Source organism: Pleurodeles waltl, chromosome 8 (assembly GCF_031143425.1).
Source record: "Pleurodeles waltl isolate 20211129_DDA chromosome 8, aPleWal1.hap1.20221129, whole genome shotgun sequence".
Classification (NCBI taxonomy): domain Eukaryota; kingdom Metazoa; phylum Chordata; class Amphibia; order Caudata; family Salamandridae; genus Pleurodeles; species Pleurodeles waltl.
Genome location: NC_090447.1, coordinates 1,353,559,773 through 1,353,631,861, shown reverse-complemented (window position 1 = coordinate 1,353,631,861; position 72,089 = coordinate 1,353,559,773). Strand labels below are relative to the sequence as shown.

Sequence of the window (72,089 nt, the reverse complement as noted above, 5' to 3'; positions counted from 1 at the left end):
GTTGCATTGTGTTGCATGAAAGGGAGAAAGTAGAAATGCTCCACATTTACAAAGATATGGAGCATTGCTACTCTCTACGTATGCTGGCAACATAGTCACCCTTGCACCATAGTGCAAAGGTGTCTGTATTGCAGGCAGGATTGTGGACTGTGGAGTCTCTGCATATAAAAAGATAGGACAGTCCTATTCACAAAGGTAATTTACTAATGGTATCTTTAGTATCGTGGAGTCTCTGCAAATAAAAAGATAGGACAGTCCTATTCACAAATGTATTTTACTAGTGGTATCTTTACTATCGCGGAGTCTCTGCAAATAAAAAGATAGGGATTTTCTATCTTTTCATGTGTGGAGACTTTGCAGTTGTAAAGATACTACTAGCAAAACACTTTTGTGACTAGACAACAATTGCAAACGTACACATAATTGTAAGTTTACCTTTATGAATGAGACCCTAAGTATGAGCCCGTTGACATGGAGCATTACCGGGTGTCTAGCCAGTACTTCCTATTTCAACAAAGCCAGTATCTGACCCACTGTATCACCCATGGAGCACTAACGGATCAGATTTCATTGTCATGAACCCCACTGACCCTATCAATGTGTTGTGTGCTTTTTCTGCAACTCTAATTTATGCTTACATAGACCGGGGTCAAGTACCATTCTGTTTCCAATATCCCTAAGTTCAGCCTCTTTTTTGCAGAATTTGAGACCAAATTTCAGGGGTCGATGTCTTCTCTTTCTGGTTCCTTCTCTGAAGAGTAGTCCTTCAAGAGTGATGATCACCAGATTCTCCAATATAAAACGAGCCCTTTCTTATGCAACTGGTTCTGTGGTGGGTGCTCCTCTATGTGCAACTTTGAGCTTCCTCGGGTGCCCGCCAACTTGGCGCTTCTGCATTGGTCCTTAGTCTGGGCCCACACGTTCAATGTCCATGCTCTCCAGCCAAGACAAAGCCTCCTAAGGGGAACTAAACAAATTAGTTTTGTGCTTTACAGTCACTCTCAGCCTGGCCTGGAACAGTAGGGGTGAAGCAGACATTGTACTTTCTCAAAGACTGTTTAACCTTCAGAAAGACCCAGCACTGTTGCTGTACCTTGGTTCTATAATAGGGCAGATGTGAATTTTAGCATTTTCAAAGTCTCATGTGACATGTTCTTGTGGTAGTTTCAGGATACGGTTGCAATCTCAGTAGTTCACAGGTGTTGCAATCAGTGTGTGAGTTGGAGGCCAGGGATTGGTTCACATCCTGGTATTCTTTGACTCCTTTCTTCAACAAAGTGTTGTGGTGAACCTACCTTGACACACATACACATTCTGTAATAACTATTTGTTAGAAATGTGGTCTCTAGTTGGCAGAGGTATACACCCTTGTCCAAATAGGGACCACAATCCTAGTCAGAGTAAGTCACACACAATCCAGATTATCCTGTGCCCACCCTCTGGTAGCTTGGCATTGAGCAGTCAGGCTTAACTTAGAAGTCAATGTACAAAAATATAAGATATTTATCTGATTAAATTAAGGTCAAAACGATCAACATTTGATAATCACAAGTTGAAATATCACTTTTGAAATGATAAAAAGAGTCTTTAGTTCTTAAAAACAGCAATTGTCTCTTGCAAGCACAAAGTACCCGGTTTGTGTCAAAATCACACACACAAAAACCGCAGAGGAGAAGATGAGTGGAAAAAGGTAGGTGTGTGTCAGTTTATTGAGTGCACCCAGAGGATGCGTCGATTCTTTTCCACGCAGCAAGGGTTTTGCATCGAATTCCAGCACGCAGGCTTGAATCCTCTTTGCAATGTGGGGTCTTTTGATGCCCAGGGATGATGTGTGGAAATCCTGGGGATGCGGGACGAAGTCACAGCTGTTGCATCGATCTGGTCGGCGATCCAGCAGAGTTTCTGTTGCGCGGCTGGCGCTGCATCGATTCTTCTCGCATTAAATCAGGCTGCGTCATTCCAGATCAGTGGTTTGTCAATCCGGTGGGCAGTGCATCGAAGTTCCAGTCACAACACTGGTGCTGCGTCAATCTCCACTCGGAGAGCCAGGCTGCATCAATCTGGTTCGGCGATGCAGTGATTTTCTCACCACTGGGCAGGCTGTGCATCTATTCCGGCAGGCTGAGCGCCCATTTTCGCCACAGGAGTTTCTTTGCAGAGATTAAGTCTTTTTGGCCCTGAGACTTCAGGAAACTGGAGGCAAGCTTAATCCAAGCCCTTGGAGATCAATTCTCAGCAGAGCCAGAAGCCAGCAAGGCAGCAGGGCAACAGCAAGGCAGCAGTCCTTTACAGCAAAGCAGTCCTTTACAGCAAAGCAGTCCAGGTGAGTCCTTTGGGCGGCCAGGCAGCTTCTCTTGGCAGGTTGCAGGTTATGGTGCAGAGTGTCTATCCTAAAAAGTGTTGATTTGGTAGGGTCAGGGACCCAGTTTATATACCCAAAAGTGCCTTTGAAGAGGGGGAGACTTCAAAGAGTGGTTTTGAAGTGCACAAGATCCCCTTTCAGTACAACCCTGTCTGCCAGGGTCCCAGTAGGGGGTTTGGAAGTCCTTTGTGTGAGGGCAGGCCACTGTCCTTTGAAATGTAAGTGTCAGACCCTCCACCCTTCCAGCCCAGGAAGACCCATCCAGTATGCAGATGAGTGCAGGTGTGACTGAGCATCTGTGTTTGTGGTTGTGTGGGTGAAATGCACAAGGGACTTGTCAACCAGCCCAGCCCAGACATGGATTAGAGACAGGCTGTAAGGCACAGAAGGATTTTAAGTGCAGAAAAATGCTCCCTTTATAAAAGTGGCATTTCTAAAAAAAGTAATATAAAATCTAACCTCACCATTCCGCAGGATTTTGTATTACCATTCTGGCCATAAATATGACCTGTCTACCCCTTTCTGATCAGAATCTACCACTCAAACAATATACAAGGGTAGCCCTAATGTTAGCCTATGAAAGGAACAGGCCTCACAGCAGTGGAAAACGACTTTAGGAGTTTGCCATTACCAGGACATATAAAACACACAGGTATATGTCCTGCCTTTTACCTCTACAGCACCCTACCCTACGGGTTACCTAGATCCTATCTTAAGGGTGACTTATATGTAGAAAAAGGAGAGTTCAAGGCTTGGCAAGTACTTGTAAATGGCAAGTCGAGGTGGCAGTCAAACTGCACCCACAGGCCTTGCAATGGCAGGCCTGAGACATGGCTACTTATGTGGATGGCACAATCAGTGTGACAGGCCCACTAGTAGCATTTAATTTACAGGCCTTGGGCACATGCAGTGGGCTTTACTAGGGACTTACAAGTAAATGAAATATGCCAATTGGGTGCGAGCCAATGTCATCATGTTTTAAGGGAGAGAGCATATGCACTTTAGCACAGGTTAGCAGTGGTAAAGTGCGCAGAGTCCTAAAACCAGCAAAAACAGTGTCAAAAAATGGAGGGAGGCAGGCAAAAAGTTGGGAATGACCACCCTAAGGCTGTCAGGTCTAACACCATTGAACTATAAATTCTTCAGGAGCATGACCCTCAGAGTTATTCTGAGATTCCAAACAGGCACACATTATTACAATGGATGCATCTCTTTGCAAGCTCTGCCTTTCAATAATGGTTCGCTACTGCCGCTTACAAGGCTTTCATTTGAGCCCCTAGTTCCATCACTGTAGGAAAGTACCCTCTTTCTAGCATAGTTACCCCCACTTTTGGCCTTTTTGCCAGTGTGTTTGACTGTATCTACTTGGATCCTGCGAATCACTACCCCAGTAGTTATGCTCTCTCCCTTAAATTATGGTTATAGGATACTGGTAAGCCAGTATTCCACCCACAATTAGCATACTGGTGCCCCCTTATAAGTCCCTAGTATATGGTACCTAGGTACACAGGGCATTGGGGTCCTAGGGAATCCCTATGGGCTGCAGCATTTCTTTTGCCACCCATAGGGAACCCATGCAAAGGCTTCTACAGGACTGTCATTGCACCCTGCTCTGGTGCAAAACTGGACAAAGTGACCACTCCCCTGTCCATCATCACCCCAGAGTTGCTGTTCTGAGCTCCTCCAGATGCCCCCTGGGTTTTGCCATCTTGGATTCCCTTTCCCGCTTCAGCAGACACCCCTCTGCAGCGACGACCAGTGGCTTGGGTCCCCTCTCCTGACAAAGTGAGTGAATCCAGCATCATGGGTGGTGGACTGAAGTGATCCCAATGGTCCTGATGTCCAACTGTCCAACTTTGGTGGAGGTAAGAGCTTGCCTCCCCACGCAAGACAGTACCCCCTTGCAACACATGCTTTGCAGTTGCCAAGGCTTGTTGGCATCTTTCCACAAACTTCTTCATGCACCATGCAGCTCTGGCTCCCAGCACGCCTTCCTGTGATGCACAGCCTCCTGTGTGGCCTTCTTTTGTAGCTTCTTTGTCTCCGTGCTGTGGGACTCCTGTCCTGTGAGTTGCTGAGAGCTCCTTCTATCTCTCTCCTGGGTAGAGTCCACCAGGTCCCTCCTGGTCCCGGGCAGCGCCATGTTCTGCTAACCGCAAGCTTTGGGTGTGCCAAGGCTTGTTAGCGGGATCCAGCGATGCAAACCAGACTGCAATCATCCATCCAGCGTGCGACATCATCTGCACCAATCAGGAACCCGCATCAGTCTTCTTGGGTGCAGTGCTGACTGTTGTTCTTCACCAGTGGTAATTCATTTGCACCTTCATCTGGGTTAGCAGGGGCTACTGTTCTCCTTGGACTCTTCAGTGCTTCTTGGACTTGGCCCCCTTCTTCCACAGGTCTTCAGGTCCAGGAATCCATTGTTGGTGTCTTGCAGTCTCTTCTGGTTCTTGCATAATCTTCTTTCTCGTGTTCTTGTGTGTTCTAGGAAAGTTACTGTGATATATTCCTGCTTTCCTGGGCCCTAGGGTGGGTTCTATTACTTACCTTTGGTGTTTTCTAATACTCTCAGAGCCCCGCCACACACTACACTTGCCTAGGTGGGAAACCAACTTCCTCATTCCACTTTCTTAGTATATGGTTTGTGTTCCCCCTAGGCCCATTTCTAACTATTGTGATTTTCTCTATTTGCACTGTTTTCTAACTGTTTTTACAGCTATTTCTGCATACTAGTGTATATAATTTGTTTATTACTTACTTCTTAAGGGAGTATAGTCTCTATGGTATTTTTGGAAGTTGTGTCACCAAACTAAAGTACCTTTATTTTTGTAACACTGAGTATTTTCTTTCATGTGTGTGAGTACTGTGTGACTACAGTGATATTGCATGAGTTTTGGTGTCTTCTAGCTAGGCCTTGGCTGCTCATCCACACTACCCCTAGAGAGCCTGGCTTCTAGGCACTATCTACATTTAACTAATAAGGGATAACTGGACGTGGTATAAGGTATACGTCCTCAAGTACCCACTACAAACCAGGCCAGCCTCCTACAATCACTATTGGGTGCAGAGAAGATTCATTAACTGTTACTGTTTCTGCAGGTTTTTTATGGCCAGCGCAAAGTAGGGTAACATAAAGGGCAACCCTGTCGATATTACCCACAAGAGTGGTTTAAGTGTCTAGCATCACTTAAAGGATAGCATCAAATTTGGTCTTATCGCCCCTTTTGGGTGATCTGAGAGCAGAATCTGTGGCAGGAGCAGTCTGGGGTGTGTTTTCGGCATTCTTTCCCTGGGCTGGTGTTTACTCAATTTAGGATTCACCATCCTGTGGAGCCTGAGAGATATCATGAAAACCCAAGCTACCAGAATTGGTTGAGGCGCAAAGTCCCCCACATGCTATCTAGAGCTACACCACACTGCCAATAGCCAAGGCAATGAAGCTGCCAGTTGCCATGCCAAAAACTTACCAAGTGGTCCCTTCTTGGCGTCAAGTGCAATACTCTTGCACAAAGATCAGCTTTTTGCTCCCTCTGTGTGCATTTACAGTGTTTCTGGCAAGTGCCTGTGCATGAAAAGTGCAGTGCAGAGGACCACAGACAGTCCTTCCAATTGCAGCACAGGCTTGTGTGCAGCCCCCAGGCCAGTCCAGAGAAAGCCCCTGCAGGGTTTCTCAGTACCAGGCCCCCTGTCCTCAGGCACCTCTGTAGGTTCCTCAGCCCCCTGAGGAAGAACCAAGAACGATACAGGAAGCGATTGTCCCACTGCTCTAAGGCTCCCATTCATCTTCTGCATGCCGCTGCAAGGCTCACAACCCCGGCTGCAATTATGAATCCTGCCCGGCAGGTGTGACTGTCCTCAGTATACTTCAGGAATCACACCACCCAGCCAGCGAGTTGGTGCTTCGGCATCGTTACACTCTGAGTCTCCTTAAGCTGCTCCATGAGGGCTGATCAAGGTTCCTTGTGGGGAACTAAAGCACAGGCACAGAACCTGCTATGCTGGAGCTCCACAATGGTACGACTCGCACTATTGAGGTCCTGGCCACGCCCATCCCCTAAACCCCTTCTTAACCCCACCCTAACCACTCCTTAGTCCTCCCCATTTCCCAGTCGCTTCCCCTGTCCTTTCCATATTTACTAATGAAACCTAGGCACATCTATATGATGATCTGTGCAGTCAGGCAGAGATCTCTGCACACAAAAGACAGGAGAGGCAGAGACCTCTGCATGTTGGTTTGTGAATGGCATTTTGCAGTAAGTGAGTTATACAATTGTAGTACTACTAAACATACTATGAAATAGAGTTTGTGAATAGGCCCATTTGCATGTATTTCAGGAAAGGAGGGGAGCAATATAGTATGTAGATGGCTGTTCTTGTTTTCTGCTGCTCAGTGTCTTTCTCAAAATGTTTACTCAGCGTATGAAAGAAATGCCTCTTTCTGCATGATCACCCCAAGGTTTTGAACTGATGCAGCTGTTTTTTTTTACTCTGAGAGTGCACTGAGGCCTGCTAACCATACATCGCTGCCAGTGCTCTGACCCTAAAAAGTGTATGTTTAATTGACTTATACCCATTTGCCATGTTAACTTACTTATTAGTCTCTAGTATATGGAACGAGGTGTGTATTAAGAAGTAGGATATGCATTTTTGACATTTGTGTAGAAAAAAACCCAAATTGTTGTTTTTACTGTGGAAAGGTTAGTAGCTCAATTGGCAAGTAAAGTGTTACATGCTGACAACTCCTGGACAGGACTACTAAAGTTGGTACTTCAAGGTATCAAAACAATCATTACATTAAGCCTGATTTGATGCCCAAGTCAAATTTTATTCAACTTTTGAGTAAAAGGTAACTTTAGAAAGTTGCCACTCTGTTGCCCAAGTTTTCTAGTGGCCATTCGAAGATGCTGGCCACCAGGCAGCCTGCTGTCCTCTTCAGGAGAGGTGTCTATGGTTTCCAGGAAAGGACACAATTGAGGCTTGCTGTTGACAGAGGTGTTACCTCTCCCTGGCATGTAGCCACAGAGGGTGTGAGCCCAAAAGACAAGCTTTAACGGAGAAGCCTCCTTTGAATGGCAAATGGTGAACACAAATGAGAGGGGCTGCCCTTTTTTTCTGGTAGATAGGCTGGCATCAGGACAGAGAGATGAAAACAGTTACCAAACCAGTTTTCTGGTGGACGTATGGCCTCTAGGCGCCACACCTCTAGGGTGGGTTACCAAGCCCCACACATGAAAAGAAGGGTTCTGTTATCTTGGGAATAAGAAGAATACTGCTTCTGGAATAGCTACATGCCACACATTGCAGGACGTTGTTATTAGGTGGGAGAGGACATGGTGGTACATTGGCAAGCAGTCATTGCATACCTCGAGGGTACATTGTGGGCATTAAAATGTAACCCCTGGCACCTTGATCTCAGATCACACCTATGCTGGAGAGATAACTGAAGGACTGTACTGCTGTTCCCTGGACCTGGTGAAGAGAGGCTGCACTAAAGACTGGACTGCACATGCCACTCCTGAGGTACCAAAGAGAGGAATGTTAATGTGGTGCTCTGCTCAATGAAAAGTCATCCTGAGTCCCATACAGAAGAGGTGAACTCTTGTGTCAGTTGGGTAGCTTCCTGTACAGCTCCTGGTTCACAAAAGCTGAAGAATCTGCTTTGGCAATTTGGTAGCCACAATTGCATATTTGCTGACTACCAAATCGCAGTTCCGGAGACTGAACCCTGACACTCCAAAGTTACACCCAAGTCTGCTGTACGTGACAGAGTCATCAAAGTGCAGTCTGCGCACCCACAACAGACGCTAGCAGCAGTTAAAGGGACCCACTAGTTTTGCTGTGACGAGAGACCAGTAGACCAGTAGCAACTGTTTTTTGGCTAAACTTCACCTGGACTTTGAGAGACATTGATGTCTGAGGCAAACGTCCATTCACTGTGTTCATGGACCAAGGGGTGGCCCTAGAAGGACCCCCATTAACCTCATCTGCATCCTTGTGGGAAAGATCCCTTTTTGCAAGCTTATCCCCAAACGTTTTGCCTCTGACCTCCTGTTTTTGACTATGTGCTACATTTAGTTTTTGTTGGCTTTAGAACTCTGGGCACTTTACCACTGCTGACCAATGCTAAAGTGCAAGTGCTCTGTCTAAATGGTATTGCTGATTGGTTTATCCATGATTGGCATATTTGATTTACTAGTAAGTCTCTAGTATAGTCCACCAGGTGTGTCAAAGGCCTGTAAATCAAACGCTACTAGTGGGCCTGTAGCACTGATTGTGCCACCTGCATGAGTAGCCCTGCAAACATGTCTCAGGGCTGCAATTGCAGTGCATGTGTGTGCAGTTTTAAACTGCTATTTCGACCTGGCAAATGCACCCACTTGCCAGGCCCAAACCTTCCCTTTCACTGCATGTACATCACCCCTAAGGGAGGCCCAAGACAGCCCTATGGGCAGGGTGCGGTGTATTTGAAAGGTAGGAGATGCACTGGTGTGTTCTACATGTCCTGCTAGTGAAATACTGATAAATTTGCTTTTCACTATTGCAAGGCCTATCTCTCCCATAGGGTAACATGGGGATTGCCTTGAAATATCTTTTAAGTATAATTTCTCATTGAGAGCAGATGGAGATCTGGAGTTTGGGGTCTCTAAACTTACAATTTAAAAACACTTATTTTGGTGAAGTTGGTTCTTACATTGCAAGTTTGAAAATGCCACTTTTAGAAAGTGGGCATTTTCTTGCTTAACCATTCTGTGCCTGAGCCTGTCTGTGGAATACACCTCTGGGTCAGGATGACAGTTGGGCTGTTTGTGAATTCACTCTAGACAGTCACACAAAGAAAACTGAGGTGTGCCCTGCATATCCTGCTGGGTCTTCCTGAGCAAGAGTGGTGGAGGAGCAGACACTTGCACCTGAATAAGACTGTGCTTGTCGTTCCATGAAGCAGTCTCCAACCTTCGGAGTTTATCTGGGGCCAGGGCAGGAAAGGCAGGGTCATATGCACTACAAATACTTTTCTTTGAAGTTTGCCTACTTTAAAGGCAGAAATGGGTCTGAGCACTGGACCTCTGACCCCACCAAGTTAGAATCTTTCTGGACTGACAACATTCTGCCAGGAAGAAGAGTTGGATGCTGTAGGAAGGACTGCCAATCTGCCTGTTGCTTTGCTGTGCTGGTCTGCAGCTTCTGTCTTGGGAGTGAAAGGACTGAACTTTGCTTTCTACATCCTGCTTCCAAAAGTTCTCCAAGAGCTTGGACTGAGCTTGCCTCCAGTTAAGAAGTCTCAGGGGCACCAAAGCCTTCATCTGCCAGCACCTGGGCTATCTTGATGAGAGTACTGACTCGCCAAGTGGTGCCAAATGCAGTTCCTGGGCCCGTGGGAGTGAGTTCTGGTGCATCCAAGAGCATATGTATATCGGATGAAACACTGCTTTGAGCGTGACGTACATTTGTTGCCACGCCTTACAACCCGCTAGAGAAGATACTCAGTAAATCAGCATGGATGAGACTAATGATATTGGATGTACTATTGTGTCTTTGGTACAGAATTGAATGAGGCCCTGATGAAGGTGGCTTTGAGAATTATTATACATTGGGATGCACCGAAACTTGCGTTGGCAATCAGTACCAAGGCTGTTGGAGTAAGCAGTATCAAAACTGCGCTGGGACTTGGCAACTAGTATCAAGTTTGAGTGAGCAGTATCAAAGTATCAAGGCTGTCCAAGCGAGTGGTATAAAAACTTCGCTAGGACTTGGGCAAGCAAAAGTTGAAACTCTGCCGGGACTTGGGCAAGCAAAAGTTGAGGACATACTTGCTGCCGACTGAAAAGACATTTTTTCATTGTGGTTCTATCCTGACCTACTGAACACTAAAAGTGTACAAAGACTCTGATGAGTATTATTTTGTTATATTATCTCAAAATTATGTGTAAAGCAGTAAACAATCACGTTTTGAAAGACTAACATAAGTAATTTATTACAACAACATATACAGGACCTACAATTCATATGGGCTGAAAAACTATATGTTAAAGTAAATCTTCATAACAATACAATTTATTTGATTGAAGATTATCTGTTTAGTGTGTTATCATTTATATGTTTACTCTGAATTGTATTTGTTTTATGTGTTGTCTGGTGTGTGGCTGTCCTGACTTTTTGCTGTATTGTCACTAGCAAGAATTTGTCAAATGGTAGATGCCTTTGTCGTAGTACATTTATATTTTAGCTTTGTCTTAATAATACAATAAAGTTGAAGTTTTTTCTATTCATTAGTATTATTTATATTTATTGTTATTTATATGAATGCAGGAGAGTTGTTTTTGTTACTTAATTGCATCCAAGAAGAAACCAAGTACATTGACTCCAGAGTGACTTCGGTACTGGTGCCGCTGTCCGACTGTGTTCCGCTGCCTGCACTGGATCCGTGGTCTCCGCTGAGTGCAACAACCGCTACCAATGCTGCAGGCCCAATGGCGATGCAGTGCCTCCAAAGTCCCGTCACAGTGTGAGTCCTGAGTGTCATGTCACCGATGTTCGACACAGCCGATTCAGACTCCGCCTCGGCACCTGTAGCCCTGTGGTGTGATCACGACACTGAGAAGTCAACGCCTCCCATCTTGACCTCCTGGATTCATTGACCCCTCCTTCTTGTAATGTACTGACGCCTCGCCATTGACTCCGCATCACCTCCCCTGCAACTGTAAGGAACCAATGCCTCACCTCCACTGCCTAGCAGTAAGGAACCAATGCCTCACCTCCCCTGCCTAGCATTAAAGAACCAACACCTCACCCACCCTCCAGGTAGCAGTACGAAACCGAAGTCACACTTGCTCCAGTGACGCCTCACCTCACTGACTCCGTGCAACGTCTTTGTTTCCTCATTTTCCTAGGCACTGTACCTGGGGTCTGTGCAACTCTGTGATCAACCTGCACTCGTGAGTAATGTTGGACTGTTGGGAACGACTCACTCAAGACATCGTGATAGCCCAAGTTGGAGTTATTGTATTTCTAAGCGCAATACTAAGATTTAATCTCAGAAAATTTGTATCTTTTCTTGTGTATGTTGCATTTCTGTTGTTTTGGTCTTGTTTTATTCAGATAAATATTGGCTTTGTTTCTAAACTGGTGTGGAGTACTTTTGTTCTGTTTTCAGTATGTTACTGTGTGTGTGTGTGTGTGTATGTGTACAAATACTTTATAATTGCCTCTGAGAGAAGCCTGACCGCTTGAGCGAAGCTACCAAGGGGGTGAGCAGGGTTTATCTTAGGTGTGTGACTCCCTTGCCCTGGCTAGAGTGAGAGTCCCTACTTGGACAGGGTGCAAACTACTACCAACTAGAGATCCAATTTCCAACAATACTCAGCATCTTAAGCATCCTGTTTCCCTTGCATCAGGACCTCTCCACTGATTTCTATGGCACTTTGTCCATAGAGCCTGGAAATAAACTGAAGACTCCTTTGACTGCAAGGTACCTGTCTTGCTAGGCCTACTACCACCCCTAACTTACTTCCTGCCATAGTTGGTCACCCAAAGTGGGCCAAAGTAGTCAAATACAATGGTCAAAAAGGTTTTCAACAGTTTTTAAACTAACCACTGACCATGGTAGTTTCCAAGACTTGTTTCCATTTTACGTGAAAAGCAATGATTTATGGTTTGCTTAAAAAGTCATGTCTCTGGACCCCTCTGGTGGATTGTGTTTGTTTTGGTGTCTCAAAATTCATAAAAATAAGATTTGTAGAAATTGATGTTGGATTACTTTTGTGTCATGTTTCTTTCTTATTCAATTGTTAGGTACTTCTAAATGCATTGCACTTGTTCCTTTGCCAAAGACTGACTGCTCGAAGCCAGAGCTGCCCAGGGTTAAGCTAAGGTTTTACAAATGAGCCTGCCTGGACCCAAGACAGGTATGTAAGTTTAATACACGGTGAGGTCGCACAACCACACCATATAATAAACCGCATTTCCTCACACCATACCTTTGTGGTTGCTTATATTGGACTTGTGTCATACCTTTGCGAGATATCTATCTTGAGAAACCCTTAGAGTCAAATAATTATGCAGCAGATGAGTAAAGTGCTTCTTAACAGCCAAGCACACCACTACATTTCAGCCATCCTACATCTCATGATGTGTGATGATGATATTGTATCCACTATCTTCATCTGCCAATACAATGCAATATAAGAATGAAATTACTGTCCTTAATTCCAATTGTACCTAACTCCCAAAGTAACAATAGGTTAGGCTAAGAATAATAATTTTCTATGTACATTGTGATGTAGTTGTATACAATGTAGTGCCTATGATATTGTTGGTCACTATTTTTCACCTTGGTATAAGCGACATATAACCACTGCATGTGCTCACCAATGTTCTTTTCATTATGATATTTTTTGGGGGTTGCAGCCCTTGTATCCATAATGCACATTTTCAAATGCATTCTCAGTCCTCTTGGAGGAATTCACAAATAGAATCCTGACTACTGATATTAATTGGGCAGAATTCTCCAAATACTAACAAAAGGATATCTTGTTCTGCAGTAGATGAGTGCCTCTGTTGCATAGCAAAATAAGTCATTGGTCGCAAACCAGTTGTGTAAAAAAACAACAGTTTTGCAACCTGTGCCTTGGTACTGCGGTACCATGTTGTGGTATGTTTACAATACAATAGTTGCTATTTCTTAGAAGTAGCATATTTGATCAAAAATTAATGAATCATAAATAATGCGGTATGTTGACAATCTAGGCCAAAAAAAACTAAAATATAATTCCAATTAAACTTTGGTTGAGGATCACTCTGACTGTAGGTGTGAAAAAAGGCCAATGAGTAATGAAGTTCCAGGACTCTTAGCAATTTGTATCCAGATAACAGAAAACAAGCATTGGCAATGCCACTATGTCTAGCTTGTTATTTATGTTACATTTCTTTCTTTATTTGTGGGTTTTTAAACATCCTTGCAAACTATGAGTAGTCACCTCAAGATACTGTGGGAGGGAAGGGTCATAAACAGAAATAGGGGGCAGCAACAATCAATATTGAGGATTGGGCAATTACTTTATCTGATGATGGGGCAAGTGGTGTGAGAACAGTGATACATTACCAATCTTCGCTTTGACATGTTGATAACCTTCAGAGAGAAGCAAGAGATTGAGCTTTTTAGCCTTGTGGTAGCCTATGTCTACCATAGTGGGGAAAGTCTTAAGGTAAAGGTCTATATTTTCACCCAGTCTGATGTGCCTGACTCGTGTAGTCATTTTTAGATTTGTTTTGTTTGGTTGTTTGAAAACATTGAAGAGAAGGATCTTGTGATACATTCATATTTAATTGTGTAAAACATTTGAACTGCAATAGATACATATATGAACTTACAACATTTGAATAGAAATAATTAAATGGAATTGCAAGGCTTTCAAAGGGAATAGAAAGCAAATCAGGCTGTAGTTGTTTAAATTACGTATTACTAAAAAAACATTTGTTTGATTTAAATCATGTAGTTATACAGTAGGATAAAGTTAGTAAAGTAAGAAAGAGAGGAGTAAAAGAAAGTCAGTATTAGTAGAAATGTGTTAGCTATTTTTATAGTGTTTTTAATAAAATTTGAAGTGGTAGTATGTGTCGAAGTCAACAGAATTGTAATTTAGTGTAAGTGTTAATGTTTGAGGCAGTGTGTGGTAGTTGTGAGAGTGCTGAAATGTATAGTTTCATGCAGCATCAACGGTATTGTGAGTATTTGAAAAGGTTATACTTGGTGCATCTAAGTTTGTAAGAAGTTGTATGAATGTTAGTTTATGTTATAGCGCAGAAGGTTCGGATGTGCAATGTACATGTTAATAAATGTAGTTTGTGTTACCTTAATCACAGGGTTTAATATTTTCCTAGACATAATCATTGCAAACAATTATTTAAAATGTAATAGAGAAATGTTTTTAATGTTTTGATCTTCAAAGTTGGTAAATTTAACATAAATATAAATTGCTCTTTTTCACAAAATGTCCTCCTGACGGCAGGACCAATGTATATGCACTGGCCTGGAGAGGTAGATTAGATATGGTATGTTAGGTATTGCTGGCATGGTAAGATAGACATGATAAGTGAGGTAGGTAGTTAGATATGGTAGGTGGGGTACAGTAGGTTAGGTATGGTACGTTTTGGGGTAGGTACAGCAGGTGATGATTGGTAGGTACTTATGGTAAGTAGGTAGATAAGTATAGTAGGTGGGATTGGTTGGTTTGTTGGTAGCTGTGGTAGCATAAGTATGGTAGGTTAGGGATAATAGATAAAATAGTGGGTAGGTAGGTACATGTGGTAGGCATGGAAAGTATGGTAAGTAGGTAGCTTTAGAAGGTAAGAATGTAGATTGGCTCCATTAGGCAAGGTAGTTTAGATATGTGTGGAAGGTATGGTAGGTATGTATGGGGGTAGGTATAGTAGGTTAGGAAGGTAGGCGGGATGAGTAGCTAGGGATGGAATATATGGCAGGTGGTATGGTATGTAGGTATAGTTAGTTGGTGGTATAGTAGGCTAGGCATGGTTGGTACTGTAAGTATGTATGGTACATATAGTAGGTAGGTATGAAAGATTACATTTCGTAGGCTTGGTATATCAGGTAAGGAGTGGTAGGTAGATATGATAGGTAAGTTGTAGTAGGTGCACATAGTAAATATGGCAGGTAGGTTATGCATTTTAATTTAGGTGGGGTAGGTTAGATTTGGTAGGTGTGGTAGGTAGGTATTCAGTGTGGCCAGATTAGTGTGGGAATAGGTATTTTAGGTCAATGGGGTAGGTATGGTGGGTAGGGTAGTTTAGGCAAGGCAGGTTGAGTATGCTACATAGGCAAGCGAGATTTGTTCAGTAGCTAGGTATAGTAGGAAATGTATGATAGGTAGTTATTGTATGTATGTAGGCAGATTTGGTAGGTTACGTAAGGTAAGCAGATAACATAGGTTAGTGTGCTAGATAGGTATTTTAAGTAATGTGGGTAGGTATGGTACGCAAATATGCAGGTTTAATCGGTTAGTTATAGCAGAGTAGGTATGGCATGTATACTAGGTTATGATATGACGTAGTAGGTATGGCAGATATAATGTAGGGTTATTGGGTAGTAGTTAAAACGTTATGGAATTGTCATAAATCATTTTATTAAAATACAGCTGTATATACTGTATCCTATTGTAAGCATGCCCTAACAAACAATTCCCTAAAATAGAACATGCATTCACACCACTTTGACATTCATGGCATTGATGAGCTTGAATATAATAAAATACTGCAGTTTTATTAAACCGGTTATGACAACACAAGAAAACGGAAAAAAACTATTTTATTTTGTGTTGCATTTTCAAAGTGTGGTCCTTCTTTTATCAAAAAGGTAATATTGTTGCATTTTTAAGAAAGCCTGTATATGATCATACCTTTAATTTGTGAGCAAAACAAGTTGTGAATCCAACAGTATTTTATCGAAACATCAAAGAAAAACAATATCAATATGCAGGCGCAATGAATGAATATAACTTCACGACAGGCTAACGTATCTAACCAATAGCACTTAACAAAAAAAGATATTAATCAGCAATTAAATAATGAAATTGTTCTTGCGGTAGCAAAGAAAATACATCAAATAACAAACAGTAAGTATTAATTACAGGCTACGTCATATCACATCTGCACCTTAACAAAAGAACAACTTGATGCCCCATCAACAAAACCTAATGGGACAGTTTAACCATCCAGGAAATGTGTTTGCCTTGATGGACAGACCATCCAAGCAAGGGAAAAGCATGAAAAAGAGATGAAAGCCAATGGTTGAAAGGGGCCGATCCAAAGGCCACTTCCTCTCTAAACGTTTTGTTTTTGTACATGTGTGAAGAACTGATCACGCGAGGTCTTCCTAGTATTACCCAAAAGACTGTCATAGCTGAGTGAAATATAAAAATAACCTTGTCAGGAACAAGCAAATCAGAGGACACTACACCACTCTCCAAATGCTAGATTCACAAAACATTTGCTCAATTGCAAAGTGGCCTGGGACCACAATAAGGAACACCTAGCACATTCAAAAGCTGACCATGAGTTTCAAAGTGACAAAAATGTGAAAGGTGGTGTGCCTAGAGCAATTTGCACTGCGTGCATAATTTGCACTGTGCATACACTAAGAGTTCTGCGTACGTGTGCATATTGCAGAAGTGCAAATTGTATGCATATGTAAAAAAGTGGGTGTAAAATAGGCATGTCTGAAACACATTCTGATTTTCATTTGCAAAACAGTAATGACCTAGGAATGGTCAAGGAAAAATAATTGTAATTATTCAAACATCCACAAGATGCAAATCCAATAATGATATTTTGTACACCTGTATTTTACAAATGTAACTACAAATTGTGCATTAACTTTAAAAGAGGGAAGGCTTTGGAGATACAATGTCATTGATTGACCATCCTAAAGGTCCATGTCCTTTCGATATTCACAGCACATATCTACACATAAGGGCTTCAAACCCTTTGGACCTGGTCAGAAAACTGAAGTCCCTAGTTCTGGAACAAAGGTCTAAGCAATGAGATTCCAATTAGGAGAAGGAACAACCTCTTCCAGTGCTCATGTAGTTGATTGCAGGAAGGCTTCTTGCAGCAGACACGGTATGGTATGGTCCCAAGCAGCTCATACGTGGGGCAAAGAGAGTTGTTTGTAAAGGTAAAACTATAATGTCATTGTGGGGCAAGGAAAGTTAATCAACCAGTCTCTCAAAGGTCCTTCCAAAGTCACTTGTACATGTGATGATGTTCCTGCATATAGTGGCACCAGAACCATGCCATTGTCCTATGTAAGCCACAATTCAAATGGTAGGAGACACTTTAGTAGATAAGGAGCTCTTCTATATATCCCAGTCCACCACTCTGCAGTCATGTCTGCACAGTGCAATTTAATGCGAATACAGCACCACAACCTCAGAATGTCATTCAGCTCAGTTAAGTTAGTGTGCCTGTCAAGGGGGCCTCTTAAAATGATCCGATGGTGAACAAGTACACTCACTTGTATCTGCTCTCCCCTTTAATGTTTTTCCTCTACTTTCACACCCCTTTCTAGCCACTACATTAGATATTCATTCACATTCATCCTAGCTCCTGCTACAACCATCTAGCACCTTCTGTGTTTCGGGCACATTACTAAGAGGACACTGGTTTGTGCGTTGACTTATCTACCCATTTCACCTTTCATGTTGAAGTAGAAAAGTATTACTTCCCATCCTAAGAGAGTCAGGAGCAACTCAGCTACAAGTCATTGTTTCGAGGTAAGTGGGACCTGAGCCTAAAACAAAGTAGCATCTTGGCAAAATACGATTATTTATGGAGTAAACGTATGCTTATTTTGGAATGCACAGAAAATTGTTCGAATGATCCTGGAAAGCTGCAACCTTTGCAGATTTCCATCAGTAGTTTTGGACTACCTTGTGAACTGTGAAATGTTCCCATATAAAAGCATATTCATATACGTAAATGTTTCAAATGCATGTGTGCAGAAATAAAAGCATTTGCACTTGATAATGTTGTTTCTTTGCAGCAAAGCTTTTTTTATACCTAGGAAGGATTTCCTTCTCTTTCTACCCCACAAATTATGGGTTGTCCACTTTTGTTACTTCATAGCAGTGTCCAATATTCATGCTGATGGTTCTCTATGAGAGCATAGCCCTTGTATCTGAATGGCAGCTGCCTTATCACTTCAGTCTCTCTCACTCACTTGTGTTATTTATCACTCATTCAGTATTGAACTAAGTGAAAGTCTCCATCCTATGGTCCTATCTAAAAGAAAATGCACCTTTAAGCCCATATAGGACTAGAATTATGTACTATTAGTGGACATTCTGTGGATAAAATGAGGTGAGGTCGGGTGAGAAATGCAGTGTGGTCTGAAAGACATTACTTGTCATTAAATAGCATTTTTCATCCACGTAAATCTGTTCTTGCATCGTTTGGCAAATCAGGTTCACATCTCACTGGCTCTGTCTGAGTTGTGCAACCAACACTTGGACTCTTTGCTCCTACAACAACCAAATAAATAGTCAATGACACACTGCAGTTTAACCCTCTTAAATGCTCATACATGTATATGACAGGCCAACCTTAGCTTTCTAATATATGCCACAATTAATGAGATTAGTTACCAAAATCAAAAAATTCATTGTGATGTTTCAATGACGGTGTTCCATCTTAATTTAGAAGTATATACTATTTTGTGTTTTTCTTTGTAATATATTATGTTTCTTGGTTTACTGTGAATGTCGTTGAGTGGTGGCACTCCACTGAGGAGTGCCACTCCTTTTTCTTTGTGAGTGTTCTTCTGAAACCCAGCTTCACGTTGTAGATATAATTCTAACACTCAAAAAGTGATGTGAGGAATGCTTGCAGTCCAACCACTGGTAATTGCTAGGTTAGCAATCCAACCCATTGTTTTTTTCCCCTCAATGCCACTTCAGATTAGACCTATCTATCTAGCCTTGGTTCTCCTCCAAAAGATACAGACTAGCTAGAACCGCCAAAACAGGTCCTCTTTGAACCGGAACGTAAGCAACCCAAGGTCAGTTTCAGCCTATTTGGACCTCCTCAGTCAGGTGCAGCTTTGTTCCAGTGGCACAGTGAGGACGGCCCATGTCTCAATATACTCTTAGCCACTTAAAACATTACATCAAATACACAAAAATCGATAGAAGGAATGCTTTCAAACCACTGGCATCTGGCATCATTGGTCGTTTGAGTATCTAGTTTAGCAAAGAGGAGGTTATTGCTCTGTCATTCCTATCTGTTAGACCTGACATGCCTTAGGGTGGTCACCCCTAACTTTTTGCCTGCCTCCCTCCACTTTTTTTACCCTGTTTTGCTGGCTTTTAGACTCTGCGCACAAGAAGAACTGCCTGGCTGCTCAAAGGACTCACCCGTCTGCTTTTCTACAAAGGACTGCTGCCTTGCTGTTGGCCTGCTGCCTTGCTGAACTCTTGTCTGGCTGTGAAAGTGCTCTCCAAGGGCTTGGATAGAGCTTGCCTCCTGTTCCCTGAAGTCTCAGGACCAAAAAGACTTCTCTTTTTCACTTGGACGCTTCGTGTGCCGAAATTTTCGATGCACAGCTTGTTCCGTGGCGAGAAAAACACTGCACACTGACGCTGATCGACGTGACGCCTTCGGGACGACCGGAACTTCGACGCACGGCCTCGCAAGGACAACGCCGCCCGACTTCCAGAGGAGAAATCGACACGACGCCTGCCGTGAGAGCGAAACTTCGACGCAGAGCCCCGCAAAACGACGCGCAGCCGGAAAACAAGCAGGAGAATCCACGCACAGACCCGGGACATCTGGTAATCCCTGCGACCCATAGAAAGAGATTGTCCGCGCGCCGGAAAATGACGCACGACTTCCCCGTGTGAAAAATAACGACGCAAGTCCGTGTGTGCTGGGGAGAAATCGACGCACACACTATTTTTCCACGGATCTCTTCTTCTGCGGCTCTTTGCGGAGATTTTCCACTCCAAACCAGGTACTTTGTGCTGAAAGACACTTTGTTTGCTTTTTAAAGACTTAAGACACTTTATATCACTTTTCAGTGATATCTTTACAAATTCACATTGCAACTTTATTCGTTTTGACCTACAATTATCCTGATAAATATTATATATTTTTCTAAACACTGTGTGGTGTATTTTTGTGGTGCTATGTGGTGGTATTGTATGATTTATTGCACAAATACTTTACACATTGCCTTCTAAGTTAAGGCTGACTGCTCGTGCCAAGCTACCAGAGGGTGGGCACAGGCTAATTTTGGATTGTGTGTGACTTACCCTGGCTAGAGTGAGGGTTCTTGCTTGGACAGAGGGTAACCTGACTGCCAACCAAAAACTCAATTTCTAACATTGGTGATCAGCGGTGAGGATAGGACTGGTATTTGTGCAGTGACATACAGTAGCTAAGTATTTCACTACCTACCCACAGTTGAAGGTCACCTTGATTTTTATCTCTTTTTTGCAAATTTGTTTTTTCCTGACAATTTAAAAAAACTAAATCCTCACTCAACATGTCTCTGACTGGGTCTCAGATAGGAGACTTTGACCTAGTCCTGTTGGATACATATATACAGTCAAACAACTAAAAGGGTTCTGCAGGGCAATGAGGGTACCCACCCAAGGGGCCTCCAAAAAGGAGGACTTTCAAGTGGCGCTGAGGGCCTGGGCAGAAGCCCATTTAGAAGAAGATGATGAAGAAGAGGAGCCAGAAAATGGCCCCTCAGAGGATTTGTTGCTATCTGTGGATGATGTTACCACTGCAATTGTGCCCCCTTCCAGACCAGGGAGCAGTGTCTCTGTGCAAAGCCTGACCGCAGAGGAAAGGAGAGAGGAAAGGGAGTTCCAATTGCAAATGGCAAAACTGAAAATTGAGGCTCAACAGGAGGAAAGAAGGGCAGAGAGAGAAGCCAAGCAAGTTGAGGCTGAAAGAGCAGCCAAACAGATTGAAGCTGAAAGAGAAGCCAAACAAGCTTCAGCTGAAAGGGCAGCCAAACAAGCTGAAGCTGAAAGAGCAGCCAAACAGGTGGAAGCTGAAAGAGCTTTGGCTGAAAAGAAACTATTTTTGGCTCATGAACTGAGCCTCAAGGAGCTGGAGATCAAGGCGAGACAGTCTGAAACCACCAATAATGGTGGCAGCATACAGACAGGACCTGCTGGAGAAAAGAAGGTTTGTATACCCAAAAATGTGGTGCCCAGTTTTGTGGTGGGAGATGACATAGATAAATGGTTAGCTGCTTATGAAGTTGCACTAAGGGCTCATGAGGTTCCTGAAGGGCAATGGGGGGTAGCTATGTGGGGTTATGTGCCGCCATTGGGGAGGTACACACTTTTCACATTGGATCAACCAGATCAAAACACATACCCAATTCAGAAAGCCACTTTACTTGCCAAGTTTGGGCTGACCCCTGAGGGATACCGTCAGAGGTTCAGGGACAGCACCAAACAAACCACACAAACATGGGTAGATTTCTTTGACTTTTCCAGTAAGGCAATGAATGGATGGGTGCGGGGAAACAAAGTAGATAATTATAAAGGGCTATAAGACTTGATTCTGAGAGAGCATATACTCAATGTTACCTATACAGAGTTGCGCCAGCACTTGGTAGAAAGTAAGCTGACTGATCTCAGGAAGCTTGCTGAGGAGGCGGACCTCTGGGTTAGCACCAGAGTGTCCAAAAAGGTACCTGGGGGGGACACCCACAAAGGTGGTCAGTGTTCCCAACAGAAGAAAGAGGGGGGAGATAAACTTACAGATAAGGAACTCTCAAAAGGCCACCAAAAGAATTCCCAGGGAGGGGGGTGGCAACCATTCCTTTTCCAGATTTGGGAAAAAGCCAGGGACGTATGATAGGTCATGGAAATCCAACCCCTAATGCATGCAGTGTTACCAGTATGGTCACTATAAAGGCGACCCCCAGTGCTCCTAAAGGGCACCTTCCACTACCGGACAGACACCTGGGTTGACTAGTGTAGCGCTTGGGGGGGAGAAGGACCCAGATAGCTTTGGGGAGCAGGTAGAGATTTCCCTAGTGTCCCTGGGAGAAAGAGAATTGGTGCCCAAAGCCCACATGCCCCGAAATACTTCCAAGTACAGGCAGTGGGTCACCATTAATGGGCAGAAGGTGGAGGCTCTGCGTGACACAGGAGCCAGTATGACTACTATCCAGAGTCAGCTGGTGTCAACAGAGCAGATAGTCCCTAATACATTCCACCAGGTCATAGTCGCTGACAATCGTAAGAGTCACCTACCGGTGGCTCTGGTTCCCTTTGAGTGGGGGGGGGGGTCTCTGGTACTCTGAAAGTAGCTGTGAGTCCTGCCATGAATGTAGATTGTCTGTTAGGCAATGATCTTGATCATACGGCTTGGAAAGAAGTAGAGCTCAGATCTCACCTGAAGATGTTAGGGTTACCTGAGTGGGTCTGCATGACTACACGGTCCATGGCTGCCCGGGAAGGGAATCAAGGGCATCTGGAGCCTGGAAAGATGGCCCAGACAGCTGCCAAAAGGGAGGGCCAGGGGCACGGGAAACCCGCCTCCAATGTTCCCACGGTGGTAGACGAGGCCCCTGGCAGGACACCTGTGCCAAGACAAGACCTTTGACAGGCTTGACAACCACTTTCATTGGCCCAGAATGAGGAAAGCCTCAGATAACGTCTGCAGAGGTTGCCCCACCTGCCAGGCTAGTGGGAAGGCAGGGAAACGGCTTACAGCTCCCCTGCTCCCACTCCCAGTCGTTGGCACCCCCTTTGAAAGGGTGGGCATCGACATTGTTGGTCCCTTGGACCCCAAAACTGCCTTGGGCAACAGGTTTATCCTGGTTTTGGTGGACCATGCCGCCCGCTTTCCAGAGGCAATCCCTCTGAGAACAGTGACTGCAAAGGTGGTGACCAGAGCACTGTTGGGAATATTTACCCGAGTGGGATTCCCTAAGGAGGTCGTGTCTGACAGGGGCACAAACTTCATGTCTGCATACATGAAGACCCTGTGGGATGAGTGTGGGGTGACCTACTGGTTTACCACCCCTTATCATCCTCAAACCAATGGGCTTGTTGAGAGATTCAACCAGACCCTGAAAGGCATGATTGGTGGCCTGACTGAGGCCATGAGGCGTAAGTGGGACGTCCTCTTACCCTACCTGTTGTTTGCTTATAGAGAGGTGCCCCAGAAAGGGGTGGGGTTCAGCCCCTTTGAGCTTCTCTATGGTCACCCTGTCAGGGGACCCCTAAGCATTGTTAAGGAGGGATGGGAGAAAGCTCCCCAGGCCCCTCCCCAGGATGTGGTCAGCTACATGCTGGCCCTCCGAAAAAAACAAACCCAACGCTTCTGGAAGCAGGCCCAGAGTAACCTCGAGGCCAGTCAAGAGGTGATGAAGGAGTTGTATGACAAGAAGGCCACCCTAGTTGAGTTCTCACCTGGAGACAAAGTTTGGGTGATGGAGCCAGTAGAGCCCAGGGCTCTCCAGGACCGATGGACTGGCCCCTTTGAGATCAAGGAGCGTAAAGGGGAGGCCACTTACCTAGTGGACCTCAAGACCCCTAGGTACCCCCTAAGGGTCCTCCATCACAACCGGCTCAAACCTCACTTTGAGAGGTCTGAGGTCAGTATGCTCCTAGTCACAGATGAGGGCATGGAAGAGGAGAGTGAACCTCTCCCCGACCTCCTCGCTGTCAAAGAAGGGGATGGGTCAGTAGGGGGTGTCATTCTTTCTGACTCCCTGACTCCAACCCAGAGAGGGGACTGCAATGAGCTGTTAGATCAGTTCTCCCCCCTGTTCTCCCTTACTCCTGGACTAACCCACCTCTGTGTGCATGACATTGACACAGGTGACAGTTCCCCTGTGAAGAACAAAATTTACAGGTTGTCAGATAAAGTGAAGGCCAGCATCAAGGAGGAGGTCTCCAAGATGTTGACTCTGGGGGTTATTGAGAAATCCCAGTAGTCCCTGGGCCAGCCCTGTGGTATTGGTTCCCAAGGCTACTGCCCCAGGTGCGAAGCCAGAACTCCGGTTCTGTGTGGACTACCGGGGTCTCAATTCAGTCACCCGGACTGATGCTCTCCCCATCCCCCGAGCTGATGAGCTTGTTGACAGGCTAGGCGCTGCCAAGTTCCAGAGTACATTCAATCTTACTTCCGGGTACTAGCAGATTGGCCTGACTCAGGGGGCTAAAGAAAGATCCGCTTTTTCCACCCCTGATGGCCATTACCAATTCTGGGTGATGCCATTTGGGCTGAAAAATGCCCCCGCTACCTTCCAACGGTTGGTTAACGAGGTCCTAGCTGGTAAAGATGCCTTCTGTGCAGCTTACCTGGACGACATAGCTGTCTACAGTTCCAGTTGGGAGGAACACCTGCTCCACCTCAAGGAGGTGCTTCAGGCTCTGCAACAGGCAGGCCTGACTATCAAGGCTAGTAAGTGCCAGATTGGGCAGGGTTCCGTGGTTTACTTGGGACACCTAGTAGGTGGTGGCAGGGTATAGCCACTCCAGGCCAAGATTGAAACTATCAAGGCCTGGCAACCACCTAGAACACAGACTGAGGTGAGAGCCTTTTTGGGCCTCACTGGATACTACCGCAGGTTCGTCAAGGGCTATGGTACCATTGTGTCCCCCTTGACAGAACTCGCTTCCAAGAAACAACCTAGGTTGGTGAATTGGACAAAGGCCTGTCAGAAAGCCTTTGATTCTCTGAAGGAAGCCATGTGCACGGCCCCCGTGCTCAAGGCCCCTGACTACTCCCAGGAATTTATTGTGCAGACAGACGCTTCAGAGCATGGCATAGGGGCTGTTCTAGCACAGCTGAATGAGGAGGGCTCAGACCAACCAGTAGTCTTTATTAGCAGAAGACTATTACCACGGGAACAAAGGTGGAGTGCTATTGAGAGAGAAGCATTTGCTGTGGTCTGGGCACTGAAGAAGCTAAGACCCTACCTGTTTGGGACTCACTTCCGGGTTCAGACAGACCGCAGGCCCCTCAGATGGCTCATGCAGATGAGGGGTGAGAATCCAAAACTACAGGGGATGGACTTTACGGTGGACCATCGCCTAGGGGTTGACCACACCAATGCTGATGGTCTCTCCAGATGCTTCCGCCTTAGCGATGAGAGCTCCCAGGAGGTCGGGTAGCTCTCCCCACTTTCAGCTGGGAGGGACACATGTTAGACCTGACATGCCTTAGGGTGGTCACCCCTAACTGTGTGCCTGCCTCCCTCCACTTTTTGGACCCTGTTTTGCTGGCTTTTAGACTCTGCGCACTTTACCACTGCTAACCAGTGCTAAAGTGCATATGCTCTCTCCCTTTTTAAACATGGTAACTTTGGATCATACCTGATTGGACTATTTAATTTACTTATAAGTCCCTAGTAACGTGCACTATATGTGCCTAGGGCCTGTAGATTAAATGCCACTAGTGGGCCTGCAGCACTGGTTGTGCCACCCACTTAAGTAGCCCCCTTAACCTTGTCTCAGGCTTGCCATTGCAAGGCCTGTGTGTGCAGTTTCACTGCCACTTCGACTTGGCATTTAAAAGTACTTGCCAAGCCTAGAACTCCCCTTTTTCTACATATAAGTCACCCATAATGTGTGCCCTAGGTAACCCCTAGAGCAGGGTGCTGTGTGGGTAAAAGGCAGGACATGTACCTGTGTAGTTATATGTCCTGGTAGTGTAAAACTCCTAAATTCGTTTTTACACTACTGTGAGGCCTGCTCCCTTCATAGGCTAACATTGGGGCTGCCCTCATACATTGTTGAAGTGGCAGCTGCTGATCTAAAAGGAGCAGGAAGGTCATATTTAGTATGGCCAGAATGGTAATACAAAATCCTGCTTTAATATTACTCTTCTAGAAATGCCACTTTTAGAAAGTGAGCATTTCTTTGCACTTAAATCTTTCTGTGCCTTACAATCCACATCTGGCTGGGATTGGTTGACAGCTCCTTGTGCATTCACTCAGACACACCCCAAACACAGGGTACTCAGCCTCACTTGCATACATCTGCATTTTGAATGGGTCTTCCTGGGCTGGGAGGGTGGAGGGCCTGCTCTCACACAAAGGACTGCCACATCCCCTTCTGGGACCCTGACAGACAGGATTGAACTGAAAGGGGACCTGGTGCACTTCTTAGCCACTCTTTGAAGTCTCCCCCACTTCAAAGGCACATTTGGGTATAAAACAGGGCCTCTGCCATATCTCATCAGACACTTGCTGGAGAAGAAACCTGAACCAGAAACTACATCCTGCCAAGAAGAACTGCCTGGCTGCTAAAAGGACTCACCTGTCTGCTTTTCTACAAAGGACTGCTGTCTTGCTGTTGGCCTGCTGCCTTGCTGAACTCTTATCTGGCTGTGAAAGTACTCTCCAAGGGCTTGGATAGAGCTTGCCTCCTGTTTCCTGAAGTCTCAGGACCAAAAAGACTTCTCTTTTTCACTTGGACGCTTCGTGTGCCGAAATTTTCGACACACAGCTTGTTCCGCAGCGAGAAAAACGCCGCACACCGACGCTGATCGACACGACGCCTTCGGGGCGACCGGAACTTCGACGCACGGCCTCGCAAGGACAATGCCGCCTGACTTCCAGAGGAGAAATCGACGCGACGCCTGCCGTGAGAGCGAAACTTCGACGCACAGTCCCGCGCAGCCAGAAAACAAGCAGGAGAATCCACGCACAGACCCGGGACATCTGGTAATCCCCGCGACCCATAGAAAGAGACTGTCCGCATGCCGTAAAACGATGCACGACTTCCCCGCGTGAAAAATAACGACGCAAGTCCGTGTGTGCTGGGGAGAAATCCACACACACACTATTTTTCCACGTATCTCTTCTTCTGCGGCCCTTTGAGGAGATTTTCCACTCCAAACCAGGTACTTTGTGCTGAAAGACACTTTGTTTGCTTTTTAAAGACTTAAGACACTTTATATCACTTTTCAGTGATATCTTTACAAATTCACATTGCAACTTTATTCGTTTTGACCTACAATTATCCTGATAAATATTATATATTTTTCTAAACACTGTGTGGTGTATTTTTGTGGTGCTATGTGGTGGTATTGTATGATTTATTGCACAAATACTTTACACATTGCCTTCTAAGTTAAGCCTGACTGCTCGTGCCAAGCTACCAGAGGGTGGGCACAGGCTAATTTTGGATTGTGTGTGACTTACCCTGGCTAGAGTGAGGGTTCTTGCTTGGACAGAGGGTAACCTGACTGCCAACCAAAACCCCATTTCTAACACTATCCAACAGGATACTTTCCTCAGTTATCTTGTGTAGGTCTTGTGCTGAAGGTGAGCTACATAATGTCCATGGTGCAGGTCATTAATGCAGTTAAACCATGTCCATTGGACCTTGGTGACTAATCTGTGACCCTCACAAGAATGCTTCAGCTTCTTTCTACTCATTGCTCTCTATCTGAAAGATCGAATTTTCCCAAAATTAAAACTTAATCAGGAGCTCTGCCTCAGTGCTTAATTTGAACCAATTGTCGCAGGTGGGGGCACTGTCACCTATTTTTGGGGACTGGCACTTATTTATCTCGATTAGTCTTTTACTGAGACCAAGAGACGGAAAAATAAAAAAAGAAGCGAATGGACAGAGGAAGCTAAAGACATAAATCCGTCACAGAGGGAGAAAGCTGGAACCTCCAAAACTGAGATAAAGGCAAATGGAGTGTCAGTTACTGAGTTAAAGATGAATGAGGTGAATGTAGGACTACACAGCTTTGGAATTCTGAGTGTGCACGTTTAATGGCACTAGCCCTGTTTTAGGGCAGAACTTTGGGCACCTACACTTTTTCATTTACAAATTAAGCACTGCTCTGCCTGCCATTAACTCTACTCCTGCTCAATCTGTCTTTCTCTGATAGCGGGTGGTGCAGAGGGAAAAGGTAAACCAAAGTATTCCTTACAATAGCCACTAGAGGGTTAAAAAGTCCTTCCCACGAGTCATCCCCTGTACATTTCTTCCTTCTCCTCCAGACGTATCTGTCATTGAGTGAGGTAGATAGTCATGTGTGTCAGTGTGCCATACAGTGCCAGCTGATTATTGCTGAAGATAAAGGATAAGTGCACCAAATGTTGGATGAGCTCACCTGCTGCAATTATTGACTGGGTAGTATAGATACTGGGGAAGAGGAAACCTACACATGGAGAAGACTGAAATCTCACCAACCGATGCAAAAATACCTACAATGCAGACACTTATTAACATCTAGTGGATACATTGCAATGCAATCAGACTATGCTGTTTTCTACTAATCGTACCAGTGCTGGAATTAAAAGCTCGAAATTGCCTATTTCAATAGATCACACCATGATTTCCAATGATCAGATGTATTTTCTTGTTTTTCTACCTACATTCAACTTTTTAGAAATAAATAATGTATTTCTTTTTCGCTGCTACGCTTGGATATTTACTCAGCACCAGCATATCATCTTCAACTACAGGGCTCCAATTTATGTACCTGTCTCACAACAGAATGCAGCACCCAAAGTTGCTATGCTGAGCTGCGTTACACACTTTTCGCTGGTGCATAATCAGGCAGCCAAGCCCACACACATTCTTTTGCACCTTGGTGCAAGTGTGTATGCATGAGTCTAGGCTAGGTTATGCAGTAGAAGGGTTTCCTTCTAGTGCAAAATATTATCCGTAGAAAAGCTGTAAAACTTTTCCTACTTTGTATGTGTGCTTTACAGTGCAGCACACATGCAAAGTCAGAAAATAAAGGAGAAATAAAAGTATTTCTCCTTTTAACATCTGCTTTCAAGTGCCACTACTTTTGGTGCAAAGATCCATGTACTACTGTTAGTAGAAAGGGCTTTGCTTCAAAAACCATAAGTGGTTGCACAGGAACGCACATTTACCACTCATGGGATGCACCCTTCATGTAGAGGAACGCAAAACAGCATTGCCCTGGTTTGTAAATCTCAAAAATGATTTTGCATCAGGTCTGTGCTAAAAAAAGTAATGCAAACTTGACATAAATCCTTAGTCAATCTACCCCCTTGTTTGAAAAGATACCTTCTCATGTTCTTTATATCTTAAACCTTCCAGAACCTTACTAGACATTTTAAAATCTTGGCAATAAATGGAGTCTAATTCTTGATTAGTTAGACCCACCCCTCCCAAAACATCTTCTTTCAATGAACATGACCGAGCCCAATAACGCTTTCTCTTTCAATGAATAGAACATAGCCCATTACTTTTCCCCCTTTCAACTGAAGAGAGCCTAGCTATGCATTTGTATTTTGCTTTGAAGAACAAAGCCACTCTCCTGCCCAATTTTAGAGAGATAGCAATTTCCAGAGAGGTACGCCGATGACTCTTTTCTTTAATGCAACAAAGTTCTCAAACTATGTCAATACCACCATGATGTTTTGAAGTCTATGCTATTGAGTGTGATGTACCTCAAGGCTCCTCCCTTTCAGAAATGCCTTTCAATATCAACATCTAGACCCAGCTACTGAGATCTTACACATTTATGGTTCTGAACTCATAAGAATCAATTGATCATGGTCCTTGATCCTAGAGCACTCAAGTACATCTGCAACTTAACTCAAAGCCTGATAAGGGTTTGCACTTGGGTGCGTCAAAATCTTCTAAAACTGAGTGCAAATAAAACTGCGATGTTGATGGTAGGCATGGACATAGGTCACCAGAAAGACTGTATTTGCCCATCGCCAAAACCGGAAGTCAAAATTCATTAAGTCATCCTCAGCTTGCTTCCATGTTCTAAGGCTCTTAGGGACAATTCCCCCTTTACTACCACAAGAGACTTTGGGCCAGACTTGGAGTTTGGTGGACTGCTACTCCTTCACAAATGTGATGGATATCATGTGTGCCTTATTAAAAATTCCATAGGATACAAGACACTTACAATGTGGCAGACTGGATATCTGCCACATTTGTGATGGAGTAACCCTTCTGCCAAACTCTGAATCAAGATTTTGGGCTAAAGTAACCTCTACGTGTATGTTCTCATGTTTAAGCTACTGTAACATTCTTTATCTTGGGCTACCTAATGCCACCATTGCCAAAGAGCAAAGGACACAAAACTTTACAGCCCGCAGAGGAGGCAGAAGCCTGAGAAAATTCAGTCATGTAACTCGAGCCAGAATAAACCTCCACTGGCTTCCAGTGAAGCAGAGTATGAGCATGAAAGCACAAGGTTTTCGATTAAACTTGCAGGCCTGCATTTGTGACCACTTTAGTCACTACAATATCCATAAGCCCCAATGATCTCGCTCCCATCAGCTACTCAGGGTTTCATGTATCAGGTGCAACAGTGCAGGCAGTCGCTCATTTCACTTTCTAGCTCGGTCTTTAGTTGTGCTTACATTTTTCTTTTAGAAATGCTACCAAAACAGCATTTTACTGATGAAGAACTGTTAGACTTTTCATCCTTGGCGTGGTCTCCCTTAACTGTTTGCCTCTGTTTCCCAGGTTGTTGATGTGTGCTGGACTCTGTTTTTGCTGTTTTTGTTTCTCTGGGCACTATACCACTGCTAACCAGAGCTAAAGTGCAAGCGCTCCCATACAAAATGTGTATGTAATTGGTTCATCCATGATTGGTATATTTGAGTTACTAGTAAGTCCCTAGTACAGTGCACTAGAGGTGCCCAGGGCCTGTAAATCAAATGCTACTAGTGGGCCTGCAGCACTGGTTGTGCCACCCACATACATAGCCCTGTAATCATGTCTCAGACCTGCCACTGCAGTGTCTGTGTGGGCAGTTTTAAACTGTAAATTCGACTTGGCAAGTGTACCCACTCGCCAGGCCTACACCTTCCCTTTTCTTACATGTAATACACCCCTAAGGTAGGCCCTAGGTAGCCCCAAGGGCAGGGTGCAGTGTATGGTTAAGGTAGGACATATAGTAATGTGTTTTATATGTCCTGACAGTGAAATATTGCTAAATTTGTTTTTCAGTGTTGCAAGGCCTGTCCCTCTCATAGGTCAACATGGGGACTACCTTTAAATATGATTAAAATGTAGATTCCCTTTAGGAGCGGATAGACATGTGGAGTTTGGGGACTCTGAGCTCACAATCTAAAAATACATCTTTTAGTAAAGTAGATTTTAAGATTGTGTGTTTGAAAATGCCACTTTTAGAAAGTGAGCATTTTACTGCTTAAACCATTTCTGTGACTCTGCCTGTTTGTGGATTCCCTGTCTGGGTCGGTTTGACAGTTGGGCTGGTTGCACCTCTCACTAGACTAGACAGTGACACAAAGGGAGCTGGGGTGCAGTCTGCATTTCCTGATGAGCCACCTGTGTTAGGAGGGAATGGAGGAGTGGTCACTCACAACTGAAAGAGCTGTGACTGCCCTCACACAATGCAGTCTCCAAACCCCTGGTCTGTGGCTGGGGCCTGGACTGGGCAAGACAGGACTTCACAAACAAGATAAACTTTTCTTTGAAGTAAGCCTACTTCAAAGGGCAAAATGGGTATAAGAAGGGCACCCCAAACCACAGACTTTAGAACACTTCTGGAAACCAAGAGGAACCTCTGCCTGGGGAAGAGCTGAAGAGCTGAGGAGGAAGAGCAGCCCTGCCTGTGACTGTGCTTTGTGGAGCTATCCTGCAGTTGCTGCTTCTGCCTGTGCTAGAGGACAAAGACTGGACTTTGTGCTGCCTTCCTTCTTGTGAAGAACTCTCCAAGGGCTTGATTTAGAGCTTGCCTCCTGTTGTTTGAAGTCTCAGGGACAGCAAAAACTTCTCTCTGCCAGCACCTGGAGCCTCTGGAGAGACTCCTACTCTCCCACGTGGTGCCCATCCAGTTCCTGGGACCCTGGAAGGAGAAGCTGGCAGGCCAAGAGTGAGAACTCCACATACCGACCACTGTGCAGGGAAAAGATCCACGCGACTCTGATCTGCAGCAAAAACAATTACGTGCCGCCGGCTTTGCAGCTGAAAATTGACGCTCGTCTGCAACGCAACCGGAAGACCAACGCCCGCGGCTGGAGAAACGACTAACAGCATCACTGATGGAGGCTGGTGAGATCACAACCTGGGCTGCGTGGTTTTCGGATCATCGTGCAGCAGAATTTCTGACGCAAACATCGCTGGGTGTGTAAAAACGACGCAAGACCTGCCCAGATCCGAGAGTGTGATTCGAATCAACGCATCGCTCTCCTGCGGAGAGAAGAAACGATGCACACCGACTCGACTGAAAGAGAAACGATGCAAGATCTCGATGGTGAGTGAAATCGGTGCATCGCAAGCCCTTTTTGACTCACACTCGCCCTTGCAGTGTTAGTTTTGACGTACCCAGGTACATTTCCACGCTAACAACGTTAGCGTTGTGTTTAAAATTACATGAAGACTCTTTTTGGTTTTTAATTGATGACTTGTGTATTGTGGATTTTTGTCGTTTTGGTCTTGTTTTGTTTAGATACATATTTTCTATTTTTCTAAACCTGTGTTGTTTCATTTTGTAGTGTTTTCATTAAGTTACTGTGTGTGCTGGTACAAACACTTTACACCTAGCACTCTGAAGTTAAGCCTACTGCTCGTGCCAAGCTACCAAGGGGGTAAGCAGGGGTTAGCTGAGGGTGATTCTCTTTTAACCTGACTAGAGTGAGGGTCCTTGCTTGGACAGGGTGTAACCTGACTGCCAACCAAAGACCCCATTTCCAACAAGAACTGTATGCCATTTCCTTTTTAGGTTGAGTGCTCCAGCGCTTCTGGTATGTTATTATCTATTCTATGAGCTTCAACCATGCCCATCACTTTCATTTGTTAGTGGGCTTGCGTTTCAAAATTCCCTTAATTTTCTTTGTTAAAGGCATGCATACGTCATATGTTTTCCGGTGTTTAGCCCTTCTCGAGAGCACCGTCCAACTACTGTTAACATACACAGCGTCCATGTTTTATGGATGGTTTGTGGACTACATTTTTACTTTTAGCTTGACCTTCTTTCGATTGCTAGCATTAGAGCAGTTTCTATAACTAACAATTATTTTTTATTGTTAATTTTTTAAGTCACGCTCATGGCGTTTACAATTGTAAACAGCGGGAACTCGATCAGAAGTATTGGAGCGCTTCATGCAAATTGCTCCAATACTGCCGATCGAGTTTCCGCTGTATAGAAATTGAAAGCGCTATGAGGGAGACTAAAAAACAAGAGATAAAATGACAAGTAACCAGTAGTTGTCAAAGCACTCCAATACTGCTGATCGAGTTCTCGCAGAACTCAATCAGCAGTATCGGAGCGATTTGCATAACTACAAGTTACTTGGCAGTTTCTTTTGTTTTTTTTAGTCATGTTCATAGCGGTTTTATTTTTTATACAGCGGGAACTCGATCATCGGTATTGGAGCACATCATGCAAATCGCTCCAACACTGCTGATCAATTTACCCTGTTTAAAAATTGAAAGCACCATGAGCGCAACTAAAAAACAAAAGATACAATGACAAGTAACTGGTAGTTATACGTATTGCTCCAATACTGCTGATGGAGTTCCCGGGCACAATGGATTTCTCCAGTTAGAGCAAAATGGTGCTCTCTGTTCTCTAGAGCCAAACTCTCTGGTGATACATATGGGTGGAGTAACTATACACTGCAGCCCACATATGATATTTCCCTTCCCCTGGAGGGTTAATTTCATGCACCAACTTGCCATAGCCTTACTGAGAAAGTTAAGCTAATTTGATACAACCAATTTCAAAGCATATGTTAAGCAGAAAACGTATATGTGCTGTGAGACTGAATGCAATAGCATAATCATACGATGAGCAAAACAAAGAAGAAAAAGTGAGGACACTCCAAAATTATGCCATTCAAGTGCTGTGAAGCTGAACTTGAGTTGATGCATCCTCTCCCCAATTATGCAGTATTGTTGTATCTCAAAATCTTATGAAGAGGTGAAATGGACATTGTTTTCTCCCATTATTTAACTATAACTAGAATAGGAAGATACTCACAGATAATTGAAAACTTGTGGGCTTGAGAAGTGACACGGAAGAATTATTAGGTAAACCCTGTCTTGAAACTTTGCACATTCATAGCTCTGCATTAGAAATGTGAAAACTGATTTTTGGTCCTGCAATCTGAGGGCTGGACTTTGCATGGGCATTTGCGGGCAAGGTTTGGTGGCCATCCGTGCTGCTGGCTGATGAGAGGTGTGCCTAAACAAGCCTCTGTACTGTGGGTTTGTGAGGTATACTCAGAGTTTCCAAGAGGATCGGCTAGGTGGTTGTTGCTAGTGGGATGACAATGGATTTGGACACAGGTACCTACCGTATGTCCTCTAGGAAAGGCGTCTAATTGATCCTGCTTTCTGTCATAGCAACATTGCAGCTGTCAAAAGGTACTCAGGAGCAACCTGTGCAGGTAATTTATGCCAATAACATAGTGCTAGCCTTGTCTGTGTTTCACAATATATATATAAATATATATTTGCAGAATGCTTGATGGATCTGTCGTTCTCTTTTTCTTTCAGACCTGGCCATCTCAAGGGCAACATGAATAGCTGGACCAGCCCAAAAGAGTGCTTTACATTGCATAATATGTAGCAATGACAACGGAACTAAATGGCAGTCGGGTCCCCCTTGCCTTTTTCAATTTCTGTTAAACTGTGGACCCACCCAGTGAAAATTGTGAACTGGTTATATTAGGGCAAATGTGCGAACATTGAAATAAACATAATACTTAACAAACACATATATTCATACTAGTTACCATATAGAGCTTGAATTCCTTCCACGTCATCATCGGAAAGAGAGAAGTCTGTTGAGCCAGAAAATGAATACACAGGATACATCAGGGCTTCTGGGTTATTGGAGTGATCCAGACCCAGCACATGACCAAACTCATGAGCTGCCACAGCAAATAGATTGTATCCTGCAACAGAGCAAAACAGGAGCATGGCACATTGAGTACATATCCAGTTCTTTTCAAACCAAGCTGTTTTATCCTTGTTTAAATTTCCTTACCGGAACCTCTGCGAGTTTTTGTGCCTTTTGATGCTAAGAAATATGCCTTTTCTTTATTACCTTAGATCATATATTCCCTCCTATACCTGGAAGTGACAAAAGTAAATACTATGTGCAACCTAGTTCATCAGCATGTTGCTGATTTTAAAATGAAGAAGAAATCACACATATTATAGATGGAGGGTCACCAACGAAATTCAAGAAAATGTAAAGTCATCTAAGTATGTTGCTCCAATGCAGCTTTTATTAACTTCAATATACCAAGTGAAACTAGCCATTGAGTTTCATTGCCTATTCGTGATCGTCATCGGGGCACTGCAATCAAATCCATACTTTCCGTAACCATGACAAGCCTTTCTGCCAAGCTCTGCAACCACTCAATGAGATGCCATAGAAAGCTACCAGGTGCCTTGGTTGGGAGCACGACATAATGAGACACAAGGGACAAGGGGGAGGTGTGGTTGCCTTTGGCTCGCTGTTCTGGTTGGATGACATTAGAAGAAATGACATACTTCAGGCCTGTTGGCAAACACAAATGCTATAAAAAAGTCTCGAAGTTGTAAACAAATAGCATCATTTTCCACACTAACAAAAATCATGGAGCCAGTTAAAGGTTCTGAAATACTAAGATTAAACCAAAGAGTCATTTTAGCATCCTTTTCCCTTTTTCATGGAAAATTCCAAAGATTTGAAAAGACAGCATTTTAGAGTATGGAATGTAGTACTCCTGTGGTTTATCTACAGATTGTTACATACTATTGGTATTCCCCCCAAAGCATTTACAATTAAATAAAATTAGAATATTCATAAACAGCAGAAATCAAAAGGACTGTGCCCTCTTTTCACTTTTACTTATACGGAATTCAATATTTCAGGGCCTATTCAAAAGGCATGTAACAGTATGTTAAAGAGTGCTCTTGTAGTGCTACCTTCTGTGCTCATGAATCAGCACCAAAATATCCCCAGTAATACTGAATATTGTCATGGACATGATGGGCTAAATATAACCATCTTTCTTATGTTTACACAGATTGTATGTCAGAATATCCGATACGGAAATATCATCTGCCACAAATGTAATGTCCTAAGTATTGTTTAAAAAATTGTCCAACGAGCATTGATTTTCTATTATAAACTCCAACTGCGCAAATGTTCTGCAGAAGATATTTAGGGTGCAGAAATTATAATGATATTCTGACAATGACATTTTGGTGCCAACCGATTGGATGTGCCCAGCCACTGTCAAAAACAATTGAACCCAAGTGATGGCTCCTAACGAGTGAGGTAGACAAAAATCCTTTCCTTTAGGTGGTTCCAAATAGGCTGTAACATGTTGTGCAGACCTCTTTTTTAAGTCCTTTCACAACCCTACAGCTGTATCCAACTACAGCCCAGTGTATTACTGTCATTGATCCCTACGGTAACAGAAATAGACGCTTACTTAAACATATTTGTTCATCTACAAAAAAAAACGATGTATTCCGCTCAGGTCACTGAAAGATTTGGTCACACGTACACAGACAATGTTATCATGTATGCTACCATATGTGTCCTGAGTGACATGTTCCATGGGCTAGGCAAGAGCTGTGGTACTTGTAAAACTAACGGTGGTCTTATAAACGTCAGAAGTAGTACTTAGATGTGCAAATGGAAAGGTAAAGAAAGGCAGGGGGTCACTATGTAAAATAAATGGGGCAGAACAAGAAAATGTTGGCTTTAAACAAATGAATTAGTTCTATTAATGAAGAACTATTGAAAGTCTATAGTTAACTAACTGATTTCAGACTTAAAAAACAGTGTTTGCAGAGTGAGAGATAATCCATGAATGTTTTTTGATGCGTGACCTGACTGAGGTTATTTTGGTGGAAAATTACAGTAAATGTGAAAGAAACTGACAATAAATCTGATCTTCACCTTCACGAGTCAATTACAACTCTTCCTGGAAGGATTGTGATTTTACTCTTATAAAGGTGAACATCGAAGCTTGCTAGCTGCTCCTGCACCAAATCCAGATTACCCCCCATGCAATCTATGTGCAGGTAAAACACTCACTGCAGAAACAAGGGGGCACATTTACTGAACAAAGTGGTGCAGCACAGCAAACAAAGCTGCTGCTTTGTACTGGGGGAAACAGAGCAGTGCAGAGAAAAAGCTACTATGACATGGTGCCCCAGTGTGGGCGTTCCTTAATACTGCCTATCACCGTGCCCATGCCTTTGACCCATAACGAGGTGTGTTTGGTGTGTAGCATATGTTTTGTACTAGAAGAGTATCCTCCCAGGATAAATTACTATCCTTATACTGGCTTTAAACCTTTTCACACTTTGAATGTGTGCACTGCAATGCAGCACACATGCAATGTCTGAACTGTTAGGAGAAATAAAAACATTTTTCCTTGTTAGCACCTGCCTCAAAGAGGGGTTATTTTGTGGCACAAAGGATGTCTATCTATGTTAGTAGATAGGGATTTTCTTTATAAACCGTAAGTAGTAGTATGGGAAATAGCATGAGAACGCCCATGTATGACCCATGTGACGTCCCTTTGAAGCAAAGTAGTGGAAAGTGGTGCAAAGCGCTATTTGTTTTACTTGAAGGTTACTTTCCTGTGCAGGTTGAATGTAATTGCATTATCAACACCTTGTGCCAGTTTGCATCACTTTTTGTGATTTTGCAGAGTGTTCATTAATCTACCCCTAAACGATTTGTCACATATTTATTTATTTTTGTGGGGTCAAGCTTATAAATACAACTTTCTTGTATCCTCTTCATTAACGAGATTTTGAGCAGAATCACTGGGATTATGTGGCAGTGGATAACCAAACCACGTTGCATTGTTGACTAAATGAAGCATTAAGAAAAGGCAAATTATACGATATTATGTGGTTCATTCTGTGGCTGAGTTATCCCAACATTTTATCATTTAAATGCCTGTTAATAGAAAAGCAATCCCTGTGTTGTTTTAAGAAGGACAAGTATACACAGACCTGCCAACTCACACGGTGCCACTGTGTGACACACGGTATTGCCTCCCTTCACATGATCTCCCAGTGAGGAGCCAATATCACACAGTGGCAGGAAAAACAAACTGAAAACCACTGCAAACAGTGGTTTTCAGCTCGTTTTTGGAGGCTTTTAACTGCTGATGTACATTAATGGGTGTGAAAACACTTCACAACATCTGCAGCAGCCTCAGCAAGCTTTTGGAGTTTTTTTTTATAGAGAAGAGGGTTTGGGGCCAGGGTGGGGGTAAAAGTGTCTCTTAGGTCACGCCCCCTTCAAGACCTCATCCCTTCCTCACACTATGAAATTTTTGGTGAATTTGGCAGGTCTGTATACACATTCACCAGATCCTATTGGAAATATTATTTACCACCAAATAATGATTTTGTTCTGCAAGGCAGAACAGGAACAACATTTTATTAACACTATTCCTTCTAACTCCAAGAGTAAAATAATTTGTGTAAAGTTTGCAATGCAGCTATTTGCACAGAACAAGCTTTCCTGTGCCTCATTCATTCTGAATATCCCTGTCATGTTTTACAACTGGTCTTAAATTGTGGTTACTCTCTGACCACACTGCAGTCCTCTGTTTATACATAGAACTCTGTGCCAACACTATGGCCCTCTTTCTAGAAATTTTCTCTGTATATTTACATTTAGAAACAGCCTTGCAGAACAAATTTCACACTGTATGTATATAAAGTAAGAGGCATATTTAAAAAACATGACGCTGCAAACAGTGCAGTGGCACTTTTTTTCTTGCGCCCCTTAGCGCCCTCTTAATGCCCCCATATGTGTGCTGTATTTAAAATGCAGTGCACCATGGTGATAGTTAGGGGACTAGTGTCAGAATTTTTTACGCTAGTCTGACGCTTTGCAGGATTAGCGTAAAAAATTCTGACGTGAATCCTGCAAAGCACCCAGAGGCCCATTATAACCAATGGAAGCCTCCTTTTGACACCTGCTCTGAGCAGGCATTAAAACTGCCGAAAAAATGGTGCAAGGAAATCTCTTAGATTTCCTTGCGCCATTTTTTTGCCCCTCCCCCCAAATGGGGGAACACCTCCTTTGCATACATTATGCCTGGTGCAGGCATAATGTGGCGCAAAGGCTTACAAAGTGGCACAATGCATGCATTGCGCTACTTTGTATATATGGCACAACATTTTTGGCTTTCCAACTCCGCAGTAACTTTATAAAAAATGACGCTAATGTGGCATTTGAATGGTGCTAGGGGCTCTTAAATATGCCTCCAAGTGTCTCGCTGGGAAACACTATAGAATTCAAGATCAAACTCTAAAATGAGATGTAAAATCTTTGGGATTTTTGTGTCCTCTGAATACCCTGTTGAAATAAGTAAATGCTTTTTAGAACACCGTAGTGTAACATAAATTGGCACAAAGAATGGATCAGAACATCTTGAATCATTTCTACCCTGCTCAATGTACATTTAAATATATCTGTGGCCTTTTCTTACCGCAGACAAAGCCCCCTCTGTAATCCATTATGTGGGGTGTTAATATGAAAATTAACCTTTCAAACTGTCCAGCACTGTGCTGCACCACGTGTGGCACTCTGAAGACGTGTGATCTTTTTGAGCTAGAATCAAATGATTATTGTGGAAATTTGCAAAATATGCAGCTGAGGGTAGAACATGCGCCAAGTTGAGTGAACTCAAAGTATTGTGTCATTCATCACACTCACATACTCGTGTTTTACTGTGGCCCTTCCTGTCACGCAGCAGATCTTTACACAAATGTCAAAGTGATGTGCAAGCAATGGTGATCTTATTGCTAGCCTTTCTGTGTCCAAAATTGATATTTTTTGTGCTCCGAGATAAATCTATTGCCTCTGATGACGCAGAAAAAGAAGGACCTACATATATTCATATATCATGTAACAAAATCGTATAAGGTAGTGTGATTTTAGCAAAGAAAAATAATGTACGTGGGAAATTGTGCCCACGGAGTAGTTTGCCATTATTATAAACAAGTTTAATTAATCATGAAGAATTGAAAAATGTAGTAATCCGTCATAATTGCAAATGTATTCTATGATTTTTCTTGATTGAAACTGTTATATGTTTAGCTTAAATTTAGTAGAGGCTTTGGCCTAGTCACCTGGTCTCAAATTTAACTACGTGGTTTTCACTTTTACTAACAAAGACATTATTCTGTATTTTTCTAGTAGAGATGACTAATACACTTATCTCCAAGGTTTCGTGCTAGGCCGGTTTCATCCCCTTTGAAACAAGGTCAGCTCCAGCAGGTGCAGACAATAAAGGTTCTAAGATAAAATTAATTGGCAAACTTTGTTGCAACTTGTGTTCCAAGGCTCCAAGGATAATGTATGCATAAATGAATACTAGGAGAAAGACACTATTCATTGGTCAAATTGAAGCCACCCTATGAACCCCCCCAATGGAAGACCCTGAAGAATTTGGAATGTTTCTTACTTAAACCCACCGGACAAAGAGAAGTCAGCCATTTTCTACGATGCCATTTTGAAGTCTGATCCAAGACCCCATCTTAGACGACATCTTGATGCCCTTTTCTCTATTCCAGAGAAAGAGACTATAAGAATTCTCACCCTAGAGACTTTAACTTTAATTTGCCCCGTCTTGCCCATGCAGTACCTTTGCCCCATTCTCCTTGCTGCTGAAGGAAATTTGCCCTTAACTCTGCCCCTTTGAAATCTGCCCCATGCTGATCGAACCGGTACCTGAAGGATGAAGATTTTGAATGCTGATTGTATTTGGTAATTATGAAAGGATAATCATATTATGCATTGTGTTTTTCCTTTAGGTACCAACTGCTATTTTGATAGGGCCCAAGCTAGAAGTTTTCCAAATTTGTGTTGACTAAATTCGTTTTGCATGAAGCCCCACATGCCAATGCTAATTAGAGGTTAGTCGAGGTATTCACTTGACGCACCATGTTAAATTGAAATATTGTTATGCTGACCGATGTATGCAATTAGTCAAATTCAGTTACTCATATTAGTGATTTGCATTGCTATAACCAAGTGTATTATAATTCAGATTTTCCATAGATTGCGTTTCTTCCGCCGTTATGGACAGCTAGTAATGTTCGTATACATATATCATTTGATTTTGAGACTCATATATATTGTGTTAGCTTTGTTAATATAGGGAAATAAACTCATTAACTTTTTATAAACTGGTGTGGTAATTCATGACTGAAAGGTCATGTTGCGTCAAAATACCGACTGTTGTTGATTGCTAATGTGTTATTTTGATCTAGTAATAGAGTATTGGGTATCGACTACAATAGTTATTGATTATTGGTTTAAGTGATCCGACTATTCTAGGATGAGGAGAGCCCAACTCGGCTAAAAGGTTCACCGACCTCCAGCGTGTCCAGGTACAAGTAATTTATAAGGGCTGGGCGCGTTATCACCTCCAAGCCGCCTTCTTTTCTTCCCTGCATCCCACCCTATCCCTTCTGCAGCCTCACTTTCTATGTCCATTTAAATTACCTCTCAAACATCAGTGAGCTGAACCACGGAACGTCCTGCACCGCCTCATCTTGCTCTGTTGGTGCCGATTAACCAATTAAACAGCTTGCTTTCCTGGCGACAGCCAGCAGCACAGATGCGGCCTCTTCGCTGCTCCTCTTGGTGCTTCACGGATATTCAACTATTTTTCTCCCACATTACCTGGCCTCAACCTTCCTCGTACAGCGGTCATCACAGCGTTTGATTGCTTAGAGTGAGACCTTGTTTACGGTGCTCCATATGGTATGATGGGTTAGGTAAAATGTTTATATGCTAGGTCCAGATGAAGACAAATAATCAGCTGTCATCTGAAATATCAGTTCCTACAAAGCTCTGACAGGACTGTCCACTATCAACGTTACTTTTCGCATTAGAGATCATGGGAGTGCTCTGAGAAAAAAATATGTGGACAGTCAGTTGCGGTTTGGGCATCAGAAAATCTTAGTATCATTTTATGCTTTTGGCATAATGTAAAATGTCAGGGAGCCAGGAAAGAACCTAGGCCATATAATACAAGAAATCACTGGATTCAAGTAAAATTTCAGTCTATGGATAACCTGGACCAAATCCCGAAAACGCCATGGATGGAGGCCAACCTGACGTTCTCCTTTAAACTCCCTCGAGGTGCAAAGAAGATCCATTTAGATATTTGGGTTATTTGAGGATGCTGTTCGCCGAAAAAGTGACAGGTATTGCTAGAGAGATGGATAAACCTCCCCTTGCACATGGCAGACAGAAATGCCTTCTTAAAGACAGTGCTCCCGCCTAGGCTTAGATGTGTGTTTGCGGATGATCTGAATGCATTGAACAAGGCCTCTTTTAAGACTGTGCATGGTGTTAAAAAACTTGTCTGGGAAGGGCAGCAACCCAGATTGCGCTGGGAGACAATGCCACCCTGCCACCCCCTTTGACCAAGGGGGACTCACTGTACCAAATATATAGCTATCTACTTTGCACCACAGGTGCATTTCATATTATATTGGTGGCATTTGGTAATGCCCGTCCTGCGCATTGTAGTGGAGCAGGGTTTGGTGGCGCCGACTCTGGTAACAACAACTCTGGCTGGTCCACGCATGCACTCTAGAGGATGTGTGGTCACAGTTGATTATTCTTGTTGGGCATGAAGGAGAATGGCAGCGTAGGATTAAAGGAAGTGTACTCACCAGAAAGTCCTCTGGTGAGAAGTCTTCCAATTGCCTAATTTTGGGAACCTATAGCCGAATAGTAAATTTATATCCTTCCCACACTATGAGCTGCTAGGAGATCTTACATCCGCAGATATTTTTCTGTATTGCAGAGTCTGCTACACACTGATGAAATCCCATGTACATTATCCAGCTGAACCCCTGAATGACATATGCTTACACAGATATTTTGAAGTGCTGTTCCCAGGGGATTAATTTCTCTTAGTTAAAATGGTATTCAGAATGCGGGTCATTGCTAGCCAGACGCAACTGGGGCACAGATTTAGGGACACGTCTTGCTTATGAGCAATGGAAGTACTGCTGTGTACAGACTACATAACTATCGTACAATAACAAACACTGAATATTGCATTAAAAGATCCTACATAGACCCTACTATTCACCGCTAAAACAAAAGTATATTGGTTACGATATAGATGAAGGTTCGTGAAGAACTAAACATCCAACAACAGATTTCATACATTTAACATGGACTTGGTCCATGCTTCCAGTATACTTGGATGCACTGTAAGAGATGGCTATTGGCGCCACAGCGTTTTGGAAAGGATTTTCCAGTGGCAGTGGCAACCCAGAAATACGCGGCACTGGCTCTGCTAGAAGCCAAAAAGAGAGCAGCTATGAGATGATTCAAGGGTCTGGTCAAAATGGCTATGGGTTTGGTATACTGTAATAAAGTGGCAGATACATACAAAATGTTTCTACTACAGACAGCACGCCACAAGGACATTGTGGAGTCATTTCACAGCTAGCTGGAGAGCAGGGTGGGTATTAGCTAACCCTTTGACATGTTGAGCACTATTGAGAATAATGGCGCACACCTATGTATTGGTTGTATTTGTCATATCTAAACGTTTTGATTGCGGTAGCGGCGAAGGATCGAATGAGGAATTGTGTTTAGCAATGACAATAGAGGACGAGAACTAAAACATACTGATTATCTGCAACGTGTAATGGCTGTACTATCATTGAAAATGTTTGAAAAACAAATAAAAAGATATGGAAACTTTGGGGCCTGTATTCAAAAAATATTTGGGAACTTCTTCGTGCATTATGCACATCCAAGCAAACAAGATGCTGAACTGAGCAAGACGTCTTACTAAAAATTACTTGAATTTTTATTGTTTATGCTGTAAGCAGAAAAGCAAGCTAAGAACAGAAGTTGCTCATAAATGTTGGCAGGGTCTGGGCCATGGGAGTTATCAACACTTCTCCATGTCCATCTAATTTCCACAAAAAGATGCATATACATATGTGTGCACCTTGGACCTGCATTTACCTCCGTTGCAGGTGCTGACCACGTGCAAAAGACACAAGGCAAATAGGGTAAATCTTTGATAGTTCAATTTTCTAATTGTATCTGTCCGTTTTTTATTGCTATAATCAACTGTCCCTGCTGAATTGTTGCTGGCTATATCTAGGACTCCTGCCTGCTTTGCATGGTCCCATACAATACTCGAGCATAGGTAAATCCTTACGTTCAGTATTACTAGCCGATTGCATTGATCAAAATAGAAATATCCATTTTACAGGTTGTGTTCTATAACAGTGGTTCCCAACCTGTAGTCCGGAGACTGCTGGGGGTCTGCGAAGCCTCCTCAGGGAGTCCGCTACTGCTTAGAAATGTAAATGATATTAACAGATTAGGCCCCCAACTTTCAGTAATGACTCAGTGGGGGGGGGGGTCCCCAGATTCCAATAATGATTCAGTGGGGGTCCCTGGGCTCCGGTAATGATAAAGAGGGGGTCCACAGAAGTCAAAGGTTTGGGAACCACTGCTCTATAAGATCCAGCCTCTGAAATTCACTCTAAACACCCCTGTTTGGTTTGGTGTGGTTTGGTTTGGTTGGTTTGGTTTGGTTGGTTTAGTTAACTACTTGTAATGTGCATCAAGGATAGCTTCAATGTGCAACACACAACACAACAACTCATCAAAATCAGCAACAACCAAGCAGGGGCAGACAAAACATCCAACAAGCCACATCAAAAAGATTGATCCATACTGAAACAAATCCTGAAATCTTCCAAAGAATTCCAATCTCTCACCAATGAAGAAATCCAGGTACTACTAAAAGAAGATAGGTCTTCAAATGTTTTTGAACAACTGAGAGGGTTGTCTGGGATCACAAAGACCTATTCAATTAATTTCAAAGCTTAGCTTAAACAATTTTAAGCACCCCGTCTCAGATATAACCTTGGAATAGCTTGCTGGACGTAACTGTGTTAAGGGATGTTGCCTCATGACATGACCATGCAAGTTGGGGAATGGGCAGTGTATTTTGACATCAGCAGGCATCTGCCTTCCACGTCACCCCATCCCCACTCTCCCACCAACGTGACAGATGGAAGTAAATGCATAGTTATCATGTGCACACCTAATACTTAGATATGTGGAATGGCAGCTCACCAGGAAAGATTTTCTGCCAACTACTCTGTGTTCCCACAAAAAGCAAGACTCCACTGTGTACAGGGCACCTGCATCTGACTGGTAGCTTCCCAGTTCTAAGATACTCAGATTGCACTTCCCGGCCTTGCCTCCAGGAGTTTGTGATACAAACTCTAAATATCTTACTCAGTATAGAATGTTGCACATGAAGTGATACAGTATGGCAAAACTGAAGAAACGCCATCTACATTAGACCACATTTAAAATGGAGACTTAGTGTAATTTTAAAAAAGCAGTAGCCTGAAAGACTGGCTTGAGGGTTAACATAAACAGCTAACAAAAACAGGCTGTGGGACGTCTTCTTGTGCATTCTAAGTTTTGTAACTATGAAGAACTCTGCTTGTTTTATTGATATTTGTTGTATAAAATTATTAAGCAATCTGGACACCGATGGAGATCCTTCTAAGAAACTTTCATTTCAACCTACAATATGACTTCTCCCTCGCCAGCGTAACTGCAACTGACGCGAGTTCAAACTACACATTCCTCATCTCCCGAACTCTATTCCATCATAAATATAACACATCCTTCTCCTTTAACAACAACAACATATTATAAAAAAAATAACTTACAAGAAAAATATAGCTATATATATGCATACATATTATTATTATTATTATTTTTTAGATGACTTGAATGTTACAAATATACAAAAATGAATAATTGAAGAACAACTGGAACCTTTGCATAAACCATGAATAAATTATAGAATACACACCATTTTACTTTACTTGTTCCCTTGCATAATCTTGAAATAAGCTGGTGGTCTCCTGTCTCTTGGCACTTTGCACCTTGTTTTCCTAATCACCTCTACCCTCGTACTAGTTTCATTTCCACATAGGTGGGCACCTGTTCCAAGTCATCCAAAGCTTCACACTTTCATCTCAGGCACCTCTTCTAGCTCCTCCAATGCCCTATTCTCATTTATCAACATGAATCCGCTACTACCGTCGCCACTATATACGTCAACACTTCCATCCCTTCCTTTTCTTTGATACAGAGCCACTCTCCTTTTGTTCCACTTATCACCGTTTTCAAGAGCCACATTATTCAACCTGCCAACATGACTTCTCCCTCGCCAGCTTAACAGCAACTGACGCGAGTTCAAACTCCACATTCCACATCTCCCGAAGCCCATTACGTCATAAGTACAACAATATTGTTTTCCAGTTTTGTAACCGAGCTAAGGAAGCCTGTTTATTGCATGACGGTGGGCTTGGCCTGGTCACTCCCGTGGGGGTCCAGGGCAGAGGCATAAGCCTGAGCCCACTTCCCTAAAAGATTCAGCCTTGTATAGGTAGTCCAGGCCCTATGTACTTTGCTCAGTCAAACTTCCCCCCACTGTGCACAGTCTGTTCCTCAAACTGCCCATTGTCACATACACCTTCCCTATCTCCATAAACAGCCCCTTCTCCCCATACTGCCCTTCTGAATGCACTGTCCTCACAATGCCACACCACACAATGTCCATGCTCACAAACAGTGACCTGCCGCCACTTCACACTGCCATTACCACAAACATTACTGCTACAGCCCGGACAGAGATCTCGCCCTTCATAGATTTGTGCACCTACCCATTCACCTAGCCATCCTTCCTGCACATTCATGCGCCTTTTCATCCATGCTCCCCGTCACTCATTCATCTATCCATGCATTCAGCCAGTCACCCTTTTATGCATCAATACACTTCTAAATCCAACTATTAACTCATTGTTGAGTTCACTCACTTACCCATCCACACAACCTCACACACAAACGGACCAATCATTTGAGAAGCAATGTCATAAAAAAGAGTCCTGTTGACTTTGTAAATAGTTATTATTTGCACAGCTATGTTTCTCCGTCATACAACTATTGCAATATGAAAAATGAATCAAAGACGTCATGTACTAAGGTGCTGTCACTTAGCAGTCTGTGTTTTTTTCACACCAACTACTTTACGACCCCACCTTTATTTTTGCATTATGACTGATGTACTCATCAGCTTCCTCACAAATTGCCCAATTGCAGGAAGTTGCAGCAAAAACTCCTGCATCATAAATATTTATGCGGCAGGAGCCCTTTGGTGATTCCCTGTGAATGGTTGCGCATGGAGGGACGAAGTTCTGAGAGAAACAGTAGATCTTCATTCCTGCATTTGCATTCCGTTAGTGTCAACATTCTATAGAAGGCCACGTCCTTTAAAATATTATGGGCTGCTTTTCTAGAAGAAAGCTGCCATGTCATTCAGTGAATGACATCAGGGGATTCTAGCCATGGTCTCCCGTCTCCTCCTCCCAATGATAAATGCTCACATTCACGTGGTGGAAACTTTCACTTTGCCAGTGAGATACCATTTCATTTGGCGAGTAGATTTCAGATGAACTATTCGTGTCGGCAAATGTGGTCAACAATCGTTGCTACATCCACTACGATTCATTGGGAGTAAGTATAGACCCGTCTTCCTACTAAATTATAATCCGTTGCAAAGGACATTTTACGAGATCGAAATTGATTCCAAGCTCGCAATATGTCCATTTTACACTGTGAGTTTCCTTTTTTTGTAGTTGCAAAACCTCTGATTTTCCAATCACAAAATGTATAAACATAAATAGTACATGGGGCCTCAAATTCCACTAAAAAGCAAACCTCACAGAAAAATATCCTTGATAAACAGTACACTACCCAAAACTGCCCGCAGAGCAAAGTAAATGAAGGAGCAACAACGGCATGAAGGAAATATACAAATTATCAGAGCCAAACAAAAATTGCAATCAGTCGAAAACATAATATTCAACAGCAAACTGTAAAAAACACAGAAACAAATCAGAACAGAACACAAAGAATACATTATGCAACTCGTCTAAAATACAAATCTGAATAACTTGCTCACAGTCCTTGCACAGTGTCTCAACCCATTTACAAGCACACGAGGCAAAACCATGCGGCGCTCAAAACACAACCCAGTGGCAAGCAAGTAAAAGGATCTCTCAGAAGTTATGGTTCAGTCCCTGTCTTGTGTTTATTTACATTTTAATGAACATTAAAGATGGATTATTCTGTAATGATGGAAGAACATAATTGACACAAAAACCTGAATGCGGCATTTCGAAAGGAAGGGACACAATATAGAAGTACATTGGTTTGTAAAAGCACAACTGCAATCCACAAGGCAGCCATTAGTCAATAATGGCCAGTAAGACCTGTATGTCTTAGTTTAAAGCAATGGTTTCCAACCTGTGGTCCGGGGACCCCTGGGAGTCCGCGGACCGTCCTCAGGGAGCCCGCGACTGCTTATAAAATTAAATAATATTAACACATTAGGTCCACAGCTTTTTGTAATGATTCAGTGGGGGGGTCCCTGGATTCCAATAATGATTCAGTGGGGGGTCCCCGGGTTCCTGTAATGATCAATTGGGGGTCCACAGAAGTCAAAAGGTTGGGAATCACTGGTTTGAAGGAAGGTTATATTAGTCTGGAACTATTCTTACTGTTCTTACTGGGCTCAAGCTCATATCTAGGTATGGCCATTCCTTAAATAAAAGTTGGTCACTAGGTAGATCACTTCGGGTCTACCTGAGGCCCATTGATCGGAGTTAGACATTAGGCTCTGGAGAGGAATACATTACCAGAATATATTCAAACGAGAAGGATCACCGATGCTCAATGCATAAAAAATAGACAGACAAGTCTTAGACATCTACTCTAAAATATAGGCTGTCAAAATGTCAACATTAGAGAAACAGATCCTTGCAAAAATGTTGGCATGTTCTAAATTCTCAAATCTATCCAGAGTCACTTTCTACCTATTATGGGACTGGGTTAATTTGCTATTGTAATTGTAATCTTGGTATATTTACAGGCAAATTTGTGATAGTTGGTTTATGTCCAGCTGAAGTTATGAAATACACTACAGGGCTGAGATTTTGGAGTCTGTATTTTTAGTAGATGTTTTCAAAGTCGATCTTGTTCAGTCAACATTTCACTGCGCTACCATCACAAACCTGTGATGCTCCCCGCTTGTGCTGTGTTCCCAGATGGTGAATGTGGGGTTAAGAAAAAGGGCTTGGGGCTTCTATGTGTGATGAGATGGTTAGCTCAAGATGTGACACTAACAGACGCTACAGTCTACATGTACCCAACCTGACGACTGTGTTAGTCATTTTTTTACCAGTGCATACCTGTAGTAGTATTTGTCCAGGTTTCGTCTTCATCAAAATGGGCATCCCCGCCAATGTACTGTCCAGGTGGGAAGGCGTGGGCAAGTATTCCTGAAGGACCATCAAAAGGGAAGAAGTCCCCATGTTCTGAAAGCAAGACAAGGATGTCTGCATTATAGATGGAACTGCAGTGTAGCCTACAATAAACCTTGTCAAACATGCAACAGCAATACATGTCCACCATACCCAGAGAGCCGAAGGAGATCATTATGTCAGCCACACCACTCTCAATCTGGATGAACTCTAGATTCGTCACATCTGCCCACACCTTAAAGGCTTCTTGCATTGCCAGTTCAACCACGGCGTGTGGCAGATCTGGGGTATAATTCACAAGTCTGTGAAATGGAACAAAGTGGATTAGAAACACGACTTACTTTCTACAGAGTGAAAATCTTATTGTAATTACTCTCATTAGATTTATCAAATGACAAGTAAACATGTTGGGTAATAAGTGAGGAGGTGTGTTGTACGATTAAAGTGCACAAATGAGTAGCTTGCACTGAAATTTTGGATTTATCACCACTTCTTGGGCAAAATGTATTACCTCTCTGTGCTTCATTTCCCTTTCCTGGCATAAGGTGGGAACACTTAAATGAAATTCAGCTCATACGAAATATGATACCGCAACAAAATAATTGATAAAAAGTCCTTCAGAGCAGTTTAGTTCTGTGCCACCTGCTAACAGAAATTCGCAAATATTTATACCGTAAAGCGCTGCATTTAACAATGTTGATGTTAAAAGTTTAACGCGCAACACCGAAAGGAAATTGTATTTTTTCATACAGACAACATAACAGCTTGTATTTTCACCTGTATGTTAAATTGACGGTGGGCCATCTCAGATTCCTAGGAAACAAGTTATACTCTGCAACATCGGGGACACCACATCTCGGCTGCCGCATTAGGTTCACTGTTTCTGAGTCCAAATGGCCAGTCGCCACCAAGCCAAAAAAAGACTGCATTTCCCGCAATTCTGGTGTCAGAGGGTCGGTACTCCTCTTCTGTACACCCCACTTCAAGGGACTCTGGTAAAAGTTCTTCAGATAATTCTGGAAGCAGAGAAGGCCATGTTTAGGAAAAAAGGGGGCTCTTTTTTATGCAGCCAGAACAACCGGCGGTTGCATCTGTTCCTTACCTTTGCTAAGTGTAGGTCACTTGCTGTAAAAGAGGCAGGTTGTATAGTGCTGGACGAGGGGACAGGAAATCCTCGTGCAATACTCCACAGAAGGAAGGCCAGTGCCAGCTTCATCATGTCTGAGCCCGGTTTCTAGAGACCTGTTTGGTGTTACTTCACTGTTGGTGTGCTTTCTTTTATAGAGTCAGAGAGTGTGGGATCTTGGTTAAGCTCTTATCTTGTTGAAACTTTCAACTTCCCTCTCTCCAAGGACATATCAGCTGTCATCCCATTCTTTCGCAAGAAGCAAAACCAAAATTTCTGCCTGACATCAGCATGCTGAATGATAGTGCCTGCCTGGCTGCAATAGACAAACTTGGATTTTCATAACTCAACCATTTGAACTAATCACATAGGTCATTAATTTGAAACTGTTCTCAAGGAAGCAGTGATAATGTAATCTCTTGCTCTAAGGTAAAAAGTGCTTCTAGCATCTAAGTCCTTAAATAATAAAGTTACCAGTATCCAGTAATACGTTAATACATGCCCTAAAAGCCTGCCATTGTATGGCCTACGTGATGTGAACTAAATTTCATTGACTGAGGTGAAAACAAGTTGCTCTGGTCTCTAAATACAGGTGCACTGCAATTTTCAGCATGTCTGGTTGTTATGTTCGATGATTAACCAAATCACTTACATTATGGCAACGCCCCACCATCATTGTCATAAAATTACATGTTCTAGAAACGTGTAAATTGGGACAAGCTGTATATTTTTGGAGGCCAAACACCTTTTTGAAGGGGCCACACAACTTACAGCATGCTGAAATAGCAAGCCAATAATTTCAATAATATAGCATGATGAAAATCAGATCCCAAAGAGGAAAAAGACTTACGGCGTCATTACAAGTCTGACAGTCGGACAGGCCGACCGCCAGACTTGCAGCGAGTAGGCCACCGCATAGCTGGTGGCCTCCCCACCAGACCCATTACAAGGTTTGCACTGGGCTTCCACCACGCTGCCCAGTGGAAACTGTGTGGCGTCATTGGTCTCGGCTCCCAATGCTGTTGCATGGGGGCTCCCAGCACCATCAGAATGCGCACTGTAGGGACCCCGCCATGAAAAGGCTGGCAGAAAGCGGAGTTGTAATCAGCCAGCCAGCACTGAGTTCAGCACCACCCTGGCTGAGTACAAATTGGACCGCCGTTACCACGCCAGGAACCATGTTCCTGGCAGGGACAGCGGTCTTTAGGTGGGTCCGCCCGCAAGGGTTGAATGTGGCGGTCGGACCGCCACAGTTACGGTGGTCTGACCGTCACAGCGAGGCTGGCGGACCTTGAACCGCTAGCCTCTTAATGAGGTCCTTAGAGTAAACACAATCACTCCATGTTATATCAAAATAGAGAGTTAGTACTTTCTACACATTTCAAGAGAATCACAGGATGTATGCAAGTTTTCAAGGATAATGGTGTGCGGCTATGGAGCCACCAGCCAGACTACCCTTGCAGAAGAGTATGATGGCTTGGCAGGAGTAGAGACAGAGTGATAGCTGCCATCCTGAATCTGAAAAATTAACAGCGTACCTGCCAATGTTAAGAGGTCCTACATGACATAGATGCACAAGGCATATGTGAGCTCAAAGCCCAAATGTGTGATGTTGCCTGTGTTCCTTTTGAGGGGTGACATGTCTTAGCAGTTTGGATTAAAATGCTTCTCTTGGGTTAGGATCAAGACTGATTGGCAATTGGAATGGAACAGACACCCTAAACAAACAATGGAATAGAATACTACCAGTAGTAATTCCCTGAGGTTAAAACTGATTCAAGCATTTCCATTCCTTACTCCTTTGGTAATTAGGTCTGCATAAGTACGATAAGTAACCCCAGACATGAGGCACTAAATCGCTTTCCAATAGGTACTCGGGACGTACTGCACAAATGATGTCCAATAATGTTAAAACACATTAGGGTTTGGTTGTGACCTGTTGTTTGGTACCTGAAGTGGGACCGTTACGTTTTAAGTTAATTAGAACTGATTTGCAAATGACTTATCCTCGTCTGTAATAAAAATAGATAGGTTAAAATGCCTTCAGATTTAGAGCAGCAAGCAGCATAGAAATATCGAGGTTGCTTTGTTTTCAATATAGATTCCTGTCTGCTTGGGTCCTCAACTAATGCATTTGCCCAAAATGAATCATGCCATGGTTCTGGTTGGTATTGCCACACCAAGATCAACTAACTCCTAGTTTTTTTCCAGAATGGGGAATAACTACAGAGTCAGAGATAGCTTGTTCTTTACCACAAGTTTTTCCTCGGAGACAAACGTGGATGATTTTCTCCTGCTTTGCACAGGGGGAAATTATAAAAGAACCGTTGATGGGTAGGTATGTGGAGGGACAGGATGGGGTTCATCTTGTCCAAGGAGACCATTGCCTACGCCCTCATATATCTGCCACACTGTTCAGCTAACCACAGCTCCTACCCCAATTGCAGTGAAGACAGGTGAGATATCTCTGGGCCTAGAATTATTAGGTCTGAGTTTGCAGACCCAATAATTCCAGGGCCAGCAAGGTGACTCTCAGATAAAATGTGAAGAAGCTGTGTTTAAACACCAATGCCCAAACATTAAAATAGGAAACAAAGACCTTACAATGTTTACAGCAAGTGTGAGTAAATGAAAAATACTCAATATGACATTTTCACAGCAATGAAAAGGTCATAAGCTACTGAAAAGTAGCTCCTTGTGAATCAATGGGTGAATATAATTGCTCAAAATCATAGGTGTAATGTAAAATAACTAAAACAAATAATGGAAAGCCTTCAAAGTGTCATTCAGAGAACTGACCAGGAGCTAGGTGCTCCTTGACACTAACTCATGAGGGCATGTACCTAGATACAAGCTGAGGAATGTCACAGTGGTGGCGTTTACCTTCACATTTTGAAATGTATTGTATATGGTCCTCCTTTCAGTTAATGTCATTTTATTTATAAAGCAATGGTCTCAAAGCTCCATGAAGGCAAAGACAAGTCAATCAAATTATGCAATATTGAGGATCATAGTAGGAGTGCAGTGGGGGAGGATGAATAGAGAGGAGAAAAGGAAAAGACATGTTAACCTAGAAAGACTGGGATTATATTCAGTGTTGGAGATAGGTTAGATAAGTAGAGATCATGGCCCTCATTACAACCCTGGCGGTCGGTGTTAAAGCTGCGGTAATACCGCCAACAGGTCGGCGGTAACAAGAATGGAATCATGACCACTGTGGAAACCGCCAATACAGACAGCCACTTTAACACTCCAGCCACCATGGCGGTAGCAACAAACACCGCAGCTGTAACCACCAACAGACAAGCAGAAGACAATGTACCGCCCACCCCATTACAACACGCACATCCACCAGATTTTCCAGGGCGGTACCAACGCCATCAAAAGCTCAGCAGAAACAGTCATTTTAAGGAAAACCACTCACCTCTCGACACTCAAAGAAGAACCAGGACGCCATGGAGCCCGAGCTGCAGGTCCTCCCCATGCTGGTGTACCTTCTCATATAGCAGGAGTACCAACGGCGGCAGCGACGACCACTGTGAGTACTGCACCTAGCACATAGGGGAGGGGGGAGGAAAAAGAGAGTGACACACACACACGCAACATGCAAAGCCCCCACCCCCAACACCATACACATGCAACAACATCACATATTCACCCCGTAACCCTCTGGAATAACGCAAGGACAAAAGGAATGGAGTCAAATGAGTGTAATAGTAGTAAGACTTAGAAATACGTCAATATTTAAAAAACAGTATTTACAAAATATACAATATGTACAAAAGGCGGGACAGTGTCCACTCACAAACGTTCGTGGCCCACTGGGCCAAAACACATAGGCCAAGCCCACACTTGACTCCTGCCTCAATACGGAGAGAACACTGCAGGGGCATCAGGTCGAAAGCACACAGGCACCTCAGGGGGACAGGGAGGGGGGGCACCTCAGCCGGAAGATGGTACTACGCCACTGCTCCTGGAGGGGGGTCCACGCCCACTTCTTGGTCCTGGGGAGTGCAAAGCCACAGTCTCTCTAGTGAGTGGTTTGCCCACTGCTTGGTCCTGGGGAGTGCAAAGCCACAGTCTCTCTAGTAGGTGGTTTGCCCAGAGTGCAAAGCCAAAGTCTCTCATGGGTGGTTTTCCCGCTGCTTGGTCCTGGGGAGTGCAAGGCCACAGTCTCTCAAGTGGATGGCTTCTCCACTGGTTCTGGAGGGGGCTTTGTGCCCAGTGTGCTTCATCCTGCCAAGGATAGGGTGAGTGGATGCCTTTCTCCACTGGTTCTGGAGGGGACTTTGTGCCCAGTGATGAGGCACTTGGGGGGTGCCAGTCACAGTCCCTCACATGGGTGTCAGAGCCACGAGATTTGCAGTAACCAGGATGCATGATAGTCCATGGAGTCAGGGCTACAGTCAATCCGCCGGCGGCTACGGCTGCACAGTGGTGGTAGTGCCGGTGCTGGTGGGGGTGCTGCCAGTGGTGGGGGGAGGCTCCTGCCCTTCTCCTGCAGCCTCGGACGGCTGCCCACTGGGGCTGCTGCTGCTGGCAATGGTGCTACTGTCAGCAGTGCAGGTGGCAATGCTTGCGGCTAGGCTTGTGGCGGTGCTTGCGCCGGTGCCGGTGCTGGCCGCGGTGCAGGTGTCGGTGCTGGCGGTTGAACTGGTAGCCACCAGGCCTTCACCGGCAGGCTTGGATGGCTGAAGTGTCTTGGCTGGTGGTCTGTGCCCCTTCCTGCCTTTGGCAGATGGTGGTGCCACCTTGGGTCTGGCAGATGGAGTCTTTGAGGTGGCCTTGCTGGGTGGTTGTGGCTCTTTCCCCTTGCTGAATGCTGACCCCTCCTTCACCTTGCCAGGTGGCAGAATGTTCTTTGCCTTGGCAGGGGTTGGTAACACACTGGCTGGGCTAACATGTGCCCCCTTTGAGCCTCTGACAGCCACAGGAACCACAGCGGATGTGGACTTGGTGGCTGAGGTGCTGGGCTGGGTTCTGGCCACCCGGGCCCAAGGGGAAGGACGGGTGGGGGAGGGAAGAGGTCAATGTTTGCCAGGAAAACCTTCTTAGGGACATTTGGGCGGGAAGAGGGGGAAGGTTTGGGAGTGGAGGAAGAGGGAGTGGTTGTTGAAGGTGTCAGTCTGCTGTGTTTGGGTGCAGGTGCATGAACTGGATGCTGTTGTGAGGTGGATGGCTGTTGGGTGGGTGTATGCTTGCTTTTGTGTACTTTAGGTGGAGAGGTCACAGACACAGTGGGAGAGGACACAGGAGACGTGTGCATGGATGTGGGGGTGGTGCTCCGCCTGTCAAAGACTCCCAGGGTCCGCACCTCCTTGGCGATGTCAAGCCAAATACCCTTTTTCTGGTGGGCGTTGACCTGCAGGAAAAATACAGCAGAAAATGGATTAATCATACCATCCGGACCATCACACTCATGGCCCACCATATCCCTCCCATCCCCTAATGCACATACATTGACCACCATACATGCAGCACTCTACCCAGGACACCTCAGCCCCCTCCCCCACACATGGCTTACACACACACCAGTCCATACATTCATGGCCCACGCATCATGCTCACAGTTTACTCACCTGTTTGTCTGGAGGACCATAGAGTAAAGTGTACTGGGGTAGGTCCCCATCCACCAGTCTCTCCAACTCCTCCACAGTGAAGGCAGGGGCCCTTTCCCCAGATACATGAGCCATTGTCGCTTCCAGACACAGGTCACAGCAGCTCTTGCAGTGTAGGTCCTCTCCTTTTAAGGGTCAGGTAGCATGTGAGTGAGTAGATAGAAAATAGCGGTCACGTCCGCGGCGGTGCGTACCGTCACCACGGGCGTACATTGCCATTGGCTCCTGGAACCCATAGGGCCTAATGATAACCAATGCGAAGTTGCGCGGCGGTCATCGACCACCTACCGCAACGGCGCACAACACCAGCGGAATTACCTAATTTCCACTTGTCCTTCCTCACAGGCCAGGCAGCCGCCATTTCGGGGGGCACAGGCCATGGCACCTAACTACGTCACAGCAGACATTGGCTCATCAACTGACTCTCGGATTCACATACTGGTTCTGTAAATGAAGAGATGCATCATTATTTCAACAGATGTGTGAATATGACCCTCTGCTCACCATTTTCCTCCATAGGCTTCAACCGTTGAGGATGAATATGAGATAGAGACATCCTCCAGTGTACAGACCCTTGGTGGACCTTGCGACAATGGAGGACAGACACATTATCCTAACCTACAGACTTGATCTGGCCACGTTCCAAGAACTGTGTGCCCAATTGGAGCCAGACCTGATGTTAGCTATCCGCCAGCCCACAGGTACCCCCCTCTAGTGCAGGTCCTGTCAGTGCTCCATTTCCTGTCAAGTGGTTCCTTCCAAACAACAGTGGCCATGGCATCAGGGATGTCTCAGCCAATGTTCTCCAACGAGTTGACCAGAGTGTTGTCTGACCTGCTGAAACACATGCGCAGCTACATCCTATTACCCCAGGTGGAGGGTTTGGCCACAGAGAAAGCTGACTTTTATGCCCTGGGACATATCCCCAACATCATTGGTGCCATTGATGGTAAACATGTAGTATTTGTGCCCCCCCCCCAGAAAAATTAACAAGTGTTCGAGAATAGAAAAAGCTATCACTCTCTGAATGTGCAGTTGGTGTGTTTGGCGGACCAGTACATCTCTCATGTGAATGCCAAATATCCTGGCCCTGTGCATGACACCTTTATCTTGAGGAATAGCAGCATCCCATATGTGATGGCTCAACTCCAGAGGTACCGGGTGTGGCTAATAGGTGAGTCCAAGGTCCCCACCCAGTATATGTTGGTATCTGGGTATGGGGTTGTCCCTAAGGGTTAGTCTGTGTCTAACAGTTGTCCCTCAATATTTGCAGGTGACTCTGGTTACCCCAGCCTCTCATGGCTACTGATCCCGGTGAGGAATGCCAGAACAAGGGCAGAGGAATGTTACAATGAGGCACATGGGCGAACAAGAAGTATAATTGAGAGAACCTTTGGCCTCCTGAAGGCCAGGTTCCGGTGCCTCCATCTGACAGGTGGATCCCTGTACTACTCATCCAAGAAGGTCTGCCAGATCATCATTGCATGTTGCATGTTGCACAACCTGGCCTTGAGACGCCAGGTGCCTTTTCTGCAGGAGGATGAGCCTGGAGATGGTCTTGGGGCAGAAGTCGAGACAGTGGACAGTGAGGAAAAGGAGGCAGAGGATGAAGATGTGGACAACGGAAGCTCAGCGGAATACAGCAGTACTTCTAGTGACACACAGGTAGGAAACTGTAACTTCACTTTACATTTCAGTTTTCTGTTGGACATTGTACATGGCAGCCTAATTTCCCTATGTCTATGGCCACTTACTGTACCCTTTGGCATCTCTATTTTAAGATCTCTGTGCCCCACTCTGGCCCCAGGTGTGTTTACTGCTGCCCACTACAGGTCATACCAATGTATATATACCTGTACATATGATTTGCAATGTTTTCAGATTGTTGTACTAATACATTTTTCAATCAATTGACAGACTCCGGAATTGTATTTGTTCCAAGGGTGTTTATTTAAGTGCTAATAAGTAGAGGGGCATGTGCAATGGGCTGGGGTGATGGTGGAGGAATGTCCAGTTAGAGTCCAGTCTCTTGGTATCACAGGTGCATTGTCCAATGGGGCATAGGAAGGGCAGTTCAAGGAGGACAGGGAAACAGAGTGGGACACAAGGGTGACAATCAGGAGAGTATTACTTCCTGGCGGGGGTCTTGACAATGTTCTCTGGCTTCTGCCTGGATCGCAGGGACCATTTGCGGGGTGGTTCTCCTTCTGCAGGGGGCGGGTGCTGGTGGCCTGTGGTTCCTGTGGCAGGGCCTCCTGTCCACTAGCGCAGGCGGAGGTGGAGGGCTGTTCATCGGTGTGGCTAGTGTCAGGGGCCCGTTTTTGTGCCACTGCCTCCCTCATGGTGTTGACCATGTCAGCTAGAACCCCTGCAATGGTGACCAGGATGGTGTGGATGTGTTTGAGGTCCTCCCTGATCCCCGGGTACTGTCTCTACTGCAGCTGCTGGATCTCCTGCAACTTGTACAGTATCTGGCCCATGGTGTCCTGGGAATGTTGGTATGCTCCGAGGATCCCTGCAAGTGCCTCATGGAGAGTCGGTTCCCTGGGCCTGTACTCCCCCTGTCGCAAAGCAGTCCTCTCAGCTTCCCTGTTGTCCTGTGCCGCTGTCCCCTGAACCATGTGCCCACTGCCACTGACCCCAGGTCCCTGATTTTCTTGGGTTTGTGGGGTTACCTGGGGCCCCTGTAGTGGTGGACACACTGCTGATTGACGTGTCCTGGGGACAGTGGTATGGGCCTGCTGGGTGGGTGCTGTGCTGGTGTTTCCTGAGGGGGGAGGCTCTGTGGTGGTATGGGACTGTGGCAGGGTAACCGACTGTCCAGACGTCCCTGATGGGCCAGGTTGGTCATCGGGATCCAGGAGTCCAGAGCTTCTGTCATCACTGTGGGCCTCTTCTGTGGGGGGACTGGATGTTGGTGGCACCTCCTCTCCAGTGACGTTGAGTGGGGGTCCTGTGGGGCAGAAAATGCAGTGTTATTGTATCTGTGTGTGCCATCTTGTGCATGGGTATGTTTCCCTGTATGGTTGTGATTGCCCTGTCAGCTTTGCGTGGTGATTTTGTGGGCTAGGTGATTCTCTCTAATGGGCATGCTGTGTTGATGGGTGTCCATGCAGGTCTGTGATGGGTGTCCATGCATTGGTGTTGCATGCGGGGCTTGGTATTGGGATGGGTGGGTTGTGATAGTGGGGTATATGTGAAGTGGTGGAGTGATGGGGGTGGGGTAGGGGTAGGAGTTTGCGATGGCATGCAGGTAGGGTGGGGGATATAGTAGTAAAGATTTGACTTACCGGAGTCCACTTCTCCTGCTAATCCTGCGAGGCCCTCAGGATGCATTATCGCCAAGACTTGCTCCTCCCATGTTGTTAGTTGTGGGGTAGGAGGTCCACCACCAGTCCTCAGTACGGCTACCTGGTGTCTTGCAACCACGGAACGCACCTTCCCCCGTAGGCCGTTCTACCTCTTCCTGATGTCATCCCTTGTTCTGGGGTGCTGTCCCACGGCGTTGACCCTGTCTATGACTCTCCGCCATAGCTCCATCTTCCTTGCAATGGACGTCTGCTGCACCTGTGATCCGAATTGCTGTGGCTCTAACCGGATGATTTCCTCCACCAAGACCCTTAGCTCCTCCTCTGAAAACCTGGGGTGTCTTTGAGGTGCCATGGATGTGGTGTGAGTGGTATGTGTGAGGATGTGTGGAGTGATGTGTTGTGGTGTGTGCTGTGAGGTGCGTGGATGGTGTATGGGTGATGGTGTTTTGTGACTCAGTTGAGTGGGTGCTCCTGGCTTGTCTATCTCTCACTCTGTTAGCAATTCTTTTTTCATAGAAAGGGTTGTGGGTAATGTGGGTGTGTGTTTTATAGTGGTGTGGGTGTGTGGGTGTGGTGTGTGTATGTGTGTCAGGTGTGTGTAGCTTGACAGTGTGGAGTAGTTTTGTAAGTGTGTGTGTATTTTAATCACGGCGGTGTGTACCGCCAATGGTTTACCGCAGTTGAAAGACTGCCGCGGTGATTCATGGGTCCAGATACTAAGGGTGTGTTTCTGTTGTCGTAACGGTGTGGGTTTTGGTACCGCCAAATTATCACTGACCTTTGGTCTGGCGGACTTGTGTGGGTGTCTGTATAGTGGCGGATTTCTCTGTGTGGGTCATAATACCCATAGCGGTATACCACTGTGGTCACGGTATGTTGGCGGCCATGAGCACGGTGGTAGGCGGCATTTACCGCCAAGGTTGTAATGAGGGCCTATATCATTAAGTGAAGCATTATGAGAGATAGAAATGAAGGTCTGGGAGGGTATTTGGCATGGATGCAAATAATAGCCCAACAGGCCTGCACATACACCTCGTATATGGGCATGCAGCACCAGTCATCAATGGTGCCTCTACCCCCACTCACTGCCCATCCCAACACACTACCTCAATCCATGCAACTGCACACAGTTTTTTTGTCCCCACCACAGGGTCCTTGCCAAACCACACACGAGTCTTCCTCTTCCCCCACACTGCCCTGCCCCTTCTTCCTTTCATGCATGCAGCCATTCCTTCAGTCATCAGTCCACACATTCACTCATCCATTCACTAATCCATGTACTATATTGATACATGCAGTCACGCAACCATTGATTGATGCATGTACTTCCTCATCCATCAGTATTTCCAACAATTGACTCAATCCCATGTTAATCTGCTCACCTATCCACATAACAATACTCACAAACTCGACAAAGAATGAAAAAGCAATCCAGTGGCAGAAATAATCCATTCCTGCAGTGCAGGCGTAGAGATATTGTTAACAATTCTGAAAAAAATGTCACAAATTTGCACTCTTAGGCCTAAAACCTCGCATGGGTGCAGACTTAAGAACTTCATGGAGCAAACAAACATAAGTACAAATGTATAGATCTATACTTGTAATTTCAGTAGTCGGGGCACACTCGAAGAATCTGGAGTAGCTATAACAGTGCAAAGGCTGGCGGAGCAAAGAATTCATAGTTGTCCATATTTGTTAGAGATCCTTTAAGTGGTACTTAATGTCCAATAAATCAGAGTGTTTCAGAGACGTTTTTCGGGTGCTACTTCCCTTAACATCCTGGAGAATTTGCCCTTAACACTCAATTCTATTTAGGCTTTGGTAAGATTCTCTGCTTCCCTTTCCCCCTTAACTTAAAGTCATATTAACAGACTATAAAAACAAATTACTGCATACAATGCTAACTCTAAGGGTATAAAACCTGACATTTACAGATGGCCAGAGTCACCAAAACGATGATGTGCAGACTGAAGGGCAGTTAAATCTTAATTTTACACATTGTTCGTATTCTGCAACCTGACAAAGATTCGTGTGAAAGAAAGGTGAGTCAAGTTTTACTTCAAGTCAGAAAATGTTAGTGGTTTACTTAGAGAAACTGCGTTCCGATTAATATGTCCCCTAGTTGATGGCAACTTGCAGCCTGCTGTTTACAGAAATCAGGTATCCGTAGCTTTAGGTGATTCATCACAAGGTCTTGACAGAAACCTTAGACTGAAACCTGATCATTTCACCGTACCTGACATGTAACCAGTACACACTCTAAACAAATGCTAAGTTTGATTTTGGGATTTTGGGCCACTTACCAATGTCCACTTGTGAGGCTCTGGTGGTTCCATTGCTGAAGCCTGGCCGCCCCCACCATGACATTAGGGCATATAGCCCATTGTCTATGCTTAACGTTGACTACAAAATGATTTGTCAAATATGGGCCGGTCGCCTCTGGACTACATGACTAGACTGATTCATGTGGACCAAGCGTGGTTTATACAGGGGTACAATATATCACTCAACATTCTTAGGCTCATAAATGATGGCACAGTCAATCAATCAATCAATCAATCAATCACTGCATTTGTAAAGCGCGCTACATACCTGTGAGGGTCTCAAGGCTCTGGGGAGGGGAGGGTGCTACTGGTCGAAGAGCCAGGTCTTGAGGAGTCTTCTGAAGGCCAGCAGGTCCTGGGTCTGTCGTAGGATGGTGGGGAGAGTGTTCCAGGTCTTGGCGGCTAGGTAGGAGAAGGATCTGCCGCCGGCGGTGGTTTTTCGGATGCGGGGGTCTGTGGCGAGGGCGAGGTTGGCTGAGCGGAGGCTTCGGGTGGGGGTGTGGAAGCTGAGTCGGTTTTTGAGGTAGGTGGGTCCAGTGTTGTGCAGTGCTTTGTGTGCGTGGATCAGGAGCTTGAAGGTGATCCTTTTGTTGACGGGGAGCCAGTGCAGGCCTCTCAGGTGGAGTGTGATGTGGCTGCGGCGGGGGACATCGAGGATGAGTCGGGCCGCGGCGTTCTGGATGCGTTGGAGTCGTCTCAGGAGCTTGTTTGTAATTCCTGAGTAGAGGGTGTTCCCGTAGTCGAGTCTGTTGGTGATGAGGGCCTGGGTAACGGTTTTTCTCGTGTCGAGGGGGATCCATTTGAATATCCTGCGGAGCATACGGAGGGTGTTGAAGCAGGATGCTTAGACGGCGTTGACTTGCCTGGTCATGGAGAGAGTGGAGTCGAGGATGACCCCCAGGTTGCGTGCGTGGTCTGTGGGTTCCGGGGCTGTGCCTAGTGACGTGGACCACCAAGAGTCGTCCCCAGGCTGATGGGGTGGGTCCGAGAATGAGGACCTCCGTCTTGTCTGAGTTCAGCTTCAGTCTGCTGTCCTTCATCCAGTCGGCTACGGCCTTCATTCCTCGGTGGAGGTTAGCTTTAGCGGTGTGGAGATCTTCGGTGAGGGATATGATCAGCTGGGTGTCGTCGGCGTAGGAGATGATGTTGAGGTTGTGTTGTCGTGCGACGTGGGGGAGGGGGGCCATGTAGATATTGAACAGTGTCGGGCTGAGGGAGGATCCCTGTGGGACGCCGCAGATGATCTCGGTGGTTTTGGAGCAGAAGGGTGGGAGGCGGACGCTCTGGGTTCTGCCGGAGAGGAAGGATGTGGTCCAGGCCAGGGCCTTCTCTTGGATACCGGCGTCATGGAGGCGTGCTGATAGGGTGCGGTGGCAGACCGTGTCAAAGGCTGCTGATTGGTCCAGGAGGATGAGGGCGGCTGTTTCTCCTTTGTCCATCAGGGTCCGGATGTCGTCAGTGGCGGCGATGAGGGCGGTCTCGGTGCTGTGGTTACTGCGAAAACCGGATTGGGGAGGGTCCAGGATGTTGTTGACTTCGAGGTAGCGGGTCAGCTGTTTGTTGACAATCTTCTCGGTCACTTTTGCCGGGAAAGGGAGCATGGAGATGGGCCGGAAGTTCTTGAGGTCCTTGGGGTCCGCCTTGGGCTTCTTCAGAAGGGCGTTGATCTCGGTGTGCTTCCAGCTTTCTGGGAAGGTTGCTGTCTCGAAGCAACAGTTGATTGTTTTCCAGAGGTGAGGCGCGATGGCTGCGCTGGCTTTGTTGAAGACATGGTGAGGGCAGGGGTCCGATGGGGATCCGGAGTGGATGGAGTTCATGGTTTTGACGGTGTCTTCGTCGCTGACGCTGGACCAGACGGTCAGGCGACTGGTGCGAGTGGTAGTCGCAGGGGTGGTGGACTCAGTGGTGGGTGAGGGGGGGTCGGGGTTGAAGCTGTCGTGGATGTCGGTGATCTTGCGGTGGAAGAAGGTGGCCAGGGAGTCGCACAGGTCTTGAGATGGCGGGATGTCGTTGGTGATGGAGCTGGGGTTGGAGAGTTCTTTCACGATGCTGAAGAGCTCTTTGGTGTTGTGTGCATTGTTGTCTAGGGGGTCCTTGAAGGCGGTCTTCTTGGCGGTCCTGATGAGTTGGTGATGTCTGCGGGTGGCGCTCTTGAGGGCTGTGTGGTTGTCTGGTGTTCGGTCGTGTAGCCATTTCTTCTCCAGCTTCCGACAGGTGTGCTTGGAGATCCGGAGGTCCTCGGTGAACCAGGCGGCTTTCTTGTCAATAAACAGTCAATAAACACAGAGCAGTAATCATGGCACTAGACATCAAAAAAGATTTTGACAGTCTGAGCTGGATTTCCTCCTCTACTGAGTGTTGTCGAAGATGGGATTGGGGCACGGCTTAGTGCAATGGACTACACTCTTTTATTCGAGGTCTATGGGGAGAGTAAAAATCGGTAGGACCACACAGGGGTGCCTGCTTTCACCGTTGCTTTTTACCCTAGCAGTGGAGCCATTGGCTTGCAGTGCACATTCTGGCACATACTATCAGGGGCCGGAGGTCCAGGGTACATCACACCACCAGTGGCGGCCGGCAGTTTTAAAAGGGAGGGGGGAGGGCAGGGCACACACACACACACACACACACACATTCTTTCACACACAGACACGCATGCACGCACATCCATTAACAACACTCATACCATTCAAACATGCACGCACGCACCAAACGTTCATTTTAAAACATCACACACACTCATTCTTTCACACACGCAAACATGCACGCACATCCATTAACAACATTCATACAGTTCAAACATGCACGCACGCACCAAACATTCAATTTGAAACATCACACACATACACACACTTACCTTCGGCCTCCAGGTCCCAGAAGTGTTGGGACTGCTGCCTTCCCACCCAATGAGGGAAGGCAGCAGTCCCAGCCTCATCACAGAGTGGGATGGGGTCAGTGAGACTGCTGACCCCACTCCACTCTGTGACAAAGTGTCACTGATTGACACTCACCCTGGGCACTTCAGGGCTTAAACTGAAGCGCCCAGGGAGAGTGTCAATTGGTGATGCTTTCCTCGTCACCCAGGGGAGGGCCTTGAGGCACCTTTGCTGGGCTGAGGAGATCTCCTCAGCCCAGCAAAGTTCATCTCAGGCAGCCAGGAGTCTGCGCAAATTGCGCATGTCTGCTCCTGGCTGCCTGACCTGAACATGAAGAGTGTCTGTCAGGCTGACCTTTGTTCAGCCTGACAGACACTCTTCATGGGGGGCAAAAGGTGGGGGGGCGTGGCCCCTCCGCCCTAAAGGACGGGCCACCACTGCACACCACACCGCTTTCTATGCAGATGATATTTTGGTATTCTTACGGGATGTAGCTGTGAACCTGGTGGGAGTGGGGGGTCTCCTAGAGCACTTTGGAAGGGTGTCAGGCCTATGCATTAATTGGCAAAAACCTCACCTGTTCCCATTCTGTAGGGATAGGCCTCTACCCCTGGACATGCATGGACTGAAGTGAGTAGGGACTTGTCTGAAGTACTTAGCTGTTGAAATTTACCCTGCCCTTCGGGACCTCCTCGATGGCAATGTTGGCGTGGCTGTACGGGCATTGCACTCAAGTGTAGATTTCTGGAAATCACTGCCACTGTCCTCGGCTGGTAGAGTTGCCATGGCCAAGATGGTGACCCTTCCCCGGATCCTTTATTTTATTTTTTCCCCTGCTTATTTCCTACCAGATCTTCGAGACCTTGAGTCACTGATGATTGAGCTAGTTTGGGGGATGGGTAGATGTACGGTGGCGATGTTCAAATTACAGTGCCTGGTGATGGAGGGAGGCCCTGCTGCACTGGACTTGGAATCTTATTACCTGGTGGTGCAACTGCAGTGGTTTAACCAATGGATATATCACTGACTGAACCCTGGGGGAGAGGAAGCAGATTTGGTTCCTGGAATCTCTGGGACTGTTCCAGGTCCTTTTCAATCCCCATCAACATCTCGGGGAAGGCCCTCAGCCATTACTGGTTGCTCTGCGATGTTAGCTGCACTGTCTACAGAGTACCCACACTTGGGGGCCATACTCACTGGACCTGCCACTGCAGTGGCTAGGGCTGGTGACTTGTGCAGGGTCTTGTGGGGGCTCGTGGAGTTTTCCACTTATAGAGCGGCACCGTTTGGGGGATCTCTTTAGAGACAGAGAGCTTCTCCTGTATGAAGAATTATCTCTGGAGTTTGGACTCCTAGGGTTAATTCTTATTGCACTGAGCAGTGCTTGAGACGGGTAGGAGACATTGGAGGGCTGGTGCAATTGAACCCTGTACCCATAAGTGCCGTCAGCTACTCTGTGCTACTACTGGCCAAATAAGTGCGGTTACATGCCTCTATCTGGCCCTCAGGGCTGATATTATTATCCCACTCGCTGATCTGTGGGAGAAATGGGAGGATGACCTGGAAATTCACATCCCAGACACGGATTGGATGAAAATTCTTGAATGCAATTGCGCAGTATCTATAAAGACCAGATTTAAGTTAATAGTGTTTTATTTTTTGCACAGAACATATCTCACCTCTGGCAAAATAAATAGGTTCTATCGGACATCTGAGACGACATGCCCCAGATGTGGTAAACATGGGGATGAAATGTTTCATATAGACATATTGTGTGGGCTTGCCCCTCCCTTTCTGGGTTTTGGGAAGAGGTGATGGACTGTGTTAATGGGGTTACTCAACAGGCCTATCCTTGCTCACCTCTGGCCTGCCTTCTGCGGGAATTCCTGCGCCCAACCAGGTGTAAAACCACCAATAGATTCATAGACTTAGCTCTGATTATTGTGAAGTGAGAAATTACAATGCATTGAAAGGCCAGCGAGGGTTCAAGATTAACTAAATGGAGGGAGGAACTTGTTTAATGGTTATGGTTTGAGAGGGAAATCCTGCTTTGAGAAGTGAAGAGAGGACGCGGCACTATTGATGGTGCACGCACCTGGGAAAATCTAGAGGACTGTCTCAGGAACCCTAAGCTTGGAACCCTGACCTTGACACGCCACAGGGGTCCCTGCAACCTGTAGGCAGCAGCTTAGACGGTGGGGCTGTTTAGTCATATTATGGACCCGAACAGTGCAGGGGCCTGGAAGATATGCGCATATCTGTGGTGTGAGCAGACACTGTGTAACTGATAGTAACAGTGTTATGGTACAGCATAACACAGGGCAATGTTCAGCATTCCGTCCATCACTTGTTGTTTTTGCATTTGTCGCCCTTAGTGGGAAGGGTATGCCCAGACGTGGGTCCCGTGCTTCCCATGCCACTGGATTCAAGCTAGCCTGGCTGATGAGGGGTGAAACCCCGAAACCAGTCCCAGGATGCTTGTTTTCAGTCGAGGGAAGACCTGGCCTAGCAGTTCGGGCTGGGCTGTTCCCATGGGGAACAGGGTCAAGACTGATTTGCATATGGCTGGGTCCAAACTGGAATGGCATGGGCAGCAAAAAAATGATGGATTAAACCCAGATCTGTGACTGGGGGTGAATGTTTGACAATGTTCAGCATTCCGTCCATCACTTGTTGTTTTTGCATTTGTCGCCCTAAGTGGGAAGGGTATGCCCAGACGTGGGTCCCGTGCTTTCCATGCCACTGGATTCAAGCTAGCCTAGCTGATGAGGGGTGAAACCCCGAAACCGGTCCCAGGATGCTTGTTTTTAGTCCAGGGAAGACCTGGCCTAGCAGTTCGGGCTGGACTGTTCCCATGGGGAACAGGGTGAAGACTGATTTGCATATGGCTGGGTCCAAACTGGAATGGCATGGGCAGCAAAAAAACTATGGATTAAACCCAGATCTGTGACTGGGGGTGAATGTTTGACAATGTTCACCATTCCGTCCATCACTTGTTGTTTTTGCATTTGTTGCCCTAAGTGGGAAGGGTATGCCCAGACGTGGGTCCCGTGCTTCCCATGCCACTGGATTCAAGCTAGCCTGGCTGATGAGGGGTGAAACCCCGAAACCGGTCCCAGGATGCTTGTTTTCAGTCCAGGGAAGACCTGGCCTAGCAGTTTGGGCTGGACTGTTCCCATGGGGACAGGGTCAAGACTGATTTGCATATGGCTGGGTCCAAACTGGAATGGCATGGGCAGCAAAAAAACGATGGATTAAACCCAGATCTGTGACTGGGGGTGAATGTTTGACAATGTTCAGCATTCCGTCCATCACTTGTTGTTTTTGCATTTGTCGCCCATGCCCAGACGTGGGTCCCGTGCTTCCCATGCCACTGGATTCAAGCTAGCCTAGCTGATGAGGGGTGAAACCCGAAACCGGTCCCAGGATGCTTGTTTTCAGTCCAGGGAAGACCTGGCCTAGCAGTTTGGGCTGGACTGTTCCCATGGGGAACAGGGTCAAGACTGATTTGCATATGGCTGGGTCCAAACTGGAATGGCATGGGCAGCAAAAAAACAATAGATTAAACCCAGATCTGTGACTGGGGGTGAATGTTTGACAATGTTCAGCATTCCGTCCATCACTTGTTGTTTTTGCATTTGTCGCCCTAAGTGGGAAGGGTATGCCCAGATGTGGGTCCCGTGCTTCCCATGCCACTGGATTCAAGCTAGCCTGGCTGATGAGGGGTGAAACCCCGAAACCGGTCCCAGGATGCTTGTTTTCAGTCCAGGGAAGACCTGGCCTAGCAGTTTGGGCTGGACTGTTCCCATGGGGAACAGGGTCAAGACTGATTTGCATATGGCTGGGTCCAAACTGGAATGGCATGGGCAGCAAAAAAACAATAGATTAAACCCAGATCTGTGACTGGGGGTGAATGTTTGACAATGTTCAGCATTCCGTCCATCAAAGGGTATGCCCCGACGTAGGTCCTGTGCTTCCCATGCCACTGGATTCAAGCTAGCCTGGCTGATGAGGGGTGAAACCCCGAAACCGGTCCCAGGATGCATGTTTTCAGTCCAGGGAAGGCCTGGCCTAGCAGTTCGGGCTGGACTGTTCCCATGGGGAACAGGGTCAAGACTGATTTGCATATGGCTGGGTCCAAACTGGAATGGCATGGGCAGCAAAAAAACGATGGATTAAACCCAGATCTGTGACTGAGGGTGAATGTTTGACAATATTCAGCATTCCGTCCATCACTTGTTGTTTTTGCATTTGTCGCCCTAATTGGGAAGGGTATGCCCAGACGTGGGTCCTGTGCTTCCCATGCCACTGGATTCAAGCTAGCCTGGCTGATGCGGGGTGAAACCCAGCAACCGGTCCCAGGATGCTTGTTTTCAGTCCAGGGAAGACCTGGCCTAGCAGTTCGGGCTGGACTGTTCCCATGGGTAACAGGGTCAAGACTGATTTGCATATGGCTGGGTCCAAACTGGAATGGCATGGGCAGCCAAAAAACGATGGATTAAACCCAGATCTGTGACTATGGTGAATGTTTGACAATGTTCAGCATTCCGTCCATCACCTGTTGTTTTTGCATTTATCGCCCTAAGTGGGAAGGGTATTCCCAGACGTGGGTCCTGTGCTTCCCATGCCACTGGATTCAAGCTAGCCTGGCTGATGAGGGGTGAAGCCCCGAAACCGGTCCCAGGATGCTTGTTTTCAGTCCAGGGAAGACCTGGCCTAGCAGTTCGGGCTGGACTGTTCCCATGGGGAACAGGGTCAAGACTGATTTGCATATGGCTGGGTCCAAACTGGAATGGCATGGGCAGCAAAAAAACGATGGATTAAACCCAGATCTGTGACTGGGGGTGAATGTTTGACAATGTTCAGCATTCCGTCCATCACTTGTTGTTTTCGCCTTAGTGTTGAAATCGACACATATTAGTGGAATGTTAATACAAAACTGGAAAAGACAACCGTCCAAAGATCCAGTTGCAGATATCCACTGATCTCCAGTTCTTCTCTTTAGGATATGCTCCTTGAGCAACCAAACTCCTGGCTTAACTTGAACCCAGCTAATAGGTGGAAAATACACATTCACTATTTCAAGAGATCATGTCTCATTTTTTACTGCTATTGTGTGGATATCCTTGCTTAGTGCAGTATAGGTTGCTACTGAGTTTTCAAGTAGCGATGTTCCAATCCCAATAGTCAAGCCCCCTATTGGTCTACCTCTGTTTTGTTTGATTGCAGGTAAATGCATGGTGGGAGAAGACTGTGATGCAAGGGGCTTTAAAGACTGCATGATTGATCTAATTCAAGCCTTTTCACATTTGTATTTGTAATTACTACTGTCTCCATTTGAGTACTTTCTGATTGGGTTCTTTGAAGGGAGTTCCCAGGCTTTTGTGATCAAGATTGAGCCCAGGGATAGTTCCTATGTAGTTCCTGGCTCTTAGTTTGTTCTCCTAGTGATAGGTCCTCTTGGGCTGCCACTTTCCGTGCTGATAATGTATTTGCTCCAATATGCGATCCTTGATTAAGAATTTATGCATTAACTGGAAAGATTGTGGTAGAGAGGTTTCTAGTTGCCGGGGCCCTAGTTGCTCCGGTTTGGCCCCTGTCAGGTTAGTGTCACCATTTTCTCCCTGTAGCTGTACTGAAGACATCAAGTACTGCTACTGCAACCAGTCAGCACTTGAATTAAGATAGTTATAGTAATTTGTTATAGTATTTGCCCGGCAAGTATGTCTGTCTGTAAGAGGGAGACCAGCCTTTAATCTCTGGTTATGCAGTACTTGGTTGATTTTTCTTCTCTCCTTATTTCCAGCCAGCTCTGGGTGTGCTGTTATTTTCTGCTTTTGTCTGCTTGATGCATTTATGAAGTAGCCCGGGCTCATAGTGCTCATAGGGCTTCCCTCTGATTTTCCCCCGGCCAATATTACAAATCCATTATCATCGTTACCGCCTTGGCCTGATTTTCCAGTAGACACAGTATCAACGGTGTCATCAGTATCAACAGGGGTTGACGGAAGGAGCTTCAAACTGGACATCCCAGCCTCCATCTCCACTTCGTCCTCGCTTTCATTGCCTAGGCTTCTGGATCCCCTTGCGGCTGTCTCTGTTTGTCTTCCAGGATTTGCTGGGGTTGGATATGTAATTCCAGGTTCCTGCTGTATTGCCTGCTCGAGTTCCTGTGTGTCACATAGTATGTGCGCTAGCACTTCCTTATCCCTTTTTGATTTTCCCCTTGTTCCATACATAATGGAGAATCATAACCTCTTTTTTGTTTCTTTGGTGGTTCTTTGTAAGTTCTTTGTAATTTTCACAGAACTTTTCACAGAGCTTTTTTGACAGTTTTTAGCAGCTTAACAGTTTTTGTAGGAAAGTCCCAAACTTTTTGGACAGGTACTGGTGGTTACTGACTCTTGGCTGTGCCCTGGGTACTGCTTACCAGTCCCAGGGCAGTGCTCTGTGTAAAGTGGATATGCAAATTAGGCTAATTATAATTGGCAAAGTTAACCTACCTATAAGTCCCTAGTATATGGTAGGGCATGGATATTTAGGGACCCCAGCATAGGTAGTGCCCCCCTAGGTGCACTGCCGAGGTGCCCAGTGTCATTTTAAAGGCAGTCCTGCCTTGCTGGCTGCTTTTAAATTAAAGTTACATGGAAATTCGACTTAGGAATTAAAAGTAGTTCCAAAGTCTTAAACTACCTTATTTTTACATATAGGTCCTTAATGTGTGCCCTATGTGCCCCTAGGGCTAGGTGCCATGTAACTATAAGCAGGGACCTTATAAAAATAGTTTTATAAGCCCTGGTGAGGTAAAACAGCCAAATTAGTTTGCCCCTCATTGTAGTGAATGGCCTCCATAGGCGAGAATGGGGAGACTTTATTTTAATTTTAAAAGTCCCCTCAAGTAACAGATACCAGAAGTTTGGCATCAAATTAATTGTTATAATAAATCCCACAACTTCCAGTTGTTGGATTTAATATAACTTGTTCAGGTAAAGAGTTTGAAACTTTACCTGAAAAGTTGACAGATTCAGCCCTGCAGTGTTTTTGCTGCTGTGCTCTGATTGGCCAGCCTCTGGCAGCCTGGCCAGGCTGCCTTGATGAGGTGTGAAGTGGCCTGGCTCCACACAAAGAGATGTGCCTGTGGGAGGCGATCTCCCCTCAGGAGATGGTGAGGCAGGAAGGGAGAGGGTCTTCAAAGGCAGAGAAGGACATTTGGAGCAACCCAGCAACACCCACACATCCTGCAAACCCAGACAATTAGGTGCCCCCTTGATTAGATTAGGAGAGGGGCGTGTTTAGGATTTTTAGCCACACCAGTGGGTGGGCTCAGCAAGATGTAACCTCCAAAAATCACTTTCAGCCATGATGGATTTTTGAGGAATGTTGGTCCCTGGGATTGATTTTTGCCACACTTCCCAGGAAGTGGTCATCACAGGGGGAAGGACCCTGCCCCTGATTGGAGAACCAGGACCCCCCTGTTTTTCACCCAGGAGCAAGGATAAAACTGGCAGACCTGCACCCACAACTCAGTTCCCAACCAGATCCCTACCAGGAAGAACTACAGGAGAAGAAGGACAGCCCTGCTGGACCCCTGGCCTGTACCTGGACCC

At 45.2% G+C, this 72,089-nt stretch overlaps 1 protein-coding gene across 1 annotated transcript; it reads right to left on the bottom strand.

Moving 5' to 3' along the window:
• Positions 1–15,669: 15,669 nt before the first annotated feature.
• On the bottom strand, positions 15,670–50,463 carry LOC138249224 (collagenase 3-like). The gene is made up of 6 exons (XM_069203200.1): positions 50,330–50,463; positions 50,005–50,243; positions 49,381–49,529; positions 49,156–49,281; positions 34,578–34,739; positions 15,670–18,393 (listed from the first exon to the last, which is right to left on the bottom strand). Exons 1-6 carry the CDS (start codon positions 50,444–50,446, stop codon positions 18,296–18,298), a joined length of 891 nt encoding a protein of 296 aa, XP_069059301.1. The 5' UTR covers positions 50,447–50,463; the 3' UTR covers positions 15,670–18,295.
• Positions 50,464–72,089: the final 21,626 nt, after the last annotated feature.

Excerpts from the sequence above, each read along its gene's own strand:
- LOC138249224 (XM_069203200.1), bottom strand. The coding sequence starts at position 50,446 with ATGATGAAGCTGGCACTGGCCTTCCTTCTGTGGAGTATTGCACGAGGA. Across the intron at positions 50,244-50,329 it reads GTGACCTACACTTAGCAAAG|AATTATCTGAAGAACTTTTA; the intron begins GTAAGGAACAGA and ends CTCTGCTTCCAG. Across the intron at positions 49,530-50,004 it reads ACCGTCAATTTAACATACAG|ACTTGTGAATTATACCCCAG; the intron begins GTGAAAATACAA and ends TCCATTTCACAG.